This window comes from Rattus norvegicus, chromosome X (genome assembly GCF_036323735.1).
Source record: "Rattus norvegicus strain BN/NHsdMcwi chromosome X, GRCr8, whole genome shotgun sequence".
NCBI lineage: Eukaryota > Metazoa > Chordata > Mammalia > Rodentia > Muridae > Rattus > Rattus norvegicus.
This window is the reverse complement of record NC_086039.1, coordinates 6,294,442-6,366,530: the sequence shown is the minus strand read 5'-3', so window position 1 is coordinate 6,366,530 and position 72,089 is coordinate 6,294,442. Positions and strand designations below refer to the sequence as shown.

At 38.1% G+C, this 72,089-nt stretch overlaps 1 pseudogene; it reads right to left on the bottom strand.

Moving 5' to 3' along the window:
- Positions 1–17,419: 17,419 nt before the first annotated feature.
- On the bottom strand, positions 17,420–41,121 carry Nsa2-ps19 (NSA2 ribosome biogenesis factor, pseudogene 19; annotated as a pseudogene).
- Positions 41,122–72,089: the final 30,968 nt, after the last annotated feature.

Here is a 72,089-nt window from a genome sequence, read left to right as displayed (position 1 = left end):
ATGAGTTTAATTTACCGTGCCTTGGGGAAATTGGGAGGGGTTAAGACCATTACCTGGGAAAAGTAATGGCTGAAAATCTTACTCAGACTCTACTTGGGAAGTTAATGTATGAGTAATATTTGAGTGGACTAACCAGAATCTGGATCTCACTTGAGAATTATGATTTTAATTTAACATATCCTGCCACACAGTGTGTGAAATATGCAGCTAGCAGTGATCACTGTGAGATGAAAGCCCAGTTGTGTTTATTTTAAGAGACTCACAGTTCTTTGCCAAAGCCAACATTCCTGGAGTGTGAATAGACCAAGTGAATCATTCAAAGTAGGTGAGAGGTCACAAGCCTGAAAAAAAAAATCTGAAAATGTTTCCTGTCAAAGGGCAGCATTTGGAAGGGAATTTATAAAGTAGAAATTATTAGAGATTTTTTTTAATTTAAGAGGAATCTTCTGCATGTGCCACACATAGACTTCTTTCTTAGCTCCAGCTAATTAGTCCTGGCATTGTTCACCTTTCCTGGAAATCAGAGCAAAGAAGTACTCTGGTTCCTATCTCTGGCTCTGGACAATGGTATTATTGGGCCACAAAACAGTAGCCGAGTTCTTAAGGGCAATGTAGACACTCTTTGTAAAAAATCACCTGGCACACAGCCCATGTGGCATGAATTTGGTGGGAACAAGAGAGAACTTTTTGCCAACACTGACTTGTTTATGTGTCCAACATTATAGACTATCAACAAAGGTCATATATGCCATTGAAAACTAAGGTCTTGACAATTATTTATCGAGAACCTATTGTGTAACAGGCATCTAACTTTAATTCCTATTGACCCAATATGATAAGTGTGTGTGTGTGCGTGTGTGTGTGTGTGTGTGTGTGTGTGTGTGTGTGGTCATTTGTTTGTTTGTTTGTTGGCTCTTGGGCATTTGTTATTATGTAAGAATATAAAGTTCCTTTTAAAGTAAATATAAGTTAAAAAAGTGAAGTTTTAGAACTGCAGTCAAGTAAGTAGATATTGGTCAGTCAGGACAAGATCCAAAGGAATGTGACTAGAAAAGAACCCCTTCTGTTACCACCAACTAAAATCATCTGAATAATGAGTAATACACAGTCCATTCCCTGACTCTGTGGTAGGCAACTTCTACCTCTATATAAAAGACAAGCAACAAATTAACCAACTTCTGTTATTCACTATATCCTACAGGATTGGGAAGCAAGATACTCTTAGTGAACCTAGTCTTAAGAGTAGCAAAATGGGAAAAAATATTACAAGATTCCAAAGCTAGACCCAACTCCCGTCCTTAAAGAACAACCACAATCTATGAAGTCCAGTGACATTCAACACAGAAAAAAAGTTCATACCAATTATTCATGTAGAGTTTCCTTAAGATTAATCAATAGGGCCTAAGAGACCTTTCCTGAAAATACAGGGCCCCTGGAATAAGAGAGTAATAGTCCCTACTAGATTTTCCAGAAGTTGTTTCATTTCATAATTAGCTATCATCTTATAGAGCAGGAAGAAGCTGAAGACCCCAGAAGACTGGAGCTTAGTGGGAGAGATCAGAGTATCTTGCTGAGACAGGGCATGGTAGAAAGTTCTGGCAGGAAGAATTCAAAGAAAGAAATTCTAACTGGAGGGCAGTTCTGTGGGAGTAGGAGGGCTCCATCTAAGAGCTTGGGTCCTAAGTAGAGAAGTAGAAGCCAAAATAGACAGAATTCATGGGCATGTTCATTCTCAGTTGGAGTGGGAAGGAGTCCTAATGAGTCATTGCTTTGATTTGTACCAAAGTTTAACTTTGGTAGTTACATTAATTGGTATGTGTAGTTGGGGCTTGAGTACCATCTTTTAAAAAAAATCTGTTCTCTTTCCTTTCCTTTCAAATACCACTATCATAGATGTGTTGGAGAACTTGGACTGAAGAGGTCTCAGGAGATGTGCTTTGTGGGAACATTCTTGGCAATACTCTGATATAGATATTGCCGCAAAGATTCTCCTGTATATGTGGGTGTTTCCTCTGCTTCAGGGCATTTGATGACAGCATAGGTCTGCATATGAAAGACTGAGGTACATGTAGGCACAAGAGAAAATTAGGAAAACTGGATGTAGTTTTCTTTTGTCTTTTACCAGGTTGGTTGTAGCTCTTTTCTTCCTTGGTTTCTGCCCATCTCCATGACAGCATGTGGTCTGGTAGTGGTATCTTTTGTGTTTTTTTTTTCTTTCTGATATTTCTGAAATCATTGGTAGTTAAAGACATTGCCACAGTAATTTGCCACACATCCACTCTGATGGCTTTTTCAGCCTGCTACAGGCTTTTTGATTTGGAACACCGATAGGTTAAGCTAATAGTGGTTTTGTATGGTGGAGAGAACATGAGAGAAAAGAGGGCAGCTGTCTCTATAACTGCTACAGGAGGAGTACTGGATCACTGCTGGATTTCTGGTAAGGGAAACAAGGGAGGAGACCAAGAAGCTGAGGGTATAGCTTCCAAACAACCCATGAACTGCAGAGCACCTCCATGCAGAATTTAGACAAAAATGCCTGGGTATATGCTGATTCAGTAGTTATTTTTTAATGAGCATACATAACACACTCTAGAAGATACCCAAAAGAATTTACAAATATTAGCTTGTTCAAATCATCGCAATCATGTGAAGTAGACACTGATATTGATATTGTACTTCCAAGGTCCTAAGTAATAGCACTTATATACATCACCTTCCCCAAGTTGTATACTATACTATGCTATATATTTTGCCAGTGTTCTAATAAAAATGCAAACAGAAGCACTTAGCACTATAGAATCTTGTGTAAGAGAAAGAACTGTTTTTTGTTAGGATGATTATAGTTGCTACTTGCCAGTGTTTGTCTCTTGTAGTACTTGCTAGTGGCTTAACCATCTGTGAAGAAATATCAGCAGTTTCAACTCTGGAAGTCTCAGTTCAAATCCTGATTCTGTTACTTAGTAGTTATGAGACAGCAAGATATGTTATATAATGTCTCTAAATCTCAATTTCTTTTCACTTTTGTGACAGAGTCTCATTATTTAACCCAGGCTAGCTTGGAAATCATGATCTTTTTGCCTTAACCCAAGCTGAGATTATTGTCATGTTTCACTGTGTCTGCTCTTAGTTTTTAAATATGTACCATCAGGATAATAATTATCTACATTACTGGTTGTTATTTATATCAAATAAGAATACCTTATAGGACTAAACAAAACACGTGGAAGATAGTAATTGGTTAGTAAATATTTATTGCTCATTTTACTATCTGCTTCAATTAAACTAAATTTTTATTCTTTAAATTTTTCATTTAGTGCTTTAATCACTTATATACAAGAATTTCCCAATGATATTGATTTGCATTTATTTATTGAAGAGTTAGTATGTTTCAATCTATAGGTAAGATTACTATGTAATTCTGAGCTTGGCACAATTTGTTTTTCTTTTTGTCAGTGATGGGGATGGGATCTAGAACCTTGAGTACATCAGAGAAGTACTTTCTCACTGAATTTTATCCCAAAACTGATGATGTAGATATTATCCCATTGTTAATGATATAGGAACTAAGGCTAGAAAGATTCAATGACTGTTAGGTCTCCATGGCTATTCACAGGAGATTTTTCTGACTAATATAACATTGTTCTTTCCAGTATTTTTTTCACTGTCTCCTCATACACACATGGCTTAGGCTCTCTATAATTGAGCAATGCCAATCTACACTTTTAAATCATTTGTTGTGCATGTGAACAGACTCATGTTTCCATGCTTTTTCAGGAAGTGATGAGGAATTCAGCTGGTGCCTTTGCTTCCCATCCATTTTCCTCTTTACTTTACATCCTATGCTTTGGGGACTCAGCAAAGCTTCCTTCCTAGGGTTGAAAGCCATATCATTTCCTACTTGAAATTTTCAGAGAATAATAGAGGTAACAAAACCACACAGTTTCTTAGCCTTATGGTTTCTTCCATCACCATCAAGTATAAATCATGGATCTCACCCAAAGGTGAATTTGGTTTAAAGACAGAGCATGGCCTTCTACCTTAGAAGTAAATAGAAGAGCCGTAGTGGGCTTTTGGGTTTGAAGTTGGCTACTTGGAGTGGACTGTACATTATGCTGTACAGAGAGCTCTGCCTGCAAGTAAAGCCTGACTCTCCACCTAAGGACTTCTTGGGCACAGGGATGCTTCTATTGCTCCTGGAAGAGCAACTATGGTCCTCTAGTATATGATTCCAGATTGTTTTATCTTTGTAGGTATTAGACACTTTCTTCAACAGTTGCTGTCTAGAACTTAAGTGAAAGTCTTGTATTGGTATTATTGGTGTTCTCTTTGCCCTCCAGGTATGCTCTCCCCATTTTTTTTTTGGTGTGATCTTCTACCAAATACTAACTCCTTTTGTCTCCCAGACTACATCAAATATTGTAGGGACAGTGGTTTTTGTTTGTTTCTTTGTTTCACACCAAGCTTTTTGTTTGCTGCTTGATAAATGAAATTTCCTGGAACTCTGAGGTATCAATGAGTGTAGATTCTTTTGTGGCTTTTCTTATGCTAATGGGGGTGCTTTAAAAGTAAATCCTCCATTTGATAGATGGAGAATAAAAACCCTGGGCACTGGTAAAGATCCTGATACCTGCCAAAGTAGACTATCTTTAATTATTAGACTTTTGGATTTTTGTATGAACTTTTGAAGAAAATCCTGGAAAGGTGGTAGAGTGTGGTAATTATGATTAAAGTTTGGGGAAGTAAAGTGTATCAATTCTAATTTGCAGTTTTTTGTCTGTTCTGTCCTAGTAGCATGTCTGTATACTGTACTTTCTTTCTTTCTGATTCCCCAGACTAGACTCCTTTATCAGAAACGGAAACTTGGATCAGAGAACTTGGAACAGGAAACAGACAATTGAAGAGATGCTCCACTGTCAGTGAAGTTATTTGGTCACAGCCCATATAGCAACCTATATTCATTCTTGAGCAGTTGCCTACATCTGCACAAATGTAGGTCTTAGCTGTCGTTAAGGTTACTTCTGATCCTTAGATATATACCATGCTTGCCTTCCACTCCTCATTCTGTCCCAATAATTGGCTGTCCTAAGTGATTGTGGCAGTGGAATGTGAGAAGCAGATGCTATAGACCTTTCCTCCTTCCCATGAGAGAGAATTGACTCTGATAGGTAAAAGTCTCTCAACATCAACGAACTCAATTCCCCAATAAAAAGACATAGACTAACATACTGGATATGTAAAGAAGACCCAGCATTTTGCTGCATGCAGAAAACATACCTCAGAGACAAAGACAGACACTACCTCAGTGTAAATGAATGGTAAAAGTTAATTCTGACCTTAGTAGTAGCAGTTTTATAGTAGTATGCAGTAGTGCTTCTTCAAGTAAATTCTGGTTTTAAAAGAGATCTTCATAATGAAACTGTGTACAATGTATACCCAGGGGTGATCCAACTTTGCTATTGTGACATGTAGAAAGGTCCACCTAGGAGCTCAACAGTGATTATTCTATGTGATGAGACAGACAGAATTCATGCATTCTCAGGGGCCCCAATTTTGATGTTGCCTTATGAATGAACTATGGAAAGGTGCTGGTCTGGGTGCAGGATGAGGAAGATGATATATCACAAACAGCAGAGTTGATCTGTCCTGAAATCAAGGAGGAAGAGTTGGCAATGAATCCTGGTGTGTTGTGGAGAGGAAATATGTGACTTAGTCCCAGTTTAGACCATCAATTATCTACTAGGTGCTTGGCACATGATATCTGGGCTTTTACTTCTTACCATATGCAGCAGAAGATTGTGATTGTGTATTCAAGAAGGAAGATAAGGCCAGACATAAAGCCCTGAGAGAGAGTATTGAGGCATAGTACAAAGAAAGGTTGAAAGAAGACTTCAGGTTCATCCAGGTCTACCTGACTGTACACCAACTACCAGACCATAGGCCAAACTTATAACCTCTGAACATTGCTTTGCCTGAACAATAAGGATGTGGTTTCCCATTTGTAGGTTAAGGAAAGAACTCGATGTGAGTTGTAGGCTGAATTCTTCAAAGGAAGAGGCTGTCAAGAGGATTCTGCATGTGCTCTCATAAGTGCTCACATAAGAGATGATGATGGAAACTGCAGAAACAAGGTAGGAACTGGAAAGGCTATAAAGAGGAAAAGGTCTCAGCCTGACTGACCCTGCATGCAGATTGCCATGAGGAAGGGTGTGGTGGCCAGTATTAACTCCAGACATTCTTAGGGTATCTGTGTTTGAGAAATGGCTACAGGTTTGTCATAGGCTGCTAGGAAATAAAGGGACACTGATGCTCACAAAGGTTCCTAGAAAAATTAAAAAGAATAATACAGTTATAAGGTCAATCATGATATCTACTGTGTTAGAAAAGAGTATTATTGCTGATCAAGGAATCTCCAAGGGACATAGAACTGCACTTAGTCAGGGACAAAATACTTGGAGACTTCCCTAAGAGAGTATAATCCTCAACAAACTACAAGTGAGTTTGTATTGAAAGCCTGAGTAACAGAAGAATAGAAAGGTATGATGATCTGAGGGAAGCATAGGTGTTACTGTGGACAAAGCACACTGCTCTACACAAGATAGGGAACAGAAGTACTGCCTTGTTCATAGTCACAGAAGGCTCTTTAGAATCACCTTTGCTGGGTTGCATTTCTTTTTAAGAAGGCTTACCTACCACCAACATAGAAATTTTAGAAGTTAAATTTGCAAGCTAGTTCCGTCAAAAAGAGAGCATACACAAGAGATTCTGAGACCCTTAGAAAGAGCTAGCAAGTATTTTTCAAGGGACTGGCTTTGCTACAAGTGATCCCCACAAGGTATTGGGGAAAAGAGATAACTCTAGATTTCATACTCATAAACATCAGAGGGAATTGATGTTGGGCAGCAGTTCTTGACTTGTGGGTTACAATCTCCTGGGGATTGTTGACTGATCCTTTCACCCAAGTCTCCTGATACCATCAGAAAACACAGATATTGTGTTATGATTCATTACAGTGGCAAAATTATAGCTAAGAAATAGCAATAAATTAATGGTTAGGGACAATAAAACATGTGGACCTGTACTAAAGGGTTGCAGCATTAAGAACATTGAGAACCTCTGATGGGTAACACCACAGTCTTCATGGGTAAAGAGGTTGTTATGGTCATGGGTAAAGAAACAATGATCACTCAATGTTTGTCAGAGAAGGAAGACATCTAGTTACTTTTGTTTTGTTCAGTGGCTTTATTTTACTTTATTTTTCCCTTTTCCACTGTTTTTGTGAGCTGAGAACATCATGGCCTGTCTGCCAGCAGGTCCATTTCTTACTTTCTCTGCTTGTCAGTAGGAATGTATTTCATTTTCTCAGTGACACCCCTCCTCACTTTCACTCATCAAAGTTAAATAAAACAGCCTTATTTAGTGGCTGTGCAAATCCTAGGGATATGCCAGTCCTTGTACCACCTGGGATATGCCACCAAAACCCTGTAAGAAGTTTGTTCAAATTTTATGCCACCAAAACTCTGTAAGAAGTTTGTTCAAATTTTAATAGTAAGACATTCTCTGACTTAAAAATCTGTAGTCTTTCTTTTGCCATAGATTCTTCACTTCTTTTGTATTTTAGGAGGTACATGCCAAAAGCAGCTTCAGGCCCCAGTGTTTCAGTCCACACCTTTATACTCTTTATACTTGCTTTTCTTTTTTGGAAACTTTTTTTTTTGATGGGAGGTAATATTTGGGGATTTTGCAGGCATACAGCAGGGGTCACCGTGGAGCTGTGTATGTTGGAGAGGCCTCTCACCATAGTTGTTCTGAAATAGCATAGGGCTTAATTGTGCGTTTCAGATGTGTATTCTTTTTGTTCTGACTGTTCAATAAGACAGCACTTGGCAATGGTTGCCAACAGCACCGTTTTAATAACAAATACAGTTGTTTGAAGGAAAAGAGAAAAGGTACCTTCATACACAGTGTTTACCAAAAAAAAAAAAAAAAAAAAAAAAATCCATGTCAAACACTAAGAGACTCTGAAAAAAGTGGTTACAAAATGTGTTTACTTAAATATTGTGAAATGAGGATGGAAATTCGCAGGGCAGGGTATTTGTCATCTACTCATGACTAGCAGATGGCGGCCTCCTCCTCCTCCTCCTCTGCAAGCTGAGTGACTCACATTGTACAGGGTGTGCAAAGTGAAATTTCGAAACTCTACCGAGTAGAGGTGGCAGTGCCATAACTTGATGCTGGAGGAGTGTGCCAGCCAGATGACTTTGCCAGCCAATATGCTGCCAAAGACTTCACAAAATGTCTCTTACTGGAAAGAGTTTGGATGTACGTTCAGTCCATCATCTCTGAAAGGATCAAGGAAATGCTTCAGGTTGTGGATAAGCCTGGGTGTGTATGTGAAGGGGAGGATGGTCTGCCTTGCCAGACCAGAACTGGGTGGTAATCACTGCTACCAAGGTGAGTCATGCCAGATGCACTCACCTGTTTTGGCTTGTCAGCCCTAGAATGGTGGCAGGTCTGCCTCTAGCCAACAACAGAACAAAGTCTAGGTTGTTATCACAATCCTCCAATAAATGGAAGATTAAGTCAAGTTTAGAAATGATCATTAACGTTCAAAGACATATTTTTTTTCTCTTTTGTTTAATCAAAAGGAACTCTGGATCTGCTATGTTTAACCAAAACACTAGGGTTGTATTTTAGGTAATTATATTTGTTTAAAAATAAAGAATTTTAGCTAGATTCTAATATTCCTTCATGTGATAGGCACCAATGATGCTCCTAACCTCCCATGTTCTGAATCCCCTCGTGTTTCCTCTTTGGTGAAGTCCCTTGCTCTGATGGTGAAGAAAAACCTTGCAGTTTCTACCTGGCTCTCCTTGAATACTTGCTCTAAAAGAAGCCAGTTGTCCTGTAAAAAAATCTGGCTACCCCTATACTACTGTCCTTTGAGGAAGCCACATGAAGTATCTAGATGAAGAGAGAAATGCCTGCAAAGCCTTTAGCTGTTTCTCAGATCTTAGCAGTTGAGACCGATGTGGCTAAAGAAGCCATTTCTGATGTCTTGCTCAGTTGAGTCTCCTAATGACTCCAGCTGCCATCTGGGTCTAACCACCTGGGAGAACCCAAGGACCACCTGGCTGAGCCCATTCAACTTATAGAATAATTGGTCCTAATAATATATTGTTTTAAGTCACTAGGCTTTGGGAACTTTTGTTGTACAGTAGCAGATAATCTAAATATGAGAGGAAGGCAGGAAATAACTGACTAAACAGAAGCTCTCCCTCTCTCTCTCTCTCTCTCTCTCTCTCTCTCTTCCTCTCTCTCTTTCTCTCTCTTTCTCTCTCTATCACACACACACACACACACACACACACACACACACACACACACATACACACACACTTGCAGTTGTTAATGTTGAATGAGACAATTCACAATTGAGTGTTTTCATCTTGGGTGTTGTTATCAATTCCCGGCAGCCATTTCACTACAGCACTAGTGCGGCAAATTTCCCAGTCATTTGGTTGAATCCCATTTTCTGTCTGAATTTTATTGCAGACATTGAGTACTTCCATAGGTCTCTCTGTGTCTTTGTATCTTATAAGCAAAATAATACTGTTGTCTGTTACATTTTCAAAGATAGCTGGTTAGTGAACAGTGAGCAAAGGCTAGAAATGCTTGTTTTTCACTTTAAAAATCTATATTTTTCTAAATGCACAGATGCTACCTGGCCCTTTCCCCAGCATCTTATGAGAGCTCCTGCTCAGGAAAGTTTCACTGATATGCTTGCAGCCTACTTACTGCTCATTCCTGAAATTAATTACCCATCTCTGACACAGGAGTCTTCTCCTACCACACATTCAACCATATTTTGTTCAATTACAAGTAGACTAAAATCACATATCTCCAGTTCTTAGCACAGGAAGCATTCGCTGTACCAAGTCAGCTTTTAAAAGTCTAGGAATTGAAATAATTACAAAATACTAAGAACTATATTTAAAATGATGAGTAAAATCCCCTCTGCCTTGGTCTGAAATCCTTGATATTTGAAATGTTCTCATTATTTATAAGTTGAAATACATATTTCCTGACTTAAAAGGTCATATATTTGCAGTATTGAAAAATGTAGAATACATTGAACTTTAGTTATTTGTGATGAAAGGCAAAACCATTGAGGGAAAAACTAAACTAGATTCCATGGAATTTTTTGTGCCAGTAATCACAACTATATACAACTTCCAAAAGATATTGAAGCCACTCCAGCCATGTTGAATTTCTGTAAACTGTATATGATTCAAGAAAACAATATCTTAAATAATTTGATAAGCTCATTTATTGACTTGAGTTAGACAATGGAAGGCAGTGAGTGACAGAAGGTTCGGGAAATTAAGAATGGAGGTGGGAAGAGAACCCATATTCCCAAGCCCATGGTTTTCCGACAGATGAGAATAGGGCTGTTTTCAGTGGACCTTCTGCATTAATCCTGGCACAAGAGTTTATTATCAAATGTAAGTATCACTTTTTGGTAGTAGAGGTTCTAGTGATTGAGAACATGGTCAATGCCTAGGTTTTTTTTTTTTTTTTTTTATAATTGTCCCTACTTTCCACAGATCCAAATTTCCTAATTTTAAAGACACAGGTATTCATAGCACATTTCCAAAGGCTGTTAGGAATCATTGAGCCAGGTATTTAAATTTCTTACTTTCTATATAGAAAGTGACTAATAATCGTTTTAGCAATAGACATTATTAAGAAATTTCTAGAATTAGGGTTTCAGGCACTTAGTCAAATATACTTATTTTCTTCCATTTTGTTTTGGTAACTTCTTTACACATTTGAAGGAGATAGAACAGGGAGTATAGCCTGTTCTGAAGGACTGAGTTAATACTGAGCAGGATTGATGTGTTAGAGAATCCTGTTACTATAAAGCACTTTGTAAATATTTAGGTTTGGCAGGAGAACTGAGATTTTGCAAAAACTCTGTCCTTTCATTACCAAACCCCTGTGTATTAAAAGGAAATTAACCTTGTAGAAATTTAAATCAATTCACACTTAATTAGTAAACACCTGGTGCTTTAGGCAAGTACTTGATGTTCAAGCAGTTATTACCTCCCACATGCTTCCTAAGTTACTCTTTTCTAAATTCTTTTTGAAATTTTAGCTATGTGATAGTTCATTTTTACATAAAAGAAGACTGCTTTCCATTAAAGAGTAAATGCTGGAAGCCAGGGAAATGGTGCCTCAGTTTCCCTGGAGGTAGTTATATCTTCACCATCATCAATTGCCTCCTGATGGATTCTGCTACTTTTTCCTAGCCAGGACCTGGTGGAAACTAGGGCAAGCCCTGTTACTATTATTATTTGGGGCGATAGGGCCAGAGTCTCACTCTCTAGTCCTACAATTTACTATATATCTCAGGATGTCCTTAAGCTCATGTAACTCTTATTTTCTTATTCACATAATTCTTACTTTTCAGCAATATTAACAATTTATGCAGCATTTAATATGTGTTAGTTACCTTTAACCTCCATTGAATTCTGGCAACAATTCTGTGATATAAGCATTATTACTCCCTTTTCTTGATGAGGAAATAAGCCTATAGTGTTTAATGCTTGTATATGATAGAGCTAGATTTGGAACAGAGCACCTGGAGTTCATCTCTTTGTGCTTTTCTGGGCCTGAAATAACTGTAGTACCAGAGATTACCAGCACTCCTGATACAACCCTAAGTTAAACCAGGATCTAACCATAAAAGCAAGAAGCCAGGGGTTAAACTAGGCAGAGCGTGGCAAGGTGGCCTAGCATCAAGGATATTCTTCCAGACAAAGAATTGCTTCATAATCTTGACTAAAACAGTCGATGCTGGTAAGAAACCTGTATATAGTATGTGGGAAGGATAAGGGTGGTTCTTATGTGCCGACACTTGGCATGGACTATAAATACTTTAAAAAGAGCTTCCTATACCTCTTCTCTAAAATTAGCTATTTTTAGAAGGAAGTTACAGATATTCAAGGAGATAAGCAAGTTAGCATGCATTCTACACATTAGTATTTACTCTAACTCCTACAGTCAAAAAAACTAATGATTAGTTGCCTGACCACACAAGATTTATGCCCCTCCCCAAAATATATGACATGTATCACAATAAAATATTATAGTCCAAAATAGATATATTAAAATAATTATGCAATATGATCAAAGAAAATTTATTTTAGGAATGTGGAGTAACTTCCCATCCTAAAGTCCAGTTTTAAAAAATGAACCATATCAATGGAATAAAAGACAAAGCACAAAAATATCTCAATAGACTCCAAATAGCAGCCATTAATATTCAGTACCACTATGTGATAAAAATCATTGAATTATCTGGGAATAAAAGAGCACTTCAAAACAAATAAATATTAAAAGACAAAAAAATGCCACCTAATGTTATACTACATGGTGAAATTGTTTGTAGCAATGCCAAAATTACTATGCTAAATCTCATGTAAATGGTGAAATGCTGAAATTTCAACCTAATATAAGAAACAAGAAGATGTTTTCCATTACCATCACAGCTATCTTCTTTTCTAAAGGCTAGTCAAAATATTTAGGTAACAGAAAAAAAGGAAAAGGTATCAAATTGAGAAGGAACAATCAAGCTATCTCTGGGTGACATGATCTTCTTTATACAAAATTCTAAGAAATATACTAGAAAATCTATTAAAGATAACAAACGCAGCATGTCACAGCATACGAGATCATTATATGTTGTATAATGTATGTAGTTAATTGTATTCCTACACATTTGGAAAATGTAAAGTTACAGAAAAGAAATTATGAATATAATTATATGTATAATATCAACAAACTAATGAAAGCTTTAGCAATAAATTTAACATAAGAAACACAAAACTTGTAATAATATTATTGAAAGAAAAATTTTAAATACTAATTAAACTGAACATGATGGTACATACCTATATCCTAATACTCAGGGAACTAAAACAGGAGAATCATATGTTAAAAAATAGTCTGAGCTAACCCTAACCCTAAACTTAACCCTAACCCTAACCCTAACCCTAACCCTAACCCTAACCCTAACCCTAACCCTAACCCTAACCCTAACCCTAACCCTAACTGTTCAAGGACAGCTGGAACTACTCAGTGAAATTATATCTTAAAAACACAAGGCCTACGATGTAGTTCAATGGTACAGCATTTCCTTAGCATGTTTAAATGTCTTGGATTCTATCCCCATTGGGATTTACATAAAATTTCTAAATTATAGAAGTGGGCTTGTAGGAAGCCTTAATGTTGTGAAGACAGTGTTACCTCCCCAGTTGACCTGCAGATTGCATGCAACACCTTCTGAAGCATAACAAACTGATCAGAGAGTCATATGGAAATTCAAGGTACCAAAAAGGCCAAAACAGTCATTTAAGAGTGTGGCAGAACTATTTATTTAAGTGAAAGAAAGACATCTATGAAACAAATAGTGATGGGGCAACTGAAGAGCAACATGCACAACAATGAATTGGAACCTCTTTTATTCAAATGGATCATGGTGTGAATTTTTTAAGAGTTAGAACTATAATACGATATTGGACTTAACAAACACTACTTAGTATACTATTAGATGCACAAAAGGAGGAAACTAAAAACTACTTTTATTGCAAAAGATGCTATTACGAAACTTAAAAATGATTTCCTCAAAATGATATATTTGTAAGTAACATTTCACTAGGAATTTGATGCAAGGATAAAAAGAATTCATATAGTTCAACAATAAAAATAAAAATAATCAAATTTTAAATTGGACAAAGTGTCTAAATAGACATTTTTTCCAAAAAAGACCCACATATCATCAACAACCACATGTTCCTCCTTAGCATTCATCAGAGAAATACAAATGAAAACCACTGTGAGATACGTATGCATACTCAGTATGAACTCAGATACATATTATTTGAAAATGGAAACTAGCAAACAGTAAGAATGCAGAGAAATTCTACCCTTAATACTGTGTCGGTAACTACTGTACAATGAATTTTGGTAGTTTTTTCAAAAATTAAACATAGTTATAATTTTAATTAATAATTCTTCTCCAAAGTATTTTCCTAAGAGAAATGAAAAATATATTTTTCTACAAGCCCTTTCACAAAAAGTGTCCAGTAATGTTTGCATGGAGTCAACAGTATAATAGATACAAAGCAAGTTTTCATCAAGTTATGAATGTATAAAAAAGTGAACATTATTGAGCCATAGAAAGTAACTAAATATGACCACCCGGATCTGAAGAGACCCAGTCAACAGCTCCCTGCACCCAAATCCCTTGGGAGGGAGAGCTAAACCTTCCGAGGAGCAGACATGCCTGGAAAGCCAGAAGAGATTACACTCTGCCCACATTTCTGACTCCAGAGGAAAACACCTAATGCCATCTGGTACCCCTGTGCACAGGGACCGACAAAAGGCGGAGCAGTTCCTTCTGTTTGCCACCCTCAAAGAGAGATGAAAAATAGACACCAGGAGCGACTTTAGTTCCGGGACCAGAGGTAAGATGAACTTTACTGTTCCAAGTGACCTGCCTGGTAGACTCAGGACACAGGCCCACAGGAATGGCTGAAGACCAGTAGACAGGAAAGATGACACACATGAAAGCAGAACACTCTGTTCCCTGAAAGAGAACAGGAAAACAGGTCTACAGCACTCCTGACACACTGGCCTATAGGACAGTCTAGCTACTGTGAGAAACAGCAGAACAAGATAACACCAGAGACAACTTGATGGCGAGAGGAAAGCACAGGAAGCCAAGCAGCAGAAACCAAGAATACATGGCATCATCGAAGCCCAATTCTCCCACCAAAGCAAACACTGAATACCCAAACACACCAGAAAAGCAAGATCTTGATTTTAAATCACATTTGATCATGATAATGGAGGACTTAAAGAAAAACATAAAGAACTCCCTTAGAGAAACACAGGAAAACATAAATAAACAGGTAGAAACCTATAGAGAGGAATTACAAAAATCCCTGAAAGAAATAGAGGAAAACACAATCAAACGGGTGAAGGAATTAAAAATGGAAATAGAAGCAATAAAGAAAGCACAAAGGGAGATAACCCTGGATATAGAAAACCAAAGGAAGAGACAAGGAGCCGCAGATACAAGCATCACCAACAGAATACAAGAGATAGAAGAGAGAATCTCAGGAGCAGAAGATTCCATTGAAATCATCGACAAAACTGTCAAAGATAATGTAAAACAGAAAAAGCTGCTGGCCGAAAACATACAAGAAATCCAGGACTCAATGAGAAGATCAAACCTAAGGATAATAGGTATAGAAGAGAGTAAAGACTCCCAGCTCAAAGGACCAGTAAATATCTTCAACAGGATACATAGAAGAAAATTTCCCTAACCTAAAGAAAGAGATGCCTATATACATACAAGAAGCCTACAGAACTCCAAATAGATTGGACCAGAAAAGAAACTCCTCCTGTCACATAATAGTCAAAACACCAAATGCACAAACCAAAGAAAGAATATTAAAAGCAGTAAGGGAAAAAGGTCAAGTAACATATAAAGGCGACATATCAGAATTACACCAGATTCTCTCCAAAGATTATGAAAGCCAGAAGATCCTGGACAGATGTCATACAGACCCTAAGAGAGGGCAAATGCCAGAAAAGTTTACTGTATCCAGCAAAACTCTTAATTAACATAGATGGAGAAACCAAGATATTCCATAACAAAAACAAATTTACATAATATCTTTCTAGAAATCCAGCCCTACAAAGGATAATAAATGGTAAAGCCCATCATAAGGAGCCAAGCTACACCCTAGAAAAAGTAAGAAACTAATCGTCTTGGCTACAAAACAAAGAGAAGAAAAGCACACGAACATAATCTCACATCCAAATACGAATATAACAGGAAGCAACAATCAATATTCCTTAATATCTCTCAACATCAGTGGTCTCAACACTCCAATAAAAGACATAGATTAACAAAGGGGATGTGCAATGAGGACCCAGCATTCTGCTGCGTATACCTCAGAGACAAAGACAGACACTACGTCAGAGTAAAAGGCTGGAAAACAACTTTCCAAGCAAATGGTCTGAAGAAGCAAGCTGGAGTAGCATTCTAATGTCGAATAAAATTGATTTTCAACCAAAAGTGATCAAAAAAGATAAGGAAGGACACTTCATATTCATCAAAGGAAAAATTAACCAATATGAACTCTCAATCCTAAATATTCATTCTCCAAATACAAGAGCACCTACATACATAAAAGAAGCCTTACAAAAGATCAAAGCACACATTGCACCTCATACAATACAAGTAGGAGATTTATAACATCCCATTCTCATCAATGGACAGACCATGGAAACAGAGACATAGACAGACTGAGAGAAGTCATAAACCAAAAGGACTTAACAGATATTTATAGAACATTCTATACTAAAGCTAAAGGATATACATTCTTCTCACCACCTCATGATACTTTCTCCAAAATTGACCATATAATTGGTCATAAAACAAGCCTCAACAGATACAGAAGTATAGTAATAATCCCATGCGTCCTATCAGACCACCACTGGCTAAAGCTGGTCTTCAACAACAATAAGGGAAGAACTCCAAGATATACATGGAAGGTGAACAATGCTCTACTCTATGATAACCTGGTCAAGGAAGAAATAAAGAAAGAAGAGAGGGAAGGAGAGGAATGCATTTGTCTGTCAGAAAGAAAACTCTAATGACGATGAAGAAGATGGATCAGATGAGTATGGCCCCAGATTAACCAAGAGAAAACAAGTGATGGAGACTAAAGTACAAGAAGAGGTCTTAGGGAATAGAACTAAGTTAGTGGAAGGTGGGCTGATCTGTGGAGACTTCTTACATATAAATGTGGGAATGTAATGGTGGAAGTGACTATAACACTCATTACAGAGGTCTTGTATTTTATAGATACAATGCCATTAATTAGGAATATTTACTAGTACAAGAGAAAGTTTTGCACATAATTAAAACATTGTCATTGAAAAACTAAGTTGAGGTTGTGGTAATTATTGGTCCATGGGCAAAGAATAAGGAAAACTAGAACTATGAGCAGCACCCATGTCAGTGAGTAATAAAATAAAATAAATAAGGAGAACATGAAGTTGGGAGAATGATGCCATGTGAAAGGGTTCTGGGGGAGAATTTGTAGTGGGGATTGTGGCAGATACCACCAAGAAACATTGCGTATGTGAATGAAACTTTTTATGCATAAATATTTTTTCAAGATACATAAAAAGGTTTTATTTTTGAGAAGCAGGAACTTAATCAAACAAGCCAGATCCCATGTCATCAGCTGACTACACAGACTCCATGTCTTGTATTCCTTCTTCTTGTTGTATCATGGGGAGAAACAGCTGTGAGACTGCAGAGCTAGGGGCAGCAGAATCAGTCACAGCTGCACCAGCAGCCACACTGGGGAGCTTGCCAAACCTTGTTGAGCTGGTCACCATCCGCCTCCACATCCACACCACGTAGAGTCTTCTTGATCTCTTTGATGTTAGAGGAATTGCACCCAAGGATAGTCAGCAGGCAAGAAGCTATGTACTTTGCACAAGAACCTAGGAGAAGTAGGGGCAGAACCCTTCCAGTTGCTGCCTTCACAGAGAGCTGAAAACCAGCCATCAGGAGTGACTACATACCTGAGAGTAGAGGTAAGACCAACTTTTCTGCTCCAAGTGACCTACCTGGTGGACTCAGGACACACAAAGGCAGAAGTCCTCTGGGACTGGGCACTTCTGGTTTCTGGCTGTGGCCGGAACCTCTCTGATCCCAGCCCACAGCTCCTTGCTCCCAAATCCCGTGGGAGAGAGTGCTGAACACCCAGCAGTGGAGGCAATCCTGAGACTGGAGGCAGGACTGACCACTATTTTGGCCCACCTTTGCCCACATCCCTGGTCTGAGATGAAACTGCATAGTGCCTCTGGACACAGGAATATAGGAACAATCAGCTGCAGGAGACCTGGGGTGCAGATATGTGGCCAGATCTGAACAGAACCAGTCTAACAGCTACCTGCACACAAATCCCGTGGCAGCGGGGGAGAGCTAGACCATCAGAGGTGCAGTACTCCTGTGAAACCAGAGGAGACTATTCTCTGCCCACATTACTGACTCAAGAGGAAAATGCCTTGTGCAATCTGCACCCACTGCGCACAGGGACCTAGGAGATGTAGGGGCAGGACCCTTCTAGTTCCTGCCCTCATGAAGAGTTGAAAGCCAGCTTCCAGGAGCGACTACACACCTGAGAGCAGAACACTCGGTTACCAAAACTGGCTGAAAGAAAACAGGAAAACAAGTCTACAGCACTCCTGACACAAAGGCTTCGAAGAGAATGGTTACAAAAGTCTGCTTTGTTGGTGATGGTTTTGCAAGAAAACCACCTAAATATGAAAGGTTCATTAGGCCAATGGGTCTACATTTCAAAAAAGCCCATGTCACACACCCTGAGCTGAAAGCTACCTTTTGCCTGCATATACTCAGTGTGAAAAAGAATCCCTCATCCCCGATATATACAACCCTGGGTGTGATCACCAAAGGTACAGTCATTGAAGCAAGTGTGAGTGAGCTGGGCCTTGTGACACAAGGAGGCAAAGTGATTTGGGGAAAGTATGCTCATGTTACCAACAATCCTGAAAATGATGGTTGCATAAATGCAGTCTTGCTGGTTTGACAGTGATGTCATACAAGTTTTCCACACACTATGGAAGACTGCACAGTGTCAGGAAAACACCATCGCTGTGATCTTTCTGAACTACCAATGTGCCTTACCCAATGTGCAGTCATCAAGAACTATTTATTAAAGTTTAAAGGAAAATAAAACACTGCTCAATTTTACAATTGGAAAAAAAAGATTGAAGGGGAAACCAAGATATTCCATGACAAAACCAAAGTTAAACATTATCTTATTATCTAGGATAATAAATGACAAAGCCTAACACAAGGAGGTAAGCTACACCCTAGAAAAAGCAAGAAAGTGATCTTCTTACAAAAAAAAAAGAAGAAGAAAAGCACACAAACATAATCCCAACCCCAAATACAAAAATAACAGGAAGGAACAATCACTATTCCTTAATATCTCTCAACATCAATGGTATCAGTTCCAAAATAAAAAGACACAGATTAACAGACTGGATATGTAAAGAGGACCCAGCATTTTTTTGCCTACAGGAAACATAACTCAGAGACAAAGACAGACACTACCTCAGAGTAAACGGCTGGAAAATTAATTTCCAATCAAGTGGTCTGAAGAAGCAAGCTGGAGTAGCCATTCTAATATCGAATAAAATCGACTTTCAACCAAAAGTGATCAAAAAAGATAAGGAAGGACACTTCATATTCACCAAAGGAAAAATCCACCAAGATGAACTCTCAATCCTAAATATATATGCTACAAATACAAGGGCACCTACATACATAAAAGAAACCTTACTAAAACTCAAAGAACATATTGCACCTCACACAATAATAGTAGGAGATTTCAATAGCCCACTCTCATCAAGGGACAGATCATGAAAACAGAAATTAAACAGAGACATAGGGAGATTAATAGAAGTTATGGACTGAATGGACTTAACAGATACTTATAGAATATTCCATCCTAAAACAAAACAATAAACTTTCTTGTCACCACCTCGTGGTACCTTCTCCAAAATTGACCATATAATCAGTTCACAGGCCTCAACAGATACAGAAAGATAGAAATAGTCCCATGCATCCTATAAGATCACCAGGGACTAAGGCTTGTCTTCCATAAAAACAATAAGGAAAGAATGCCAACATATACATGGGAATTGAATAATGGTCTACTCAATGATAACTTGGTCAAGGAAAAAAAATAAAGGAAGAAATTAAAGACTTCTTCGAATTTAATGATAATGAAGATACAATATACCCAAACTTATGGCAAAAATGTAAGCTTTGCCAAGAGGAAAACTCGTAGCTCTGAGTGCCTGCAGAAAGAAACAGGAGAGAGCATACATCAGCAGCTTGACAGCACACCTAAAAGCTCTACAATAAAAAGAAGAAAATAAACACAAGAAGATTAGAAGGCAGGAAATAATCAAACTCAGGGCTGAAATCAACCAAATTGAAACAAAAAGGACTATACAAAGAATCTACAGAACCAAATGCTGATCCTTTGAGAAAATAAACATGTTAGATAAAGCCTAAGCCAGACTAACCAGAGGGCACAGAGAAAGTGTCCAAATTAGCAAAATTAGAAATGAAAAGGGAGACATAACAACAGAAAGAGAGGAAATTCAAAAAATTATAGATCCTACTACAAAGGCATATATTCAACAAAACTTGAAAATCTGGAGGAAATGGACAATTTCCTAGACTGATACCAGGAACCAAACTAAAAGTAGGAACAGATAAACCATTTAATCAACTCCATACTTCCTAAGAAATAGAAGCAGTCATTAAAAGTCTCCCAACCCAGAAGGGCCCAGTCCCAGATGAGTTCAGTGCAGAATTCTATCAGACCTTCATAGAAGACCTCATATCAATACTACCCAAACTATTGCACAAAATTGAAATGGATAGAGTGCTATGGAATTCCTACTATAAAGCCACAATTACTCTTATACCTAAACCACACAAAAACCCAATGAAGAAAGAGAACTTAAGTCCAATTTTCCTTATGAATATCGGTACAAAGATACTCAATAAAATTCTTGCAAACCAAATCCAAGAGCACATCAAAACAATCATTCATGATGATCAAGTAGACTTCATTCCAGGGATGCAGGGATGGTTTAATATGTGGAAAACCATCAATATAATACACTATATGAACAAGCTGAAAGATAAGGACCACATGATCATTTCATTAGATGCTGAGAAAGCATTTGACAAAATTCAAAACCCCTTCATGATTAAAAGTCCTGGAAAGAACAGGAATTCACGGCCCATACCTAAACATAGTAAAAGCCATATACAGCAAACCAGTAGCTAATATTGAACTAAATGGAAAGAAACTTGAAGCAATCCCACTAAAATCAGGGACTAGACAAGGCTACCTACTCTCTCCCTACGTGTTCAATATAGTTCTTGAAGTTGTAGTGAGAGCAATCAGAAAACAAAAGGAGACCAAAGGGATACACATTGGAAAGGAAGAAGTCAAAATATCACTATTTGCACACGATATGATTGTATACTTAAGCGATCGCAAAAGTTCCACCAGAGAACTACTAAACCTGATAAACAGCTACAAGAAAGTGGCTAGGTATAAAATTAAGTCAAATAAATCAGTAGCCTTCCTCTATATAAAAGAGAAAAGAGTAGGGAAAGAAATTAAGGGAATGACAACTTTCATAATGGTTCCAAATAATATAAAATAACTCGATGTGATTTTAACCAAGCAAGTGAAAGAACTGTATGATAAGAACTTCAAGCCTCTGAAGAAAGAATTTGAAGAAGACCTTAGAGAGCTAGACAAAACAATTTGCAAATTCATCTGGAATAACAAAAAAACCAGGATAGCTAAAACTATCCTCAACAATAAAAGGACTTCCAGGGGAATCAATATCCCTATATTCAAGCAGTATTACAGAGCAATAGTGATAAAAACTGCATGGTATTGGTACAGAGACAGGCAGATAGACCAGTGCAATAGAATTGAAGACCCAGAAATGAACCCACACATCTATGGTCACTTGATTTTTGACAAAGGTGCCAAAACCATCCAATGGGAAAAAGATAGCATCTTCAGCAAATGGTGCTGGTTCAACTGGAGGTCAGCATGTAGAAGATTTCAGATCGATCCATTCTTAGCACACTGTACAAAGCTTAAGTCCACGTGGATCAAGGACTTCCACATCAAAGCAGATACACTCAAGCTAATAGAAGAAAAAGTGGGGAAGAATCTCGAACACATGGGCACTGGAGAAAATTTCCTGAAGAAAACACTAATGGCTTATGCTCTAAGATCAAGAATCGACAAATTGGGTCTCATGAAACTACAAAGCTTCTGTAAGGCAAAGGACACTGTTGTTAGGACAAAATGGCAAACAACAGATTGGGAAAAGATCTTTCACAATCCTACAATTGATAGAGGCCTTATATCCAAAATATACAAAGAACTCAAAAAGTTAGACTGCAGGGAGACAAATAACCATATTAAAAATGGGATTCAGAGCTAAACAAAGATTCACAGCTGAGGAATGCCAAATAGCTGAGAAGCACTTAAGAAATGTTCAACATCTTTAGTCATAAGGGAAATGCAAATCAAAATAGCCCTAAATTCTACCTCACACCAGTGAGAATGGCTAAGATCAAAAACTCTGGTGACAGCAGATGCTGACAAGGATTTGGAGAAAGAAGCACACTCCTCCAATGTTGTTGGGATTGCAGACTGGTACAACCATTCTGGAAATCAGTCTGGAGTTTCCTCAGAAAATTGGACATTGAACTACCTGAGGACCCAGCTATACCTCTCTTGGGCATATACCCAAAATATGCCCCAACATATAATAAAGACACATGTTCCACTATGTTCATAGCAGCCTTATTTATAATAGCCAGAAGCTGGAAACAACCCAGATGCCCTTCAACTGAATAATGGATACAGAAAATGTGGTACATCTACACAATGGAATATTACTCAGCTATCAAAAACAATGACTTCATGAAATTCATAGACAAATGAATGGAACTGGAAAACCTCATCCTGAGTGAGGTAACCCAATCACAGAAAATCACACTTGGTATGCACTCATTGCTAAGTGGATATTAACCCAAATGCTCAAATTACCCCAGATGCACAGAACATATGAAACTCAAAAAGGATGACCAAAATGCAGATGCTTCATTCCTTCTTTAAAAGGGAAAGAAAAATACCCTTAGGAGGGGATAGGGAGGCAAAGTTTAGAACAGAGGCAGAAGGAACACTCATTCAGAGCCTGCTCCACATGTGGCCCATACATATACAGCTACCAAATTAGATAAGATGGATGAAGCAAAGAAGTGCAGGTTGACAGGAACTGGATGTAGATCTCTCCTGAGAGACACAGCCAGAAGACAGCAAATACATAGGCGAATGCCATCATTAAACCACTGAACTGAGAATGGGACCCCCATTGAAGGAATCTTAGAAAGGACTGAAAAATCTTGAAGGGGCTTAGACCCCATATGAACAACAATGCCAAGCAACCAGAGCTTCCAGGGACTAAGCCACTACCCAAAGACTATACTTGGACTGACCCTGGGCTCCAACCTCATAGGTAGCAAAGAAGAGCCTAGTCAGAGCAACAGTGGAAGGGGAAGCCCTTGGCCTGCCAAGACTGAACCCCCAGTAAATGTGATTGTTGGGGGGAGGTCGGTAATGGGTGGAGGATGGAGAGGGAAACACCATGTAGAAGGGGAGGGGGAATGGTTAGGGGGATGTTGGCCTGGAATCAGGGAAAGGGAATAACAATCCAAATGTAAATAACAAAAACCCAATTTAATAAAGATGGATAAAAATATAAAGAAAGTAATGAATCAGAGAATAAATAGAGAACAAAACAAACCCGAATATGCCTTTTTGAAAAGAAATAAAATTTAGGGACTTCTAAAGAAACAGTAATGAATGAAAAAAGAAACCTGGGAATAAGCACGAGATATTTATCACAGTGAATGTATTAAAAACTACTCTAAAAGATGAACAAATTTTGCCTAGGAAGCGCAAGGCCTTGGGTTCGGTCCCCAGCTCTGAAAAAAAAAAAAAAAAAAGAACCAAAAAAAAAAAAGATGAACAAATTGATAAAAAAAACTGCTGACTTTTATTTAGACACTTTAAAAGCCCACTTTCAACAATGTCAATTAAGAAAAAGTTAGTGTGAATCATGAACTCAATAATAGCCTCAGCCAACATGATTTTATAGAGCATTCCATCAAACAATAGTGGAACACAGATTATTTTCAAATGTTTCCAAATACTCCTAAATTAACTGTATGTGGCCCAAACAAACCTTATCAAATATTTAAAGCTGAATAAAGTTCATGGCATTTTAACCTGACAAAAGTAATGCAGGTAAAAAAGTGTTTGAGTTCATGATTTCATAATATAATCCATCATAACAGGGGAGCCAAGGTAGTAGGAACTTAAAAGTCCTCATCACAGAAGAAGGAAAACTAAATAAAATGTAAATATAAAACAAATAAACAGAGGATGGGAAAATGGCTCAGTGGGTAAGAGTGCTTGCTGTGTAGGCATGAGAACCTGAATTCAAATTTCCATTTAAACAATCAAGCAAAAGGGTTCCAGCCTGAAATACCAAAGCTGTAGGGAACAGAAAAAAGAGGATTATGGGGGTCACCCTCACTCCAGATTCAATAAAAAACCTTGTCTTAAGGGAGTGCGATGATACATGGTAGGCAAGACACAATACAACACATAAACACAAAAACAAATCATAGAGAATCTATAAAATAAAAGCTTTCGTTGAAAGATGGTTTGAATTGACAAAGTTCTAGCATAATTAACAGATATAAAAAAGAGAAGATACAATCACCAGTCATGGGAGCAAAATTGGGCATTCCATACTATCTCAGTTTGGGTTTTATTCCTGTGAAAAGATACCATGGCTGTGGCAACTCTTATTTAAAACAAAAACAAAAAAAAAGCAAAAATAAAAACAAAACAAAACAAAACAAAAAACCAACCCTCCCCCAACATAAACTCTGAAACTGGCTTATAGTTTCAGATGTTTAGTTCACGATCGTCATGGCAGAAGAAAGCATGGCATTGTGCATGTTAGACTTGGTGCTGGTGTAGGAGCCAAGAGTTCTATATTTAGAACAGCAGGCAGCAGGAAGAGAGACTTGAGCATCTGAGACCTCAGAGCCCACCACCACCCTCTAGTGTCACACCTCCTCCAACAAGGTCACACATCTCAATAGTGCCCCCTTCTCTGGGCCTATGGGGGCATTTTATTCAAACCTCCACACATACTATTGGTAAAAGTAACAAGGAAGTATTACAACTATTCTCTGTACATAAAATTAACAATGAGGACTAAAATCTGCAATTAACCAAACCCAAATAATATTAAATAGATTATATGAGTGATCTCATGCCAATTAGGAAAAATAGATTTGACAACTTAAAAGCTTTCCTAGAAAAATATATCTTCACTGAAGAATCAACTTAAGCTTCAAAGAAGAGTTCATAACAGATTCTCTCCCAGAAAATTGAAGACTCATTAACATTTATCCTAGTTTGCTTTTCTGTTGCCATAATAAAACACTGATCAAAGCCAACTGTGGAGGAAAGGGTTTATTTCATCTTGCTAATACCAGGTCATACTCCATCACTGAAAGAATTCAGAGCAGGAACTCAAGGAAGGAACCTGGAATCAGGAACTAAGTAAAGACCATGGAAGAGTACTGCTTATGAGATCATTATACATAGCTCAGTCTGCTTTTTATATCATTTAGGACCATGAACCCAGAGATGAAAGCACTAACATTTGGCTGAACCCTACCACATCAATCATTAGTCAAGAAAAATTTTCCCTTTTCCCAGATGATACTATCTTATGTTAAGGTGATGGGAAAAAACTCAACTGGCACAGGTGCAATAGTGGCACTTATATCTTGAGAGAAGCCAACTGAATGTAATTGGATATATGGATTACTCTATAGGAGAAAATTAATGCATGATAATGTAAATCTAGCCAACAATTCATGGCTGATGAAGTCATGGACCTTATAGAACTTACTACTGTTATTTCCTAAACAAGAAAAGTGCATTCTTAAAACTTATAGTGATAAGTTTATAGTGATGCATACAGGTAGGTGTGACTCAAAAATTCTTATCAAAGAAACTTCTTTTTAAATGAAGCAGGGGCCATTACAGAATACCACAAATCATTGGAATGCAGAGAACAACTGTCTGTGAGGTGCCCAATTTCAGTCAAAGCATCTACAACCCCTAAACCCTGTTCAGAAAACAGTGTAAAAGCCCTAAGACTGGGGCATATCTTGGAAATAGTGTCTTCTATAAACAACAGGGAAGTTATACCTGTGAAACCTCAACAAAATGACTGATTAACAAGAACTATTCAATGGCAATACCAACTACCATTCTAAGGGGAATGTGAGAAATCACTTAGGATCCTACAGCTAGAAGTGCTACAAGCAATTCATGGTTGCTAAGAGAGGAAGAATCAGTTTTCTATTAGTGACAAAGTCCCTGATAGAGATTGGTCCCTTTAGAATCTTTTGTCTGGGGTTCCTCTGTGGTAGTGGATTTCTTGCTGTCAGAGGAAACTATTAGCCCTCAGAGAAGGCTTGTTCTCACATCTGTCATCATTTCGCTTGCCCCCCACCTCTTTTAACTGCATCTATTTTACTAGTATTGTTGAAAATCCCAAAGCAAAACTTCAAAAGTGATTTAGTGCTGGGGTCCCACTGTCTACTTTTGTAGCTCCCTTCTAATGACTAACAGATTGACTGATGAAGTAATCACCCAGCACAATTTGACTCTTTGAAATGTACAAATTGCCCACTTAATCTCACACATACATTTTTAGTGTTTCATCTTTCACAACCCCCTATCGTGACCTGCTTTAACCTCCTGATTTTAGTTTTCTTTTTCCATTTTGGAATAATTCTATACTTTTAGTGCAAAACTATTTTAACATACAAATCCTCTTCATCTTAAAGGACTTTTTTCTCTATATTCTTTCCTCCACAATAATTCAAGTATACTTTCATATCTACATATTATATTTTTTTTCTACTTGCTTTCTGTCTGCCTTATTTTTTTCATTATAAATCTCTGAGTATAGAAGGCAATTCGCTTTCCTTAAAAAATGAAGTGACTTTGAATTTAATGAAAATGAGAGGAAGTATATTTGAAGAACAGAAAACATAGACTTTGTATTTTAAGTATTAGCTGTAAATACAAACATAGGCAAAGCATGTTTCAAGTTCTGGAGATATTTTTATTTGCTCTTATCGATAAATAGAAATTGACTTATTTGTTAAGGATTTATTCAAGTCCTACAAGAGAAACGAATTTTGGCTATTTCTAGGAGAACAGATAAGATAATTTTATATTGTCTGAACAGTATATGAATATAAGGAAGCACACATGTAGACAAAAAGTACATACACATACACAACTATGCATAGCATAGATAAAAACACAGATTCTTTAGCTTTCATTTAGATAGATCATTTATTAGTGTCAGATATACTAATGATCTGATGACTTCTTCCATAGTCCTAATCAGACTTTAATCTTTTATTTTCACTTCCAGTGATATGATTTATAATAGAAACAAGGAAATTTTACACCTCAAATGCATAGATATCTCAGTTAGTAAATTGCTTGCCATGCAAACATGAGGATATGAGTTCAGTTCCCAGACCCCACATAAAAAGTTGGAGTATATGTGTTTGTATCTGTGTACAATGTTCTTATGTGTTCATGTATGTGTAGGTGCATATGTACAAGTATACACATACTTGTGAAGTATCTACTCCTCTGATATTTTGGTTCTGGTATGCAGATCACAACAAAGTGCTTAGTGTCTCTAATCTGCCATCTCTTATTCCTCAAATATCAATTCTGGTATTTCTATGAAAGTGGTTTTTAGATTTGGGGTAAAGCTTCCATTTTCCATGTATGAGTGTGTATAATCCTTTTTTAAAAAAAAAATCAAACACAGCTTCACTTGAGCATAGAGAATTCTCCTAGCAAAGCCCCTTCGGACTCAAAAACGGCAAAACTTTTGTGGATATAACTTGCCACAAAAACTTACTTTTCAAATTTTGCAGTTGTATGAACCAGTTCCTTAACAGCTTTCTTCAGTCTAGCTCATAGAAAAAGGTATAGTTCTAGTTATAATCAGTTATAGTCAGTTCTGTTAGTTTTCAACTATACATCTAATTGGAGATGTCTGTATAAAGAAGTCATTAACCTGCACACTTTGGAAATAAGTTCTAGTGCTTTGATAACGTATTTTCTGTAAATACCATATAAACTGTCCAACTAATTTGTATTGTATCAAACAACCATATGGGTTGTGGAAACATAATATTTGAGAAACAACATAGTTTTACACAAAACGGGAAGATTTTCCAGACAATGTGGAATTTGTGCAAAGGCTGAGAGAAATGCAAAAAGCAACTGACTGACTGAAGGAATGGTAAGGACATCCATTCTGAGGAATTGCAACCTCTATGGCCACCTGATGCAATGTGAATTTATTGGTTTATTGTATCTTCCAATTGGAATGTAGATCTTTGAAGACAGACTGTTTTTCTCTGCTGGTTCCACGGCATTTAAAACGGTACTCAGTGCCTGATTGATATTTCTTCATCCTTGTTGAGAGCTAGATGAATGAATTGTTCCTTTTGCTACAATATGTGATGAAGTGGAAGTGTTTGGTTATGTCATGTGATGCAGACTAACATGTTGTTTTGCTGAGGCAAGACCTGTGGGAGGACACTCAATGTTTGGAGAGAGTGTAAATAGGACTCAATGGACAACAATGCCGCATTTATAGAGCTAGCTTTGCAGCACTTCGTTGGTCTCATAGCTGATTTTTGTTTCACTGAGAGAGGCGCAGCAGAAAACTTCTGGCATCTGGGCTGGTTCTCATCACTCCCACCGACTCTTGCCGATTTGATGGAGGTCTGGCTGTTTTTTCTGGATTGTGCCAACCCTGTTGATTCATGTTTGGTAGTCTGACACTACTGAATTGGACTCCTGGTATTCTGACAAAAGGAGATTGGAATTGGCCCAAGGAACTTCTTCTAAACAGGTCCACACCTCCCTGTCCTATTTACTATTTTTCCACCCCTCTATCTTTAGGTGGTGGGTCGAAGCCTTGGTGAACCTTTAGTAAAAGTAGGTTTAGAAAAATGTAAGCTTACAATGTGACAAATAAATTGTCATTTATATGTACAACTGAAACACTATATATCTTATAATGGCAAAAGAACTGCACTTATAATGTGAAATAAATATTAAAAATGATGTATACTTAATGGTGACATACATATTTAAAATAGTAAAATATACTTACATATATTCATTACAGTTAAATATGTATTTAGTATCATACTGTGCATCAGAATTTTGTATAGCAACCCTTGAGGAATATAAGATACATAATAGGGATTTTATGTTCTAAAAGCATTGAAAATAAATTCATTTTTCATTAATAAAATGATATAAAACCATGTTTATAATTTGCTTTCTATAATAAAGCAGCCATTGAGAATCTAAACTACCGTGAAAAAAATCAGAAACATAGCATCTATAAAACAAAACAAAACAACAAAAAACCAAAAATCCAGAGTGCAAACATATATGCTCGGGGCTATACAGTCTTGGACCAAATCTGTTTCATTTGTTTTTGTATGATTTTAGAAGCCAACCTCTGTGTGTGTGTGTGTGTGTGTGTGTGTGTGTGTGTGTGTGTGTGTGTTCCATGACAAGGAGTGGAAGCAGAGGGAGGAGGAGAAGCTAAAGTGAAGGTTCTCAACCCTTTCACTGGGGTCACCTAAGACCACCAGAAAACACAGATATTTACATTACAATTCATTATTAGTAAAATTCAGTTAAGAAATAGCAACAAAAACAGTCATATGTTTGGGTGTCAACACAGCATGAGAACTGTACTAAAGGGTAACAGCATTAGGAAGTTTGTAAACCATTGTGCTAGAGAACATAGAGGAGGTGCAGCATGGAGGCTGTATGTGACACAACATTTCAAATGCTTACTATGTAACTACAAAAAGATTTAGCTTATCAGTACTATATATCCATAAGTGTTCATTTGCTAGCACTGGTGTAATAAAGTATCATAAACTAGCTGTGTAAACACTGATACTTATCTTACAACTTGAGAAACTGAAGACCTGAGTTAAGGATATGACATTTGGTGGGAAGGGAGGTAGAGACGACCTGGATAAAGGGAAATGTGATTAAATATATTCTATGGGGAAAAATTAAAAAGAATGTCATGAGTATTGGGACTCGCTGAGAGCTATCACAGAAAATTCACCTAGTGACTTTCCCTTACACTATGATGGCATTACTTGGTTTGTGCATCTTGGTACTCATTTTGTACATGGCATTCCTTCTTTGTGTGTGTTTTTTCTAAATTTTCTTTTTATAATCATTCCAGTCATAATGGCTTTGAGACCCACCTTTCTTCACTATGCTCTTCATATTAACTCATTACATCTGTAGCAATCATATTTTCAAATAAATTCATATTCTCAGCTACTGAAAGTTATGACATCAATGTATTAATTGAAGAATGGAACAGAATTCTATTCATAACAATATGTTTCAAATACAAAAATACACACAAAAAAGCATAGCTTATACATATGTGAGTAGTTGATGAGAGTCTGAAATATCATGGAAACATTATAATGTGAATTAGAGATAGAAATAATCCCCAAAGAATAAAGGAGATATAAGAAAATGTAAACTAATTGGACTCCAACAGTCCTTAGCTTTATTTTTATGTAAATGGGTGTATTGTGTAATGTATGTCTGTGCACCACTTTTATGCCCGATGCCTGTGCAAGCCAGAACCTGGTATCAGATTCTCTAGAATTAGAGTTACAGATGATTATAAGCCACCAGGGTGCTAGGAATCATATCTGTATCCACTTGAAGAGCATCCAGTGCTCCTTAACACTGAATCATTTCTCCAGGTCTTTTAACTCTTTTTTAATGAGCTACTAATATAGCAAATCCAATTTTAACTCTTAGTGTCATGGTTACAGAAGTATATTCTCTTTTGTTCTGAACCCTTTCAAATATTTTATATGTCATACCTATGAGTTATCCATTTCTTCTCTAGGGAGAAGCTGTAGTGGGGCTGATACACTATGTCCAACGTTATAAGGAATGTGCCAACCATTAGAATAGATCATTATATTTTATGTTAAAATAAAGAAAAAGAGTTCATTTGTTTTCATTAGACTTGTTATTTCTCTCTCTTACACTGTGTGTTTGTGTGTGGCATGGTGCTCATTAGAGATACAACTAATAGAAGTCAGTTGTCTCTTTCCATTCTGTGGGTTCCAGAGAATGAACTCAGATGGACAGAGATGGTCATGTCTTTGTCCACTGAGGCCTTAGTTCTGCTATATATAAAGCATCTTGCCTACTGTATGATTATACTTGGTAGATTGTGTTGTGTCTGTGATACAATGTGAGGTCTGGGATATTGTAGAAATTATTTAATCTCAATCCAGGGTTTTTACCCTGCCTTTGACACTTTAGTTCCCAGAGAGAAGACACACACATCCTTTGTATTTAGAAGAAACCTTAACACAAGACCTGGGCAGATGCCTACTCTCTGTTATTAGAATCTGTTTTCATTTCAATAACCATGACTTATTACTTACTATGTTTCATTTGGGCTGCTTTTAACTCCAACCAGACAGCCCCCAGGGCCATGTTTTTAGATGCTTGCCTAACCTATGGTGGCTTATTTTTCTTCCTTCTGCATCCTCTTCTCCTCTTGTGGTTCTCCCAAAACCCAAGCTTGGGAAACATAAACCTTACTTATCTCTCTTTTGCTCCACAATGGATACAAAGATTAGAACTATTCCAGTGTGCATTTTCATGCTCACCCCATGGTTTACTTTTTCTTTTTTCTTTTTTTGTCTTTATTAACTTGAGTATTTCTTATTTACATTTCGATTGTTATTCCCTTTCCCTGTTTCCGGGCCAACATCCCCCTGACCCCTTCTCCTCCCCTTCTCTTATGTTTGTTCCCCTCCCCATCCTCACCCCATTACCGCCCTCCCCTCAACAATCATGTTCACTGGGGGTTCAGTCTTGGCAGGACCAAGGGTGTCCCCTTCTACTGGTGCTCTTACTAGGCTATTCATGTTTCCTCCTCCCTTCTGCCCCTCTTTTCTCCATCTTTAAACATTCTTCTGTCTTAAAAGGTTCAGTTCATTAAATCCAGACTTTGTATTTTATTTCTACCCAATACTAACTGTAAAGACTTATACAAATAGAAAACCTGTATATATGTGTAGAAGGTGCAGTGGGAAGCACTCAAAGTCCAGCCAGCTTCATCAGTAGCTAATTACTTGCTCTTATGTAAATTCTTCAACCTTTATCTTCTAAGAAATGAAAAGTCTCTCATCTCTAAATGTCTAGAAAAGTAAAGGTGATGGGTTGAATAGAAGGAGAAACATTACACAATAAATGAACATGGAAAGTTGTCAATTAGACATGTTTTCAATTCTGGGATATATTCAGTAGTTGATGTGACTGCCCTTTTCTCAGATAGGACTCTGCAATTGGTCTGTCCTGGCATTATGTAGATACTTTATACATTAACTTGATTTATCTTTGCATCCGAAATATAACATTCTCCACTTAGCAAAACATTTAAATACCACTTGACTTCTAGGAAATGAAAACAAAGCAACAACAACAAAAACCAATATGGGTGCCAATTATAGTGCTCATCCTTGAGCCTTGAATGTGCTTCTAGCCTGAACTTCACTTGGGAAATGATTGTTCCCTTAACATATATCTACAAGAAACAGTCACACCAAATATTACAAGTTTTTTGGAGAATTTTGTGGAACCACAGGGAAGAATAGGTTGGACAACAAAGGGCATTTGGTGTCAGTGTTCCCAATTGCAACCATGCCTTTTCTGAGTCTGATCTTTAAGTTTCTATCACCTCATTTTATCTTCCTTTCAAGCCTTTTTTCAAATGGGCTTGTCACTTGTTTTTGTATGGAGTAGATTCCTCCTTTAGTGAGAGCTATAGGTCTTGAACATTAAATCTTCCATGTCTGTATCCTTACCCAAGTAATTCCTCAACAAAACTGGATTCTGTCTTTTCTAAAAATCTGTCTTCTAGACACTGAGACTCAACTATATATAGGGATCTCCAGCCCATCAAAGGCTCCACTTGATGTGCTTCTGTTTTGGCTCAAAGATCTTGCTTATATACTAAGCACCAAAGCATTGTCTCCAAAAACTGTGATCCTTCTTGGGCACCAAGATCATGAGCCGATGACAGAATTTTCCTGGACCCAGGCCTCTAATTCCATAAAAAGTCTAATCTCAGAAGGCTGGCTTTTTACTCTTATCTAAACTTGATTGGGAAAATCTACTTATTTTCAAGGAAAAATAGGAAAGTGGGTAAGATTGTACAAGTGTAATTTTCTGAGATGATTAGACACCTCTCCTTTTGAAATGAATAACTAAAAGGAGAGAGGGGCAGAATAATACCAGTACAGGTTTTACTTTCAAAAGTTTGAATAAAATTAGCATAATTTCCCTTTTATTAAGCTACAGCACATAGAAAGCACATTATAGACACTGTAGGTGGAGATGTGGGAGGACACATAGGAGGAGAAATGAGAGAACACCAAGAATACAGCTTAAATAACGAGCAAGTAAGATGAGGCATTGCAGCAAGGATAAGGATGGAAAAGGGAAGTACCCAACTTTGTTCACAGAGAAAGGCACGGAATAAAGAAACTGGAGGAAAACATTTGGCTAAGCTAAGAGATTGGAGTAGCTTGGACTAAGGAAGTTGGTCACAGGTGGAAAAAAAGATAAAGAACACTTTATTTGCCTGGAATTTTTAAAATTATGCTTGGGTTTAAAGGGAGAAAAATGCAATAACATTCCTTATAAAATCTAACTCTGATGACATTAGAAGCTTCATGACTCAAGTGACTTTACCTGCTGAGCCATCCAACAAGCTGAAACAAAGTGATTAAAATTATATTGTAGAACCTTGGAAGGTAGACAAAAAAATCTCCATGTATGACCTCTGTGGAAAGTACTCTGCCCCATGTCACAAAATCCAACTCACTTCACCTTTGCCCCTTTTCACAAGCTTTGCTGTCTTATTTTTCTCATCCACATCCTTGGTGGCTATTAGAGGAGCTTTGATTTCTCAGGGTGTATGGCATTCGATTTTTATCATTGGAAATTTTATCACTCTTGTGTAGACAAGACACAGTGTTCATTATAAAAATAATTAATTTGGTCTCCTTTGGGGCTTGGCTATTGCAGAAGTAGGGCCTTCTGTTAATATATGACCAATGTCTATTTCTAAGCCAGCCAAGTGAGATTTGAGAGGCAATGAAAGTAACACTTGCTCTTAAAGTGAAATCAGACATCCTGCTCAAATATCCTATGTTCCATGCTGGATGTGGTATACATCTTAAGCCACTCAGGACATTATAACATTATATTTTAAACTAGATAGTTTATGAATAACAGAATTGTGTTGCTTACAAATTTGGGGGATGGGAAACACTAAATCAAGACAATAGGAGTTTTGGGGTCTAGTAGGGGTCTGATTGTCAGACTGTGCCTTCTTCATGTTCTCATTTGGCATACAGTGCAATTAAGTTCCCTCTGACCTCTTTTGTAACGACACCAATTCCATTCCTGAGAATTCTGCCCTCATAAAGGAATCCCCTAAGCATCCTACCTCTTAATAATATTTCACAGGGGAATAAAACACCATCATACGAATGGTGGGAGAACAAATATTCAGACCAAAACAATAGCTTAGAAGTTGTAGAGAGCAACTTGCTATATGCAGCAAGTTATACCCTAATTTAGCCTCTCTGGAGGAGATCTGGTTGTGCTTAAAATATCTCGAATGAAATTGTGCTTCTATCAGCCACTTCATCCTTTGAAGCTCTTTTATTCTTCTTATCAGCATACCATTTTCTTCACAGCATTTACTACAGATTAAATCATTGGGTTTGTTTTTGCCAAATTGTATCCAAATTTGACATGCTATCAGGGAAGTCACTATGTTTCATGTGGTTTTTGAAGCCTAATAACTATTTTTTCCATCTTTATTAACTTGGGTATTTCTTATCAACATTTCGATTGTCATTCCCTTTCCTGGTTTCCAGGACAACATCCCCCTAACCCCTGCACCTCCCCTTCCATATAGGTGTTCCCTTCCCCATCCTCCCCCCATTACTGCCCTCCTCCCAACAAGCATATTCACTGGGGGTTCAGTCTTAGCAGGACCAAGAGCATCCCCTTCCACTGGTGCTCTTACTAGACAATTCCTTGCTACCCTATGTGGTTGGAGCCCAGGATCAGTCCATGTCTGGGTAGTGGCTTAGTTCCTGGAAGCTCTGGTAGGTTGGCATTGTTGTTCTCTGATTCCTTCAACAGGATTCCCGTTCTCAATTCAGTGGTTTGCTGCTGGCATTCACCTAAGTATTTGCTGTATTCTGGCTGTGTCTCTCAGGAGACATCCACATCCAGTTCCTGTCAGGCTGCACTTTTTTGCTTCATCCATTTTATCTAGTTTGATGGCTGTATATGTATGGGCCACATGCGGCACAGGCTCAGAATGGGTGTTGCTTCTGCCTCTGTTCTAAACTTTGGCTTCCTGTTCCCTCCCAAGGGTATTCTTGTTCCCATTTTAAAGAAGGAATGAAGCATTCGCATTTTGGTCATCCTTCTTGAGTTTCATGAGATCTATGCATCTGGGGTAATTCAAGCATTTGGGCTAATAGCCACTTATCAATGAGTTCATACCATGTGTGTTTTCCTGTGATTGGGTTACCTCACTCAGGATGATATTTTCCAGTTCCAACCATTTGTCTATGAATTTCATAAAGTCATTGTTTTTGATAGCTGAGTAGTAGTTCATTGTGTAGATGTATCACATTTTCTGCATCCATTTCTCTGTTGAAGGACATCTGGGTTCTTTCCAGCTTCTGGCTATTATAAATAAGGCTGCTATAAACATGGCAGAGAATGTGTCTTTGTTATATGTTGGGGCATCTTTTCGGTATATGCCCAAGAGAGGTATATCTGGGTGCTCAGGTAGTTCAATGTCCAATTTTCTGAGGAACCTCCAGACTGATTTCCAGAATGGTTGTACAAGTCTGCAAACTCATCAACAATCGAGGAGTATTCATCTTTCTCCAAATCCTCATCAGCATCTGCTGTCTCCTGAGTTTTGTTTGTGTGTGTGTGTTTGTGTTTTATTTTAATTTATTTTTTATTAACTTGAATATTTCTAATTTACATTTTGAAAGTTATTCCCTTTCCCGGTTTCTGGGCCAACATCCCCCTAACCCTCCCCCTCCCCTTCTATATGGTTGGTCCCCTCCCCATCCTCCCTTTTTGATCTTAGCCATTCTCACTGGTGTGAGGTGGATGTTTTGATTTCCATTAACCTTATGACTAAAGATGTTGAACATTTCTTTAGGTGTTTCTCAGCCATTCGGTATACCTCAGCTGTGAATTCTTTGTTTAGCTCTGAACCCCACTTTTAATAGGTTTATTTGTCTCCATGCAGTCTACTTTCTTGGGTTCTTTATATTTTGGATATAAGCCCTCTGTCAGTTGGAGGATTGGTAAAGATCTTTTCCCAATCTGTTGGTTGCCGTTTTGTCCTAACAAAAGTGTCCTTTGCCTTACAGAAGCTTTGCAGTTTTATGAGATCCCATTTGTCCATTCTTGATCTTAGAATATAAGCCATTGGTGTTTTGTTCAGAAAATTTTCTCCAGTGCCCATGTGTTTGAAATTCTTCCCCACTTTCTCTTCTATTAGTTTGAGTGTATCTGGTTTGAAATGTAAGTCCTTGATCTACTTGGACTTAAGCATCATACAGGGTAATAAGAATGGATCAATCTGCATTCTTCTACATGTTGAACTCCAGTTGAACCAGCACCATTTGCTGAAAATGCTATCTTTTTTTCCGTTGGATGGTTTTGGCTCCTTTGTCAAAAATCAAGTGACCCATAGGTGTGTGGGTTCATTTCTGGGTCTTCAATTCTATTGCACTGGTCTATCTGTCTGTCTCTGTACCAATAATATGCAGTTTTTTTTTATCACTAATGCTCTGTAATACTGCTTGAGTTCAGGTATAGTGATTCCCCCGGAAGTCCTTTTATTGTTGAGGATAGTCTTAGGTATGCTGGATTTTTTGTTATTCCAGATGAACTTGCAAATTGTTCGGTCTAAATCTTTAAAGAACTGGATTGGAATTTTGATGGGGATTGGATTGAATGAGTAGATCGCTTTTGGTAAAATGGTCATTTTTACTATATTAATCTTGCCAATGCATGAGCATGGGAGATCTTTCCATCTTCTGAGGTCTTCTTCAATTTCTTTCTTCAGAGGCTTGAAATTCTTATCATACAATTCTTTCACTTGCTTGATTAAAGTCACACAAAGGTATTTTATGTTATTTTGTATTATTATGAAGGGTGTCGTTTCCCTAATTTCTTTCTCGGCATGTTTTTCTTTTGTGTAGAGGAAGGCTACTGATTTATTTGAGTTAATTTTATACCCAGGAATTTTGCTGAAGGTTTTTATCAGGTTTAGTAGTTCTCTGGTGGAACTTTTGGGATCACTCAAATATACTATCATATCATCTGCAAAAAATGATATTTTGACTTCTTCCATTCCAATCTGTATTCCCTTGATCTCCTTTTGTTGTCTGATTGCTTTTTCTAGGCTTTCAAGAACTATACTGAATAAGTAGGGAGAGAGTGGGCAGCCTTGTCTAGTCCCTAATTTTAGTGGGATTGCTTCAAGTTTCTCTCCATTTAGTTTAATATTAGCTACTGCTTTGCTTTTTGTGGGTTTTACTATGTTAGGTATGGGCCTTGAAATCCTATTCGTTCCAGGACTTTTATCATGAAAGGGTGTTGAATTTTGTCAAATGCTTTCTCAACATCTAATAAAATGATTGTGTGGTTTTTAATCTTTACTTTTCTTTATATAGTGTATTACGTTGATGGTTTTCCATATATTAAACCATGCGTGTGTGCCTGGGATGAAGCCTACTTGATCATGATGGATGATTGTTTTGTTGTGCTCTTGGATTCGGTTTGCATCAATTTTATTGAGTATTTTTATGTCGATATTCATAAGGGAAATTGGTCTGAAGGTCTCTTTGTTGGGTCTTTGTGTGGTCTAGGTATAAGAGTAATTGTGGCTTCATAGAAGGAATTCGGTAGTGCTCCATCTGTTTCAATTTTGTGGTATAGTTTGCATAGTAGTAGTATGAGGTCTTTTATGAAGGTCTGATAGAATTCTGCACTGAACCTGTCTGGACCTGGGCTCTTTTTGGTTGGGAGACCTTTAAAGACTGCTTCTATTTCTTTAGGAGTTATGGGGTTGTTTATATGGTTTCTCTGTTCCTGATTTAACTTTGGTACCTGGTATCTGTCTAGGAAATTGTCCATTTCCAACAAATTTTCAAGTTTTCTTGAATATAGGCTTTTGTAGTAGGATCAAATGATTTTTGGAATTTCCTCTGATTCTGAATTTATGCCTCCCTTTTCATTTCTGATTTTGTTAATTTGGACACACTCTCTGTGTCCTCTCATTAGTCTGGATAAGGGTTTATTTATCTTGTTGATTTTCTCAAAGAACCAACTTTTGTTTCTGTTGATTCTTTGTATAGTCCTCTTTGTTTCTACTTGGTTGATTTCAGCTCTGAGTTTGATTATTTACTGCCTTCTAGTTCTCCTCTTGGGTGTATTTGCTTCTTTTTGTTCTAGAGCTTTTAGGTGTGCTGTCAAGTTGCTGACATATGCTCTCTCTTGTTTCTTTCTGCAGGCACTCAGAGCTATGAGTTTTCCTCTTAGCACAGCTTTCATTGTGTCCCATAAGTTTGGGTATGTTGTACCTTCATTTTCATTAAATTCTAAGAAGTCTTTAATTTCTTTCTTTATTTCTTCTTTGACCAGGTTATCATTGAGTATAGCATTGTTCAACTTCCATGTATATGTGGGCGTTCTTCCCTTATTGTTATTGAAGACCAGCTTTAGTCTGATAGGACACATGGGATTATTAGTATATTTCTGTATCTGTTGAGGCCTGTTTTATGACTGATTATATGGTCAATTTTGGAGAAAATTCCATGACATGGTGAGAAGAATGTATATCCTTTTGCTTTAGGGTAGAATGTTCTATTAATATGTATTAAGTCCATTTGGTTCATGACTTCTCTCAGTCTGTCTATGTCTCTGTTTAATTTCTGTTTCCATGATCTGTCCATTGATGAGATTGGGGTGTTGAAATCTACTATTATTTTGTTAGGTACAATGTGGGCTTTGAGCTTTTGTATTTTTTCTTTCATGTATGTAGGTTCCCTTGTATTTGGAGCATAGATATTTAAAATTGAGTGTTCATCTTGGTGGATTGTTCCTTTGATGAATATGAAGTGTCCTTCCTTATCTTTTTGATGACTTTGGCTGAAAATCAATTTTATTCGATATTAGAATGGCTATTCCAGCTTGCTTCTTCAGACCATTTGCTTGAAAAGTTGTTTTCCAGCCTTTCACTATGAGGTAGTGTGTGTCTTTTTCTCTGAGGTGTGTTTCATGTAGGCAGCAGAACGCAGGGTCCTCATTGCATAGCCAGTTTGCTAATCTGTGGGGTTTTTTTTTTTTGATCTTCATTTACTTGGGTATTTCTTATTTACATTGGGATTGTTATTGCCTTTCCCTGTTTCAGGGCCAACATCCCCTAACCGCTTCCCCTCCCCTTCTCTGTCTGTGTTCACCTCCCCATTCTCACCCCATTACCACCCTCCCCTCAACAATCATGTTCACTGGGGGTTCAATCTTGGCAGGACCAAGGGTGTCCCATTCTACTTGTGCTCTTACTAGGTTATTCATTGCTACCTTTGAAGTTGGAGCCCAGGGTGAGTCCATGTATAGTGTTTGGGTAGTGGCTTAGTCCCTGGAATCTCAGGTTGGTTGGCATTGTTTTTCATATGGTGTCTCAAGCCCCTTCAAACTCTTTCAGTCCTTTCTAAGATTCGTTATAAGTCTGTCCCATTATCATTTCAGTGGTTTAATGATGGCATTCCCCTGTGTATTTGCTGTATTCTGGCTGTGTCTCCCAGGAGAGATCTACATCAGATACCTGTTGGCCTGCACTTCTTTGCTTCATCCATCTTATCTAGTTTGGTGGTTGTATTTGTATTCCCCACATGTGGGGCAGGCCTTGAATGGGTGTTCCTTCTACCTCTGTTCTAAACTTTATCTCCCTATACCCTCCCAAGGCTATTCTTGTTCCCCTTTTAAAAAAGGAGTGAAGCATTCACATTTTGGTCATCCTTCTTGAGTTTCATGTTTTCTGTGCATCTAGGGTAATTCAAGCCTTTGGGCTAATACCCAATTATCAATGAGTCCGTACCATGTGTGTTTTTCTGTGATTGGGTTCCCTCACTCAGGATGATATTTTCCAATTCCATCCATTTTCCTGTGAAATTCATAAAGTCATTGTTTTTGATAGCTGGGTACTATTCCATTGTGTAGATGTACCACATTTTCTGTATCCATTCCTCTGTTGAAGGGCATCTGGGTTCTTTACAGCTGCTGGCTATTATAAATAAGGCTGCTATGAACATAGTGGACCATGCATCTTTGTTATATGTTGGTGCATCTTTTGGGTATATGCCCAAGAGAGGTATAGTTGGGCACTCAGGTAGTTCAATGTCCAATTTTCTGAGGAACCTCCAGACTGATTTCCAGAATGCTTGTACCAGTCTGCAATCCCACCAACAATGGAGGAGTGTTCCTTTTTCCACATCGTCGCCAGCATTTGCTGTCACCTGAGTTTTTGATCTTAGCCATTCTCACTGGTGTGAGGTAAACGTAGACCCATTGACCTAATGAACCTTTCATATTTAGGTGGTTTTCTTGCAAAACCATCACCAACAAAGCAGACTTTTGTAACCATTCTCTTCAATGCCTTTTTTTTCTTTTTCCTGTTTAGAAACTTTTGATCCTTCTGTTTCTCCTTGGGCACAAACTGTGGGTAGAGGGACCTCCCATTTTTCCTGCCTTTTCTTTCCATTTCTGCTTAATCATGTTGGAAAGTACTTTTGCTCTTGACTGCCCCTCTCTGTCCAGCAGGTAGGCAGGGACTGCTCACTGTGGAGTCTTTTCTTCATCCTTCTGCTGGGTGTTTCCCTTTTCATGCATCTTAATGGTCTTTTTCTTTTGTATTTTCCCTGGCATGGCGCTGTTTATGGTAGAGCTTAGCCTTCAGGCCCGTCCTTGTTTTTGCTTTCTTTCAACGTTTATGGGCCTCCTGACCTTCTTTCTTTCTCTTTTTCTCATGGTAGTCCATGATAGTTTTGCTGGATATAGTAGCCTGGGCTGGCATTTGTCTTTTTATAGGATCTGTATGACATCTGTCCAGGATATTCTTGCTTTCATAGTCTCTGATGAGAAGTCTGGTGTAATTCTGATGGGTCTGCCTTCATATGTTCCTTTAGTTTTTTCCCTTACTGCTTTTAATATTCTTTCTTTGTTTTGTGCATCCAGTGTTTTGACTATTATGTGAAGGGGGAGTTTCTTTTATGGTCCAATCTATTTGGAGTTCTGTAGACTTCTTGTATGTTTATGGTTCTTTAGATTTAGGGAAGTTTTCTTCTATGATCTTGTTGATATTCACTCGTCCTTTGAGCTGGTAGTCTTCACTCTCTTCTATACCTATTATCCTTAGGTTTGATATTCTCACCGTGTCCTAGATTTCCTATGTTTTGGACCAGTAGCTTTTTCCGTTTTGCATTATCTTCAACTGTTCTGTCGATAATTTCTATGGAGTCTTCTTCTCCTGAGAGTCTCTCTTCTATCTCTTTTATTCAGTTGGTGATGCTTGTATCTACGACTCCTTGTCCCTTCCTTTGGTTTTCTGTATCAAAGGTTGTCTCCCTTTGTCCTTTCTTTATTGCTTCTATTTCCATTTTAAGTCCTTCACCTGTTTGATTGTGTTTTCCTGGAATTCTTGCAGGGATTTTTGTGATTCCTCTCTATAGGCTTCTACTTGTTTATTTATGTTTTCCTGCGTTTCTCTAAGGGAGTTCTTTATGTCTTTCTTGAAGTCCTCCATCATCATGATCAAATGTGATTTAAAATCAAGATCTTGCTTTTCTGGTGTGTTTGGGTATTCAGTGTTTGCTTTGGTGGGAGAATTGGGCTTCGATGATGCCATGTAGTCTTGGTTTCTGTTGCTTGGGTTCCTGTGCTTGCCTCTCACCATCCGGTTGTCTCTGGTTTTATCTTGTTCTGCTATTTCTGACAGTGGCTAGACCGTCCTATAGGCCTGTGTGTCAGGAGTGATGTAGACCTGTTTTCCTATTTTCTTTTAGCCAGTTGTGGGAACAGAGTGTTCTGCTTTCAGTCTTTCCTGTCTACTGGTCTTCAGTTGTTTCTGTGGTCATGTGTCCTGAATCCACCAGGCAGGTCACTTGGAGCAGAAAAGTTGGTCTTACCTCTGGTCTCAGGCCTGAAGTCACTCTTTGGGGGCTGCATTTGAGCTCTCTGTGAGGACAGCAATCAGAAGGGTCTGCCCTGTCTTTTCTCAGGTCTCTGTGCACAGGGGGTCCAGATGGTGCTAGGTGTTTTCCTCTAGAGTCATTAATGTGTGCAGAGTGTAGTTTCTTCTAGCTTCCCAGGCGTGTCTGCCCCTCTGAAGGTTTAGGTCTCCCTCACATGGGATTTGGGTTCAGGGAGCTGTTGACCGGGTCCCTTCACATCAGGGCAGTGTCTGAACTGCAGGGGACCTGCTGCTTGAGAGCCTCTATCTTCCTCTTCCCTGAGGCCCTATACAGTTTCCTCATGGGCCAGGGATGTGGGCAAGGGTGGGAGTATTGGCAGTCTCTCCTGCCCTGCACTCGCAGGAGTGCCCACCTGTCTGGGCAGTGAGCTCTCTCTCCCAACAGGTTTGGGCACTATGTTTAATACACAGTCAGCACTCAGATGAATTCTTGAGGAATGGCTGTGAATCTAGGGCTAGGCCACTAATAGCAGCCATACATAATTACAAATTATCAATATACATAGCCCAGAACGTGGCAATTCTTCATCTTTCCTATCCTATAGTTTTTGTAACCCTCAATTTTGTACTCAGTCATGTCTCTTTTTTTAGTGTATGTAAAAGTAACACAAAGACTATTCTCAATCTTTGTCTTAAGAAGCATTATGTGATTCCACGTAAAAATAGGATGTTTCAGTTAGTTCAAAATATGAATTTGGACCCAGAAAAGATGTCACAATCACCAGCAGTTTTTATACCTTCTTAAAAAGTGTAAATATTCCTCTAAGAAGGAGGAAAATGATACTACTGAACATAATGAAAAACACCTGGACTGATAACTATATGAATGACTATTAAAATGATTAAATATTATTTAAATGCTATTAATAGATAGTTGGCTGTCCCAAATAGGAGACAGTGAACTTTCTGTATAGGGCAAAATCAAGCACAACTTGAGGGCCTGGCATTGCAGCCCTCATCTTTAATTCTAGCACTGTGAAATGGATGACAGGTTCTAGGCTACCCTGAGTTACACTTAAACCCTTAATTATTTTCATACTTTCTGGGTCATATGAGCTTTGGCCTGTGACTCAATGTACATAAAAAGCAACAAGAAAAAAACCACATACATTCTTTTCTAATAATTTTTATTTACCAAAACAATGATATGTATTTGACTCATAAACTGTAGCTTGCCAACTTGGTATGAAGGAAAATTAATGAGAATGCATTATAGGGTTCATAATTTTATAAATGATGCACCAGATACCAAGAAGAGCATAAGCTCCCTTCCATGATAACAATAGCCTAAACCTCTGAAACTTTAAGCCAGCACCAATGACATACTTTCTTTTATAAGAGTTTCTGTGGCTTAGTGTTTCTTCACAGCAATAGAACATTGACTAAAATCCCATCTCTTCACATCCTTACCAATCAGTTTGCTTTTAGTTTTTAAATTTTTCATTTTGGTTTTACAAGACAGGGACCCTTCTCACTCAGTTTCTTATGCTGAAATTACAGATGCTGTCTTCTGACTTTTTAATTATTGCTATCTTGGAGGTTGCAAAATTGTATCTCATTTAGTTCTTCATAGATCACTTTTATAAACAAAGTACTCTTCTGTTCCTGAATTGCGTAAGGTTTTTACCTTGGATAGATGTTGAAGGTTATCAAATACCTTTTCTAATGTTATGGTTTTGATTTCCTTAATTTTCCTTTATTTTGCTTATAAAATAATGAGTATCATTAGGATTTGTCCACCCATGTATACCATTAAAACCCATTCACATTTGTCCTCCAATGAGTCTACTTCACCCATACTGTTCTTTCCTCTCTCAGAAGTCCTTCTTCTGCATAGATTCAAGTAAAACACACACACACACACACACACACACACACACACACACATGCGCACATGCACTTGCACACACATGCACACACGCACACACATACCGAGTTAAATTTATGTTCTGAATATGAGAGAATGTGATATTTTGTCATTTTTACCATTACTTCCCCCCCGTGTGTGTGTGTGTGTGGGTGTGTGTGTGTGTGTGTGTGTGTGCGTGTGTGCATGCATGTCTGTCTGTCTGTCTGTCTCTCCTCTTTTTCTACCTTCCTTTTAGGCCTCTTCCTCCATGACAACATAGTCTACCTTTTTTTTTTTAATCATTAACTTGAGTATTTCTTATATACATTTCGAGAGTTATTCCCTTTCCCGGTTTCCGGGCAAACATCCCCCTCCCCCTCCCCTTCTTTATGGGTGTTCCCCTCCCCATCCTCCCCCCCTTGCCGCCCTCCCACCAACAATCTAGTTCACTGGGGGTTCAGTCTTAGCAGGACCCAGGACTTCCCCTTCCACTGGTGCTCTTACTAGGATATTCATTGCTACCTATGAGGTCAGAGTCCAGGGTCAGTCCATGTATAGTCTTTAGGTAGTGGCTTGGTCCCTGGAAGCTCTGGTTGCTTGGCATTGTTTTACATATGGGGTCTCGAGCCCCTTCAAGCTCTTTCAGTTCTTTCTCTGATTCCTTCAACAGGGGTCCTATTCTCAGTTCAGTGGTTTGCTGCTGGCATTCGCCTCTGTATTTGCTGTATTCTGGCTGTGTCTCTCAGGAGCGATCTACATCCGGCTCCTGTCGGCCTGCACTTCTTTGCTTCATCCATCTTGTCTAATTGGATGACTGTATATGCATGGGCCACATGTGAGGCAGACTCTGAATGGGTGTTCCTTCAGTCTCTGTTTTAATCTTTGCCTCTCTCTTCCCTGCCAAGGGTATTCTTGTTCCCCTTTTAAAGAAGGAGTGAAGCATTCACATTTTGATCATCCGTCTTGAGTTTCATTTGTTCTAGGCATCTAGGGTAATTCAAGCATTTGGGCTAATAGCCACTTATCAATGAGTGCATACCATGTGTGTTTTTCTGTGATTGGGATACCTCACTCAAGATGATATTTTCCAGTTCCAACCATTTGCCTATGAATTTCATAAAGGCATTGTTTTTGATAGCTGAGTAATATTGCATTGTGTAGATGTACCACATTTTCTGTATCCATTCCTCTATGGAAGGGCATCTGGATTCTTTCCAGCTTCTGGCTATTAAAAATAGGGCTGCTATGGACATAGTGGAGCATGTGTCTTTGTTATATGTTGGGGTATCTTTTCAGTATATGCCCAAGAGAGGTATAGCTGGGTCCTCAGGTAGTTCAATGTCCAATATTCTGAGGAACCTCCAGACTGAATTCCAGAATGGTTGTACCAGTACGCAGTCCCACCAGCAATGGAGGAGTATTCATCTTTCTCCACATCATTGCCAGCATTGGCTGTCACCTGAGTTTTTGATCTTAGCCATACTCACTGGAGTGAGGTGAGATCTCAGGTTTGTTTAGATTTGCAATTCCTTTATGACTAAGATGTTGAACATTTCTTTAGGTGTTTCTCAGCCATACGGCATTCCTCAGCTGTGAATTTTTATTTAGCTCTGAACACCATTTGTTAATAGGTTTATTTGTGTCCCTGCAGTCTAACTTTTTGAGTTCTTTGTATATTTTGGATATAAGCCCTCTATCTGTTATAAGATTGGTAAAGATCCTTTCCCAATCTGTTGGTTGCAGTTTTGTCCTAACAACAGTGTCCTTTGCCTTAGAGAAGCTTTGCAGGTTTATGAGATCCCATTTGTTGATTCTTGATCTTAGAGCATAAGCCATTGGTCTGTTGTTCAGGAAATTTTTTCCAGTGCCCATGTGTTCGAGATGCTTCCCCACTTTTTCTTCTATTAGTTTGAGTGTATCTGGTTTCATGTGGAGGTCCTTGATCCACTTGGACTTAAGTTTTGTACATGGTGATAAGCATGGATTGATCTGCATTCTTCTACATGCTGACCTCCAATTGAACCAGCACCATTTGCTGAAAATGCTATCTTTTTTCCATTGGATGGTTTTGGCTCCTTTGTCAAAAATCAAGTGACCATAGGTGTGTGGGTTCATTTCTGGGTCTTCAATTCTATTCCATTGGTCTATCTGTCTGTCTCTGTACCAATACCATGCAGTTTTTATCACTATTGCTCTGTAATACTGCTTGAGTTCAGGGATAGTGATTCCCCCAGAAGTCCTTTTATTATTGAGGATACTTTTAGATATCCTGGGTTTTTTGTTATTCCAGATGAATTTGCAAATTGTTCTGTCTAACTCTTTGAAGAATTGGATGGTTATATGATGGGGATTGCATTGAATCTGTAGATCACTTTTGGTAAAATGGCCATTTTTACTATGTTAGTCCTACCAATCCATGAGCATGGGAGATCTTTCTGTCTTCTGAGGTCTTCTTCAATTTTATTTTTTCAGGGGCTTAAAGTTCTTATCATACAGATCTTTTACTTGCTTTCTTAAAGTCACACCGAGGTATTTCATATTATTTGGAACTCTTATGAAGGGTGTTGTTTCCCTAATTTCTTTCTCGGCTTGATTCTCATTTGTGTAGAGGAAGGCTACTGATTTATTTGAGTTAATTTTATACCCAGCCACTTTGCTGAAGGTGTTTATCAGGTTTAGTATTTCTCTGGTGGAATTTTGGGATCTCTTAAATATACTATCATATCATCTGCAAATAGTGATATTTTGACTTCTTCTTTTCCAATCTGTATCCTCTTGATCTCCTTTTGTTGTCTGACTGCTCTGGCTAGAACTTCAAGAACTATATTGAATAAGTAGGGAGAGAGTGGGCAGCCTTGTCTAGTCCCTGATTTTAGTGGGATTGCTTCAAGTTTCTCTCCATTTCATTTAATGTTAGCTACTGTTTTTCTGTATATGGATTTTATTATGATTAGGTATGGGCCTTGAATTCTTGTTCTTTCCAGGACTTTTATCGTGAAGGGGTCTTGAATTTTGTCAAATGTTTTCTCAGCATCTAATGAAATGATCATGTGGATTTGTTCTTTCAGTTTGTTTATATAATGGATCACGTTGATGGTTTTCCGTATATTAAACCATCCCTGCATGCCTGGGATGAAGCCAACTTGATCATGGAGAATGATTGTTTTGATGTGCTCTTGGATTCGGTTGGCCAGAATTTTATTGAGTATTTTTGCATTGATATTCATAAGGGAAATTGGTCTGAAGTTCTCTTTCTTTGTTGGGTCTTTGTGTTGTTTAGGTATAAGAGTAATTGTGACTTCATAGAAGGAATTCGGTAGCGCTCCATCTGTTTCAATTTTGTGGTATAGTTTGCATAGTATTAGTATGAGGTCTGATAGAATTCTGCAGTGAACCCATCAAGACCTGGGCTCTTTTCAGTTGGGAGAACTTTAATGACTGCTTCTATTTCTTTAGGAGTTATGGGATTTTTAAAAAATGTTTTGTCTGTTCCTGATTTAACTTCAGTTCCTGGTATCTGTCTAGGAAATTGTCCATTTCCTGCAGATTTTCATGTTTTCTTGAATATAGGTTTTTGTAGTAGGATCAGGTGATTTTTTTGAATTTCCTCTGATTCTGTAGTTATGTCTTCCTTTTCAGTTCTAATTTTCTTAATTTAGACACACTCTCTGTGTCCTCTCATTAATCTGGATAAGGGTTTATCTATCTTGTTGACTTTCTCAAAGAACCAACTGATTCTTTCTATGGACCTTTCTGTTTCTACTTGGTTGATTTCAGCTTTGAGTTTGATTATTTCCTGCCTTCTTCTTCTCCTAGGTGTATTTGCTTCTTTTTGTTCTTGAGCTTTTAGGTGTGTTGTCAAGCTGCTGACATATGGTCTCTCCTGTTTCTTTCTGCAGGCCCTCAGAGCTATGAGTTTTCCTCTTAGCACAGCTTTCATTGTGTCCCATAAGTTTGGGTTTGTTGTACCTTCATTTTCATTAAATTCTAAGAAGTCTTTAATTTCTTTCTTTATCTCTTCCTTGACCAGGTTATCATTGAGTATAGCATTGTTCAACTTCCATGTATATGTGGGCGTTCTTTCCTTATTGTTATTGAAGACCAGTTTTAGCCTGTGGTGGTCTGACAGGATGCATGGGATTATTTCTATCTTTCTGTATCTATTGAGTCTTGTTTTGTGACCAATTATATGGTCAGTTTTGGAGTAAGTAACATGACATGGTGAGAAGAAGGTATATCCTTTTCTTTTAGGATAGAATGTTCTATAAATTTCTGTTATGTCCATTTGGTTCATGATTTCTCTTAGTCTGTCTATGTCTCTGTTTAATTTCTGTTTCCATGATCTGTCCATTGATGAGAGTGGGGTGTTGAAATCTCCTACTATTATTGTGTGAGGTGCAATTTGTTCTTTGAGCTTTAGTAAGGTTTCTTTTAAGTTTGTAGGTGCCTTTGTATTTGTAGCATAGATATTTAAAATTGAGTGTTCATCTTGGTGGATTTTTCCTTTGATGAATATGAAGTGACCTTCCTTATCCTTTTTGATAACTTTTAGTTGAAAATCGATTTTATTCGATATTAGAATGGCTACTCCAACTTGCTTCTTCAGCCCATTTTCTTGGAAAGTTGTTTTCCAGCCTTTCACTCTGAGGTAGTGGCTGTCTTTGTCTCGAGGTGTATTTCCTGTAGGCAGCAGAATGCAGGGTCCTCATTGCATATCCACTTTGTTAATCTATTTATTTTTACTGGAGAGTTGAGGCCACTGATGTTGGGAAATATTAAAAAATAGTGATTATTGCTCTCTGGTATATTCATATTTGGATGTGAGACTATGTTTTGTGTGCTTTTCTTCTTTTTGTTTTGTTGCTAAGACTATTAGTTTCTTGCTTTTTCTAGGGAGTAGCTTGCCTCCTTATGTTGGGGTTTACCGTTTATTATCCTTTGTAGCGCTGGATTTGTAGAAATATACTGTGTAATTTGGTTTGTTACAGAATATCTTGGTTTCTCCATCTATGTTAATTGAGAGTTTTGCAGGATACAGTAACCTGGGCTGGCATTTGTGTTGTCTTAGGGTCAGTATGACATCATGACATCTGTCCAGGATCTTCTGGCTTTCATAGTCTCTGGCGAGAAGTCTTGTGTGATTCTGATAGGTCTGCCTTTATATGTTACTTGACCTTTTTCCCTTACTGTTTTTAATATTCTTTCTTTATTTTGTGCATTTGGTGTTTTGACTATTATGTGACAGGAGGAGTTTCTTTTTTGGATGAATCTATTTGGGTTTCTGTAGACTTCTTGTATGTTTATGGGCATCTCTTTCTTTAGGTTAGGGATGTCTTCTTCTAGGATTTTGTTGAAGGTATTTACTGGTTCTTTGACCTGGGAGTCTTTACTCTCTTCTATACCTATTATCCTTAGGTTTGATCTTCTCATTGAGTACTGTATTTCCTGTATGTTTTGGGCTAGTAGCTTTTTCTGCTTTACATTATCTTTGACAATTTTGTCGATGATTTCTATGGAATCATCTGCTCCTGAGATCCTCTCTTCTATCTCTTGTATTCTGTTGGTGATGCTTGTATCTACGGCTCCTTGTCTCTTCCTCTGGTTTTCTATATCCAGGGTTGTTTCTCTGTGTCCTTCCTTTATTGCTTCTATTTCCATTTTTAATTCCTTCACCTGTGTGATTGTGTTTTCCTGGAATTCTTGCAGGGATTTTTGTGATTCCTCTCTATAGGCTTCTACTTGTTTATTTATATTTTCCTGAGTTTCTCTAAGGGAGTTCTTCATATCTTTCTTGAAGTCCTCCAGCATCATGATGAAACGTGATTTTAAATCTAGATCATGCTTTTCTGGTGTGTTTGGGTATTCGGTGTATGCTTTGGTGGGAGAATTGGGCTTCGATGATGCCATGTAGTCTTGATTTCTGTTGCTTGGGTTCCTGTGCTTGCCTCTCACCATCAGGTTTTCTCTGGTGTTACCTTGTTCTGCTATTTCTGACAGTGGCTAGACCATCCTATAGGCCTGTGTGTCAGGAGTGATGTAGACCTGTTTTCCTATTTTCTTTTAGCCAGTTATGGGAACAGAGTATCTACTTTCAGGAGTGTATTCTTTCCTGTCTACTGGTCTTCAGCAGTTTCTGTGGGCCTGTGTCCTGAGTCCACCAGGCAGATTGCTTGGAGCAGAAAAGTTAGTCTTACCTGTGGTCCCACAGCTCAAGTTGCTCTTGGGGGTTACTTTTGAGCTCTCTGTGAGGACAGCACCCAGGAGGGTTTGCACCGCCTTTTGCTGGAGCCCCCGTGCACTGTGGTCCCACATGGCATTAGTTGTTTTCCTCTGGACTCAGAAATGTGGGCTGAGTGTAGTCTCTTCTGGCTTCCCAAGTGTGTTTGCCCTTATGAAGGTTTAGGTCTCCCTCCCATGGGATTTGAGTGCAGAGAACTGTTGACCGATTCCCTTCAGGTCCGGGCGGTGTCTGGACTGCAGGGGTCTGCTATAAGAGTGCCCCTATCTTCTGGTTCCCAAAGGCCCTATACAGTTTCCTTTTTGGCCAGGGATGTGGGCAGGGGTGGGCAGTATTGGTGGTCTCTCCCACTTGGCAGTCTCAGGAGTCCCCACCTGTCCCAGAGGCCCACGGGGTTTGGGAGCAGTGAGCTGTGGGCCGGGATCAGCGAGGCTGGGGCTCCAGCTCTAGTATATCATTTTTGTATGGTGTTAGAATTATTTAATATTTAAAATGGCTATTTGAGTTGCTGAAAGTACTTTCATAAAGAAAATCATTAAATAAATTTAAGCTTGAAATTAGAACAAAATTTTCTACAATTCACGATACGACTCTGAAAAATGTTTCTGAGATTCTATGGAGTGTGTGTGTGTGTGTGTTTAATTTTAAAGATGGTTACTCTTTTACTGTATGTGTTGGTGTGTTTTGTCTGCATTAATGTTTGTGTCTATTGGTGTCTATTGTGCACCTAGACCTCACAGAGGTCAGAAGATCACCCTGGGACTGAAGTTACAGAGAGTTGTAAGCCACAACAGGAGAACATGGAACCAAAGCCATGTTGCCGACAAGAGCAGCAAGTACTCTTATCTAGTAACACATCTCTACTGGCTTTCTATGCTTTTAAACATCATTCTTAGCATTGGAAGTTGTAAACTCAAGGCATCAGTCAGCTCTAGAAAGTGCCGAAGAAGTTCTATCTCCTGCCACATCAAATATTCAACCTAAAACTTAATTCTACATGTAAAAACAAAGAATATTGTAATAGCATGTAAACTTGCTTTCTTCTTCAGTAAGTGGAATATATATATATATATATATATATATATATATATATATATATATATATGAATATTTTAAAACACACTTGTGATTTACTATTATTTAGTAAATGTTGGATTTGTGTATATATTTCATATATTCATATACTTAGGTCACAAAACTGTATAAAGTGAAAATGGCTCATAAGAGGAAATGTGGGAGTCTTAATTTAGCTCATGTTTCTGGAGGTTCAAGACATTCAAGAACAGGTGTCCCCATTGCTTTGGGCTTCTATTGTGTGACACAAGATGGCAATGACATGGTGCTAAACATTTGCATCATGAGCCAAAAAAACCAAAAAAGACAGAGTTGACCATGTCCTTTAATGCATTGCAATACTCTAACTCCTAAAGGTTTCATAATTTCCAAAGGTAGCACCCTGGGAACAAAGCCTTGGAACAGATAATTTATGAGATAGTCATCCAAGTCACTTCAAAGGGGACATTAAAATAATATAAGGGTGGGGCAGATAATGAAGAAAGCAGGTGAACATAAGTGGTACAGTAGAGACAAAGAGAAGAGAAAGATTTAATACAACATTTTCTGTGCAAACTATTCATGAGTAAGTATGAAAAAAATCAATAGATTTGGCAATCAATAAAGCCACTGGCAAATTTGGAAAAGACAGCCTTATGAAATCTGGCCAGAGGGACTTGAAGTATGGACATAAAACCATAGGCAGGAAATCAGAAGCTTGTGTCATGGATGTGAAAAGACAAGGCAAGATATGGCTAAAAGAAGAGTAGAATATAATGTGCTGTTAGAAGATTTAAAGAAAAGAACCTAAAAGGAGAAAAGTTGGGTGTATGGGAGAAAGACTAAGTAATAAGACAGCCAAAGCACTGAACCTACAGAATATAAGACAAGTCATAGGGTCACCTTAAACAGGGAACAGGATATGGCCTCCACAGACTATTAGTGTTTCCTTTAGTGTAAAGAGCCCATCTTAAAAACAGGTACAGACAAAAATAATTCCCAGGGAGGGCCTCTGGGAACAGGAAGATAGGAGCACTCAAGCGGCAGGTCCCATGCGATCCAGACAACCCCCGGATCTGAAGGGACCTGGTCAACAGCTCCCTGCACGCAAATCCCATGGGAGAGAGACCTAAAATTTCATAGGGGCAGACATGCCTGGGAAGCCAGAAGAAACTACACTCTGCCCACATTTCTGAATCTAGAGGAAAACAGCTAACGCCATCTAGACCCGCTCTGCACAGAGACCCGAGAAAAGACAGGGCAGGCCCTTCTGTTTGATGCCCTCACAGAGAGCTGAAATGCAGCCCCCAAGGAGCGACTTCAGGCCTGGGACCAGAGGTAAGACCAACTTTTCTGCTCCAAGTGACCTGCCTGGCAGACTCAGGACACATGCCCACAGGAACAATTGAGGACCATTAGACAGGAAAGACTACACGCCTGAAAGCAGAACACTATGTTCCCATAAATGGCTGAAAAAAAAACAGGAAATCTAAAGCACTCCTGACACAAAGGCCTATTGGACAGTCTAGCCACTGTCAGAAATAGCAGAACAAGATAACAAAAGAAACAACCTTATGGCAAGAGGCAAGCACAGCAACCCAAACAAGAGAAATCAAGACTACATGGCATCATCAGAGCCCAATACTCCCACCAAAGCAAACACTGAATATCCAAACACACCAGAAAAGCAAGATCTTGATTTTAAATCACATTTGATCATGATGATGGAGGACTTCAAGAAAGACATAAAGAACTCTTTTAGAGAAAAGCAGGAAAATATAAATAAACAAGTAGAAGCCTATTAAGAGGCATCACAAAAATCCCTGCAAGAATTACAGGAAAACACAATAAAACAGGTGAAGGAATTAAAAATGGAAATAGAAGCAATAAAGAAAGCACAAAGGCAGCAACACTTGATATAGAAAACCAAAGGAAAAGACAAGGAGACGTAGATAAAAGAATCACCAACATAATACAAGAGATAGAAGAGAGAGTCTTAGGAGAAGAAGACTCCATAGAAACTGTCGACACAACTGTTAAAGTTAATGTAAAACGGAAAGAGCTACTGGTCCAAAATATACAGGAAATTGAGGACTCAATGAGAAGATCAAACCTAAGGATAATAGGTATAGAAGAGATTGAAGACTCCCAGCTCAAAGGACCAGTAATATCTTCAACAAGATCATAGAAGAAAAGTTACCTAACCTAAAGAAAGAGATGCCTATAAACATACAAGAAGACTACAGAAGTCCAAATAGATTGGACCAGAAAAGAAACTCCTCCTGTTACATAATAGGCAAAACACTAAATGCACAAAAAAAAGAAAGATTATTAAAAGCAGTAAGGGAAAAATGTCAAGTAACTTATAAAGGCAGACCTTTCAGAATTACACTAAACTTTTCTCCAGAGACTATGAAAGTCACAAGGTCCTGGACAGATGTCATACAGACACTAAGAGAATACAAATGCCAGCCCAGGTTACTGTACCCTGCAAAACTCTCAATTAACATAGATGGAGAAACCAAGATATTCCATAACAAAACCAAATTTACACAATATCTTTCTACAAATCAAGCCCTATGAAGGGTAAGAAATGGTAAAGCCGAACATAAGGAGGCAAGCTACACCATAGAAAAAGAAAGAGACTAATCGTCTTGAAACCAAACAAAGAGAACACAAGCACACAAACATAATGTCCCATCCAAATACGAATATAACAGGAAGCAACAATCACTATTCCTTAATATCTCTCAACATCAATTAACTCAATTCCCCCCCAAAATATACAGATTAACAATGAGGGCCCTGCATTCTGCTGCCTACAGGAAACACACCTCAGAGACAAAGACAGACACTACCTTACAGTGAAAGGCTGGAAAACAACTTTCCAAGCGAATGGTCTGGCGAAGCAAGCTGCAGTAGCCATTCTAATATCGAATAAAATCGATTTTCAACTAAAAGTCATCAAAAATGATACGTAAGGACACTTCATACTCATCACAGGAAAAATCCACCAAGATGAACTCTGAATCATAAATATCTATGCTCTAAATACAAGGGCACCTAACTACATGAAAGAAACATTACTAAAGCACAAAGCACACATTATACTTCAAACGATAATAGTAGATTTCAACACCCCACTCTCATCAATGGACAGATCATGAAAAGAGAAATTAAACCAAGACATAGACAGACTAAGAGAATTCATGAACCAAATGGACTTAACAGATATTTATAGAACATTCTATCCTAAAACAAAAGGATACACCTTCTTCTCACAATGTCATGTTACTTACTCCAAAACTGACCATATAATCAGTCATAAACCAGGCCTCAACAGATACAGAAAGGTAGAAATAATCCCATGCATCCTATCAGACCACCATGGGCTAAAGCTGGTCTTCAATAACAAAAAGGGAATAACGCCCACATAGACATGGAAGTTGAACAACACTCTATTCAATGATTACCTGGTCAAGGAAGAAATAAAGAAAGAAATTGAAGACTTGTTAGAATTTAATGAAAATGAAGGTACAACATACCAGAATATATGGGAAACAAGGAAAACTGTGCTACAAGGAACACTCATAGCTCTGAGTGCCTGTAGAAAGAAACAGGAGAGAACATATATCAAGAGCTTTACAGCACAACTAAAAGCTGTAGAACAAAAAGAAGCAAATACATCAGGGGTAGTAGAAGGCAGGAAATAATCGAACTCAGAGCTGAAATCAACCAAGTAGAAAAAAAAGGATGATACAAAAAATAAAAAGATTAAAAGTTGGTTCTTTGAGAAAGTCAAAAAGATAGATAAACACTTAGCCAGACTAGCGAGAGGACACAGAGTGTGTGTCCAAATTAACAAAATCAGAAACAAAAAGGGAGACATAACTACAGAATCAGAGGAAATTCAAAAAATCATCTGATCCTACTACAAAAGCCTATACTCAACAAAAACTTACAAATCTGGAGGAAATGGACATATTCCTAGACATATACGAGGAAAGAAAGTTAAATGAGAAACAGATAAACCATTTAAACAACCCCATAACTCCTAAGAAATAGAAGCAGACATTAACGGTCTCCAAACCTAAAAGAGCAAAGGTCCAGATGGGTTCAGTACAAAATTCTATCATACATTCATAGAAGACCTCATAACAATACTATCCAAACTTACTACTCAATACTCTCCATACTATCCAATTTTGTATTCCACAAAATTGAAACAGATGGAGCACTACAGAATTCTTTCTATGAAGCCACAAAAACTCTTATACACAAACGACACAAAGACCCAACAAAGAAAGAGAACTTCAGATCAATTTTCCTTATGAATATAGATGCAAAAATACTCAATAAAATTATGGCAAACTGAATGCAAGAGAACATCAAAACAATCATTCACCATGATCAAGTAGGCTTCATCCCAGGCAAGGTTCAATATATGGAAAACATCAACATAATCCACTATATAAACAAACTTAAAGATAAAAAACACATGATCATTTCATTAGATATTGAGAAAGCATTTGACAAAATTCAACAACCCTTCAGGATAAAAGTCCTGGAAAGAACAAGAATTCAAGGCCCATACCTAAACATAGTAAAACCCTTATACAGAAAACCAGTAGCTAACATTAAACGAAATGGAGAGAAACTTGAAGCAATCCCACTAAAATCAGGGACTAGACAAGGCTGCCCACTCTCTCCCTACTTATTCAATATAGTTCTTGAAGTTCTAGCCAGAGCAGTCAGACAACAAAAGGAGATCAAGAGGATACAGATTGGAAAATAAGAAGTCAAAATATCACTATTTGCAGATGATATGATAGTATATTTAAGTGATCCCAAAAGTTCCACCAGAGAACTACAAAACCTGATAAGCACCTTCAGCAAAGTGGCTGGGTATAAAATCAATCAAATAAATCAGTAACCCTCCTCTACACAAAAGAGAAACTAGCTGAAAAAGAAATTATGGAAACGACACCCTTCATAGTAGTCCCAAATAAGAAAAATACCTCGGTGTGACTTTAACCAAGTAAGTCAAAGATCTGTAAAATAAGAACTTCAAGCCTTTGAAGAAAGAAATTGAAGAAGATCTCAGAAGATGGAAAGATCTCCAAAGCTCATGGAGTGACAGGATTAATATAGGAAAAATGACCATTTTAACAAAAGCGATCTACAGATTCAATGTAATCTCCATCAAACTACCAATCCAATTCCTCAAAGAGTTAGACAGAGCAATTTGCAAATTCATGTGCAATAACAAAAAACCCAGAATAGCTATTCTTGAGGAATATAAGGGCTTCTGGGGGAATCACTATCCCGGAACACAAACAGTATTACAGAGCAGTAGTGATTAAAAACTGCATGCATGGTATTGGTACAGAGACAGACAAATAGACGAATGGAATAGAATTGAAGACCCAGAAATGAACCCACACACCTATGGTCACTTGATTTTTTGACAAAGGAGCCAAAATCTTCCAATGGAAAAAAGATAACATTTTCAGCAAATGGTGCTGGTTCAACTGGAGGTCAACATGTAGAAAAATACAGATCTATCCATGTTTTTCACACTGTACAAAGCTTAAGTCCAAGTGGATCAAGGACCTCCACGTCAAACCAGATTCACTCAAACTAATAGAAGAAATGCTGGGGAAGCATCTCGAACACATGGCCACTGAAGAAAATTTCCTGAACAAAACACCAATGGCTTATGCTCTAAGATCAAGAATCAACAAATGGGATCTCATAAAACTGCAAAGCTTCTCTGTAAGGCAAAGGACACTGTGGTTAGGACAAAATGGAAACCAACAGATTGGGAAAAGATGTTTTCCAATCCTACAACTGATAGAGGGCTTATATCCAAAATATACAAAGAACTCAAAAAGTTAGACTGCAGGGAGACAAATAACCCTATTAAAAATGGGGTTCAGAGCCAAACAAAAATTCACAGCTGAGGAATGCCGTATGGCTGAAAAACACCTAAAGAAATGTTCAACATCTTTAGTCATAAGGGAAATGCAAATCTAAACAACCCTGAAATTTCACCTCACAGCAGTGAGTATGGCTAAGATAAAAAACTCAGGTGACAGCAAATGCTGGCGAGGATGTGGAGAAAGAGGAACACTCCTCCATTGCTGGAGCGACTGCACACAGGTACAACCATTCTGGAAATCAGTCTGGAGATTCCTCAGAAAATTGGACATTGAACTACCTGAGGACCCAGCTATACCTCTCTTGGGCATATACCCAAAATATGTCCCAACATATAACAAAGACACGTGCTCCACTATGTTCATAGCAGCCCTATTTTTAATAGCCAGAAGCTGGAAAGAACCCAGATGCCCTTCAAGAGAGGAATGGATATAGAAAATATGGTATATCTACACAATGGTATATTACTCAGCTATCAAAAACAATGACTTTATGAAACTCATATGTAAATGGATGGAACTGGAAAATATCATCTTGAGTGAGGTAACTCAATCACAGAAATACACACATGGTAAGCACTCATTGATTAGTGGCTATTAGCCCAAATGCTTGAATTACCCTAGATGCACAGAACATGTGAAACTCAAGAAGGATGACCAAAATGTGAATGGTTCACTCCTTCTTTAAAAGTGGAACAAGAAACACCTTGGCAGGGAATAGGGAGGCAAAGTTTAGAACAGAGGCTGAAGGAACACCCATTCAGAGCCTGCCCCACATGTGGCCCATACATATTAGATAAGATGGAAGACGCAAAGAAGTGCAGGTAGACAGGAACTGGATGTAGATCTCTCCTGAGAAACGAAGCCAGAATACAGCAAATACAGAGGCGAATGCCAGCAGCAAACCACTGAACTGAGAATAGGACCCCCGTTGAAGGAATCAGAGAAAGAACTGGAAGAGCTTGAAGGGACTCAAGACCCGATATGAACAACAATGCCAACCATCCAGATCTTCCAGGTACTAAGCCACCACCCACAGACTATACATGAACTGACCCTGGGCTCCAACCTCATAGATAGGAATGAATAGCCTAGTAAGAGCACCAGTGAAAGGGGAAGCCCTTAGTCATGCCAAACTGACCCCCCCCAGTGAGCGTGACTGTTGGGGAGACACAGTAATGGGGAGATGATGGGGAGGGGAACACCCATATAGAAGAGGAGGGGGAGGGGTTAGGCATATGTTGGCCCGGAAACCTGGAAAGGTTATAACAATCTACATGTATATAAGAAATACTCATGTCAATAAAGATTAGAAAAAAAAAAACTACACGATCATTTCATTAGATGCTGAGAAAGCATTTGACAAAATTCAGCACCCCTTCATGACAAAAGTTCTGGAAAAAACAGCAACTCAAGGCCCATACCTAAACATAGTAAAACCCTTATACAGAAAACCAGTAGCTAACATTAAACTCAATGGAAAGTAACTTGTAGCAATCCCACTAAAATCTGGAACTAGACAAGCCTGTCCACTCTCTCCCTACTTATTCAATATAGTTCTTGAAGTTCTAACCATAGCAAACAGACAACAAAAGGAGATCAAAGGGATAAAGATTGGAAAATAAGAAGTCAAAATATCACTATTTGCAGATGATATGATAGTATATTTAAGTGATCCCAAAAGTTCCACCAGAGAACTACAAAACCTGATAAGCACTTCAGCAAAGTGGCTGGGTATAAAATCAATCAAATAAATCAGTAACCCTCCTCTACACAAAAGAGAAACTAGCTGAAAAAGAAATTATGGAAACGACACCCTTCATAATAGTCCCAAATAATAAAAATACCTCGGTGTGACTTTAACCAAGCAAGTAAAAGATCTGTATGATAAGAACTTCAAGCCTCTGAAGAAAGAAATTGAAGAAGATCTCAGAAGATGGAAAGATCTCCCATGCTCATGGATTGGCAGGATTAATATAGTGAAAATGGCCATTTTACCAAAAGCGATCTACAGATTCAATGCAATCCCCATCAAAATACCTATCCAATTCATCAGAGAGTTAGACAGAACAATTTGCAAATTCATCTGGAATAACAAAACCCCAGGATGTCTAAAACTATCCTCAAAAATAAAAGGACTTCCAGGGGAATCTCTATCCCTGAACTCAAGCAGTATTACAGAGCAATAATGATAAAAACTGCATGGTATTGGTACGGAAAACACAGATAGATGAGTGGAATAGAATTGAAGACCCAGAAATGAACCCATCCTCCTATGGTCACTTGATTTTTGACAAAGGAGCCAAAAGCATCCAATGGAAAAAAGATAGCATTTTCTGAAAATGGTGCTGTTTCAACTGGAATTCAGCATGTAGAAAAATGCAGATCGATCCATGCTTATCACTCTGTTCAAAGCTTAAATCCAAGTGGATCAATGACCTCCACATCAAACCATATACTCTCAAACTAATAGAAGAAAAAGTGGGGAAGCATCTAGAACACATGGGCACTGGAGAAAACAAAACACCAATGTCTTATTCTCTAATATCAAGAATCGACAAATGGGATCTCATAAAACTACAAAACTTCTGTAAGGCAAAGGACACTGTTGTTAGGACCAAATGGCAACCAACAGATTGGGAAAAGATCTTTACCAATCCTACAACTGATAGAGGGCTTATATCCAAAATATACAAAGACCTCAAGAAGTTAGACTGCAGGGGAAAAATAACCATATTAAAAATGGGGTTCAGAGATAAACAAAGAATTCACAGCTGAGGAATGCTGAATGGTTGAGAAATACCTCAACAAATGTTCAACATCTTTAGTCATAAGGGAAATGCAAATCTAAACAACCCTGAGATTTCACCTCACACCATTGAGAATGGTTAAGATCAAAAACTCAGGAGACAGCAGATCCTGGCGAAGATTTAGAGAAATAGGAACACTCCTTCATTGTTGGTGTGATTGCAGACTTTTACAACCATTCTGGCAATCAGTCCAGAGGTTCCTCAGAAAATTGAACATTGAACTGCCTGAGGACCCAGCTATACCTCTCTGCGGCATATACCCAAAAGATGCTCCAACATATAACAAAGACACATGCTCCACTATGTTTATAGCAGCTTTATTTATAATAGCCATGAGCTGGAAGGAATACAGATGCCCTTCAAATAGGAATGGATATAGAAAATATGGTACATCTACACATTGGAATATTACTCAGCTATCAAAAACAATGACTTTATGAAATTCATAGGCAAATGGTTGGAACTGGAAAATATCATCCTGAGTGAGGTAACCCAGTCACAGAAAAACACACATGGTATGCACTCACTGATAAGTGGCTATTAGCCCAAATGCTCAAATTACCCTATATGCACAGAACACTGGAAATTCAAGAAGGATGACCAAAATGCGAATGTTTCACTCCTTCTTTAAAAGGGGAACAAGAATATACCCTTGGGAGGGTATAGGGTGGCAAAGTTTAGAACAGAGGCAGAACGAACACCCATTCACAGGCTGCCCCTCATGTGGCCCATACATATATATCCCCCAAACTAGATAAGATGGATGAATCAAAGAAGTGCAGAGTAACAGGAACCACATATTGATCTCTCCTGAGAGACACAGCCACAATACCTCAAATATATAGGTGAATGCCATCAGCTAACCACTGAACTCAGAACAGGACCCACATTGAAGGAATCAGAGAAAGGACTGAAATAACTTGAAGGGGCTTGAGAACCCATATGAACAACAATGCCAACCAACCAGATCTTCAAGCGACTAAGCCACTACCCAAAGACTATACATGGACTGACTCTAGGCTCCAACCTCATAAGTAGCAACGAATAGCCTGGTAAGAGCACCAGTGAAAGGGTAATCCCTTGGTCCTGCCAAGACTGAACCGCCAGTGAATGTGATTGTTGTGGGGAGGGCGGTAATGTGGGGAGGATGGGGAGGGAAAAACCCATAGATGATGGGAGGGGCAGGGGTTAGAGGGATGTTGCTCCAGAAACCGGAAAGGGAATAACAATTCAAATGTAAATAAGAAATACCCAAGTTAATAAGGATGAAAAAATAATAATTCACAGGTATGTTTTAGTACACACTGAAGTTAAATAGAGAAGTACTTTCATGGTATGTGTGAAATAAGAAGGAAGGTTACTTACACTAATGGGATAGCATAACTAGGATGCATACAGAATTGATGGTTATTGGATAACACTGAGTATTCAGAGGACTGGAATTGCAAAGTGATGAGGCAAATTACCAAATTAATAAAGGACGTGCAAGGTTAAGAAAAGTCCAGTAACTGGACAGAGTGCTGAATGTGGAAGATTTTGGAGCACTCAGTCCTAAATGGGCTGTCTCTACTAACACCTGTCCCATAGCCACCTGAGTCAGGGTGCTCTGGAGAAGAAGAGGGGAAAGAATGTATGAGAAAGAGGAGATGAACGACTCCACGGAAAAATATCTTATGGACACAATAGGTCTGAGGTGCATATGTACCTACAGAGACTGTGGCACAAACAGGGCATGCACAGGTTAAAGCCAGACAGGGTCCCAGTGCTAAGAGGGGAAAGCAGACTCAGGTCCCCATCCCTAACCAGGAAAATATCTCCAATTGACAAGGATTTACAAAGGAAAATTTTCTTCCCTCTTGTGGAGTTGCACTGGGTATATTAACTACACTTAGGAGTAGGCCTTAAGTTACCTAAGTTGAGAATTTAAGTTCAGTAGTAGAAATCTAACACAAAATGAACTCTATGGTATTTTTGTGGATTTTTGTCTCTATTATTTTGTTTGGGCATTGTATGCCTTAATGGCTTTCTACTTGTATATATCATGGTTTCCAATTTTGTGGTCTTATGCAGTGTGTTTTCTTTGTTTTTTAAACATGTTTTGCTTGTTTGCCTGTTTGTTTTCTAAAGAGAGTGAGAGAAATAGTGAGTGGTAAGGTGGGGAGGCTCTGGAAGTAGATGGAGATGAGAAATATGATTAGAATGTAATGTATAAAAAAGTGAATATTTTTTCATAAAAAGAAGATTCAAACGAGCACAGACACAGAGGGAGAGAGAGAGAGACAGACAAAAAAGACAAAAACAGAGATGGAGGCAGAACAGAGACAGGGAGAGACAAAGACAAACGAGAGAGAGAGAGAGAGAGAGAGAGAGAGAGAGAGAGAGATCATAAGTATGTGATGACATTAATCCCTAATTCAGTTAAGAATGTGTTTGTCTTCAGCAGCAGCCAGTAGCCAAGGGAGAAGGAACAAAGGGAGCAGATGGCATTTATGGAAGATTGGACACTATAGAAAAGATGAAGCAGAAGGACAACAGACTCAGTTTTGGCATTTAAGTGCAGTAATATCATGGCTTGGTGGTGGAAGTGGGGCATAGCAAGTTTGCATGGAGAGGAATAAAATCCAAACCAGTCTGATGGAAAGAATATAAAATGGCTTTAAGTTATTTCTGCATGAGAATTAATAGAAAGAAAATGCTGGAAAGAAAGGATTACACTTGGAAAGATGTATTCAAATATTTGTTTAGGTGCCAGTAAGATAGCCTAGTGAGTGCCATTTCTTTTTTATATATGAATAAGTTGGACCTGAGGACATTTTGAAACTCCATTTAAGTCACATATCTAGGAAAAAAGGACCAAGTTATTAAAAGGAATTGGACTGACTGAACATAGGAAGAGGTAAATTAATTGAGAAAAGCACTTGTAAGAGTGTGAGACCTTCCAGATTGAGCCAAGTCTAAGATTTAGCCACACTCTTAAAGAGTTCTCTTAGTATCAGAAGCCCTAACCAGAGTTAGCTCCTTATTTTCAGAGTTCCAGAAGAAAGTGGGCAGGAGATATTTCTGTCCATTCAGAGAAGGGACAAGAGAATTACGAGGTCAAGAGCAATTGAGTCTAAGCAAACATTTGCCCCTAGAACTTTACTGTGAAGTAAGCAGAAATACTTTAGCAACGGTTTGCTCTATGTGGTCTGGAAACAAGAAGATTGAAGACACAAAGTGATTTTGTCTCTGGGTACTTTTTCTCTCCTTCCTACCCACCAACAGTCATGCCCCTCCCACTGCCTTCTGCTTTCCCTGTTGTTTGCCAGCTCCAATGAAAGTGTTACTGGTATTCTGCCTCCTTCAGCTCTTTTCTGGTTTTGCATATCACTCCCCTGGTTTCAGTATGAATTTACCTCCAAAGACCACATGCCAAAGTCGTTCTTGTGATGACTTTCTCTTTGCCCTGAGACCACATTTCTCCAGAAACTGATGGATATGGCAGTGTGAGAGCTCAGAATCTTGGCCTGAAGTCCAACCCATGAGAAGCATGACTTACATGCCAGCATTGACATAACTCAGGTTATGTCCTCCCTTTAATATATCTTACTTGGAATTGCACTCCAGTTTGACCCTTTCTCCCTCTCCATTGTGGTTTCCTATTCATTAGTTTCTCTTTAGACATTTTAAATTAATTTTTAAATATTTTATTGTCTGAGAATTTCATATATGCACATAATGTGCTGTCCTCAAATTTATACCACATTGCCTCACCTCTAATGCCTCTCTTATTCTTCTTACCACTTTTCACACTTAAGTCATCTGTTCTCTTCTGAAACCCATTTACTCTACTATGTGCATGGTATAAGATTATCTCCTGGAGCACAGGTAACTTCTTAGGGAACACATCCTCAAAGAAAATTGATTATTCTTCCTCCAGCAGTCACCAACTGCCAGTAACTCTTCAGCTGGAGGTTGGACTTCTGGAGTCCCTCACCATCCATGTTGGATTTTGGTTGGTTCATGTCTTTTGCATGCAGTCGCAGCCACTGTAAGTTCATTGTGCATTGATTGTGACATGTGTAATTGTAGATGTCAACTACCTCTTGCTCTTGGAATGTATCTACCCCCCCCCCACATTTGCAATATCCCTGAGGCAGGGAAGGGAAGATACATAATATAAATGTACCATTTAGAGCTGAGTATTGTACAGGTTCTTATTTTCTGCATGTTGACCAGTCATGGGTATCTGTGTTTAATAGGCATTAACTGGGGGGAAAAAGAAGCTGATTTGCTTTTTAAATGAGCCACATTTTTATCAAGCCTTAGGTAAAGTCTATTTCTGGGAAACTCAGCTTAAGACAGGGAAGATTGATTAGACATTTTAAGAAGAAAAATTTAAAAATAATTTAAAAAGAAAATATATGAGATATGTGTGCAATCATTTAAGAACTAAACAAATGCATGAACAAAGAACAGTAACCTTTAATCCCAACACTCAGGAAGCAGAGGCAGGCTAGTGTCTATGAGTTTGCAACCACCTTGGTTTACATGGTAACTTCCTGTCTGGCCAGAACTACATAGTGAGACCTTGTCTTTAAGCACACACACACACACACACACACACAAACACACACACACACAGCCAAAACAAAATAAAACAAAAACAATAGCTACTATTAGAAAAATGAAATGCTTCATATTATGAGAATATAAAAAATATTTTTAACTGTGGCTTAAAATCAAGAAGCAATGAAAAGAGAAATGGTCAATACATTTAAATAAAAACAAAAACATGTTCCTGAAATAACGAGGGGCTGGATGTCAGGAGGGTGGAAAAAATGGTGGTCAAAGTAGAAAGCTTTAGTTATGAAGGCAAATAAGGTTTGGATGGTTAGCAAATAAGGTCTGGTTGGTTAGTTAATAACAACATGATAATTATCAGTCCTGAACCAATTTGTTAAAATTTACTGAGAAGGTAGATATGTTCTCCACTAAAAGGAAAAATAAGGTAACAATGTGAAATGATGGATGAGCTGATTATCTTGTTGTGTCAATCATTTCACAATATATATAGAAATTAAAACTTCCCATTATACACCTTAAATATATACAATTTGTATTTGACATTTAACAATTATTTCCCTTTTCAAGTTGAAATTTTTTTGCCTAAAAATATAAGGTTGTAAAAACTGATAATGTAAAACAAAAAATTCTTTTCAATCACATACAGATATATATATATCTGTATATATATATTTGATGGGTATATATATATACCCATCAAAACTTGAGAGGAAAAAATACCAAAGCCCACTAGGAAAATGTGAAAAAAAGATTTAAGAAATTGAAATAGCCCTTAAACATATGGGGATCTGTCTAAAATCACTCATAATAGAAATGCAGGCTACTGTCACTCAGATGTATTTTATACTTATCAAACTGACAAAAATGAAATGTTCCACTAAACACCCCATGGGCAAGGCTGGGAAGAAACATATGCTCTCATCTACTGCTGGTGGGCAGTGTAAATGGCAGAATCCTTTTGGAACCAAATTTGGCAATACTGAACAGAACTTAAAATGTATTTATTCCTTTGCTAAGCAATACCAAACACACAACTCCATAAAATTATTTATGTATAGAACTATTACTCATGTGTTGTTTATAATAATGAAATGTTTAGAATGATGCCATGTGTGTTAATATGGAAATGTGCACAGTTGAGTACCACTCAATCATAAAGATTGAGAGCAATTGGATGAATAAATATGTAGTGATTTTTTTGTAAGTCAGAGATTAAGACACAGAATAATTTAGATGGTTTTCAATGTATTGCTTATGGAAATTTTGGGAAATGATCTATACACATGCATATGAAGATGTTCCTTTAATTGCAATAAGACCACATCTCATAATTATACTGTAGTTTAAAAATGTATTTAATACGCTTAGAATACTGACCATCTTAGCTTAGCCTACCCTCTGTCTCCTTAAGTCATGGGAAACAACCCCATTGTGGCTGGGGTGAAAGAATGTGGGAACTATAAAGATCTGGCAAAATACAAAAGGTTTCTGAACACACAATAACGAAATTTTTGAAAACCAAATTAAATCTGTAATTAACCTGAGGTATTTCTGGCTATACTACTCATGTTGCATTGTGAGACTTCATTGCTGTCTTGGTACTGACAACATAGCATACATACCTATTCAATGTTCGTACTGTCACTTCATGCAATGCCAGTGAACACTGCATGAAACACCTCAAGTCATATTTAATACTATTTTATCTATGAATTGCCATGCTTTCCCTATACATATAAAGCTTTTTGCTCTTATAAGAGCATGATTGTTTAACACTTTAGAGAAAAGACATCATATTCTACCACCATCTTTCTTTAGAAAATAGGGATCAAATTAGTATATCTTTGGATTATAATATGTTAATATGTTTGATTTTTGAAATCGAGGTTATGACTCGAGTTTTATAAGAATATTTTAATTAAATTTGGCTTGGTATTAGGACAGAATTTCCAACAATTTCTAAAATAGCTTCTGCCACTTTGTACTATGAACTTATGCAAAGCATCATCTTCTTCAGCATTGACCATCATACAAAGTGCCAATCAACTATGAAAAACATTAAAGATGTCCTACTTCTGCAGCATTAAGCAGTCAATCAAAAATCAGTTCTTGCCAAGTAAATAAGCACTCCCTACATGTTATTATGAAAATTAACTTTTCTCTTTAGTAATTGATAAAACATTGTATATACCCAAGATTTATTTTAATATAAATATCTGATTTATTGACAATACATTATTGAATAATCTGTCTTGTCTTCTTATTGTGAAAGACCACATAGATTAGCCATTCTAGCATTGCAATGAGCCTTAAAATCCTTTCATCATCACTAAGGGATGTCAGGCATCTCTAACTTCTTTTCAGTAGACCATCTTCTGACAAATTCTTCATCCAAACAGTCAAATAAACATTAGACAGTCTTTTAAAGCTGTACATGCTTCTATTCTGAACCAAGAATCTCTACTCAGCGGGCTAAGATCAATAAACTCAGCCTACTTAATCCAGTTTTATGTTATTTCTACCATTTTATGTTCCTATCCCACACCCTTAAAATCCATTGCCCCATTTATTCCCCAGATGTCTACTTTAATGAATTAGCAAGTTCATCAATGTCTTTAGTGGAGTAGCATACCTCCTTATGGAATACACTGTCCATCTCCCATCCATACATATCCTACATATCCAGAAGTCAGGTATTTATCACTACCTTCCTCTACTGTCAACCATTCTGTATTTCCTCCACTATCAACAAGCTTCTCATTTGGTCTTGGTTTTTTTCCTTGAGGAGTGACCCATACCTTCCTTCCTGAAGAGACTATGTTCATTGTCATCCTGCCTGGATTAGGTTGCTGTAATTTACCATCAACCTTAATCAGAGGACATGGTAGCAGCAAGAGATTCCCTAAAGAATCTCTTGCACTCCAGACATTAACTTTCTTACCACCATCATGAAGAAGCTATCCACTTTCCTCTGGTAGTCCAGATCAATCACCTCTCCAACACTGTTACTCTTTTCATAGGTTTAACAGCATCAGAAGTCCAAAGTGTCCAGGGAGGAGATTTGAGCTTCCAATTTAATGGAGTGTTCATCGTATCTCCTGAAGAATACTCCTTTTGTCTGGAACTAAAACTTTTATGCCTGCAGAACTTAAAGTTCCAGGACCAGGAAGCAAAAATTTCCCTAGTGAGCCACTAGGGATAATAATGAGTGAACCCATTTACTTTTCTATCCCTTGATTCCTGGACTTAGGAATCCTGGTTATGGGAGAAATTATACCATGTATTGTATGGTAATTCAAAGAATACATTGCTTTCTGAAGAGTCCTTCCCTGGCACTAATTGGCACCACAACTGTGTCTTCAAAAGGCTATTCCACCATCCTATCCAGGCAGCTGTTTCAGGATATTGGGGAACTTTTAAAGTGCTTGAATTTTTAAAGACTGAATTAAGTTTTACTTTTAATATTAATTTGAGATCTAGGGAATAATAAGAAAGAAAAATATTCCTTAATAAGTGATGTGTTTTGTGTCAAGCTAACAAAGGGTCAATCGTGCTAGCTAGTTTTAATGTCAACTTGACACAAGCTATAGTCATTTGAAAGGAGGAAACCTCAATTGAGAAAATGCCTCCATAAGATAGGGCTGTAGGCAAGATTAAAGGACATTTTATTAATTGATGATTGATGTGAGAGGGTGAAGCCCATTGTGGGTGGTGTCAGCCCTGAACTCGTGCACTCAAGTTTTATAAGAAAGCAGAATGTGTATGCCTTTAAGAGCAATCTACTAAGCAGTACTCCTTTATGCTCTCTGCATCAGCTCTACTTCTGGGTTCCTGCCTTGAGTTCCTCTCCTGACTTCTATCAACAATGGATTATTACTTGGAAACCAAAACCAAACAACCTCCTTTCCTCCCCAAGATACTTTTGGTCATGCTGTTCAGCACAGCAATAGTAACCCAAACTATGACATCCAATGTCATGCAAAAGGTTCTTGGGTGAAGCAATGTTACAAATGAAAAAATAAATAAAAGTCCTGTCCCAGCCCACTTATATTAGCATACAATTGAACATCACTCTAGAAAAGTTCAAGTTCAAAGCACAATTTTATTTTGCACTACTGTGAAATAAAAATCATTAAGTTGACTATCTCTCTCTATATATATAGTATACATTATATAGAGTATATATTATATATAGTATATAGTATATTATGTGGTATATATTATATACAGTATATAATATAGAGAGGATATATATGATATAAATGATTATCTCTAAAGTAAATCTGTGTGAATCTATGTAAGTATAAATTTAACATTTATTTACCAGATGTAATTGTCATCTCAGAGCCACACTGCTGAATAAACTCACCCTTTCTATCTCATTCTGAACTCTATCTGGCTGATTCAGCTGTTCTGGCCCAAATTCATCTCCAGGCTTTCTGATTCAAACTGGCATCTCTTGGCTTATCATTGAATTGGTCTGCTTGACCTCAAACTAACTCTGGCAATCTGTTCTGATCTCTTGATTCCTTCTCATACCCAGGCTCATTCTATCTTCACATGTTAACTGTCTTTGTAAAACTGTTCCAGTATACTTGGTTCCCCTCTCTGTCTGTCTGCCTGCCTGCCTGCCTGCCTGCTGGTCTGTCTGTCTCTGTCTTTCTGTGTGTGTCTCTCTCTGTGTCTCACCCCACCCTGCACTGCACTCTCCTATGCTGTCCCCTTAAGTAACCTCTCTTTCCTGTGGCATATTCTGTCTCAGAATCATTCAAATTTTTCTCTGATATTTCATTTTGTTTGCCCCTCAATTAGTCTTCATTTTCAAATATGGCTGTTTCTTTTACAAACCAAATTTGTTTGATATTAAAAGGTGTGTTCTACAAGTGTGTATTCTAGACTGAGAGATTAAAGGTGTACACTAAGGGTGTGTCTATATTACAGCCAGACAACAGACATAGAAGGTTTTCTTTAATATGATCCCTTGCCAGATCAGCCATATTGCTGGGTATATAACTATATCTTTATGAATACTTGCATATATGTGCACAGGCTTGTTTTCACAAAGGAAGGAACATTTCAAGAAACTATGGAGAAATAACTAGGAAGAAGGGTAGCAAGATGAGAGTGGTCTTTCTGTATAACTCTTACTTCAACATCTACTATTTCACTCGGTTTTCAACATGACTCTCTGACTCTTTTTGTTTGTTGCTTGGTTGTTTGGTTTGTTTTTCTCCATCTTTATTAAATTGGGTATTTTGTATTTACATTTCTTTTTTTTCATCTTTATTAACTCGGGTATTTCTTATTTACATTTCGATTGTTATTCCCTTTCCCGGTTTCCAGGCCAACATCCCCCTAACCCTTCCCCCTCCCTTTCTGTATGGGGTTCTGCTCCCCATCCTCCCCCCATTACCACCCTCTCCACAACAATCACTTTCACTGGGGGTTCAATCTTGGCAGGACCAAGGGCTTCCCCTTCAACTGGTGCTCTTACTAGACTATTCATTGCTACCTATGAGGTTGGAGCCCCAGGTCAGACCATGTATAGTCTTTGGGTAGTGGCTTAGTCCCTGGAAGCTCTGGTTGGTTGGTATTTTTGTTCATATGGTATCTTGAGCCCCTTCAAGCTCTTTCAGTCCTTTCTCTGATTCCTTTAATGGGGGTCCCATTCTCAGTTCAGTGGTTAGCTGATGGCATTCACCTATATATTTGGTATATTCTGGCTGTGTTTCTCAGAAGAGTATTACATCCAGTTTCTGTCAGCCTGCACTTCTTTGCTTCATCCATCTTATCTAGTTTGGTGGCTGTATACGTATGGGCCACATGTGGGGCAGGCTCTGAATAGGCATTCCTCCAGCCTCTGTTCTAAACTTTGCCTCCCTATCCCCTCCTAAGGGTATTGTTGTTCCCTTTTAAAGAAGGAGTGAAACATCTGCATTTTTGTCATCCTTCTTGAGTTTCATGTGGTCTGTGCATCTTGGGTAATTTGAGCGTTTGGGCTAATATCCACTTATCAATGAGTGCATACCAAGTGTGATTTTCTGTGATTGGATTACCTCACTCAGGATGAGATTTTCCAGTTCCATCCATTTGCCTATGGATCTCATAAAATCATTGTTTTTGATAGCTGTGTAGTATTACATTATGTAGATGTACCATATTTTCTATATCCATTCCTCTGTTGAAGGGCATCTGGGTTCTTTCCAGCTTCTGGCTATTATAAATAAGGCTGCTATGAACATAGTGGAGTATGTATCTTTGTTGTATGTTGGGGCATCTTTTGGGTATATGCCCAAGAGAGGTATAACTGGGTCCTCAGGTAGTGCAATGTCCAATTTTCTGAGGAACCTCCAGATTGATTTCCAGAATGGTTGTACCAGTTTGCAGTCCAACCAGCAATGGAGGAGTGTTCCTTTTTCTCCTCATCCTCGCCAGCACCTGCTGTCACCGGAATTTTTTATCTTAGCCATTCTGACTTGTGTAAGGTGGAATCTCAGGGTGGTTTTGATTTGCATTTCCTTTATGACTAAAGATGTTGGACATTTCTTTAGGTGCTTCTCAGTCACTCAGCATTCCTCAGCTGTGCATTCTTTTTTTTTTTTCTTTCTTTCGGAGCTGGGGACCGAACCCAGGGCCTTGTGCTTGCTAGGCAAGTGCTCTACCACTGAGCTAAATCCCCAACCTCAGCTGTGAATTCTTTGTTTAGCTCTGAATCCCATTTTTAATAGGGTTATTTGTCTTCCTGCAGTTTAACTTCTTGAGTACTTTGTATATTTTGGATATAAGCCCTCTCTCAGTAGGATTGGTAAAGATCTTTCCCCAATCTGTTCGTTGCCATTTTGTCCTAACCACAGTGTCCTCTCCTTTACAGAAGCTTTGCAGTTTTATGAGATCCCATTTGTCAATTCTTCATCTTAGAGCATAAGCCATTGGTGTTTTGTTCAGGAAATTTTCTCCATTGCCCATGTGTTTGAGATTCTTCCCCACATTTTCTTCTATTAGTTTGAGTGTATCTGGTTTGATGTGGAGGTCCTTGATCCACTTGGACTTAAGCTTTGCACAGGGTGATAAGCATGGATCGATCTGCAATCTTCCACATGCTGACCTCCAGTTGAACCAGCATCATTTTCTGAAAATGATATCTTTTTCATCAAGTGACCATAGGTATGTGGGTTCATTTCTGGGTCTTCAATTCTATTCCATTGGTCTATCTGTCTGTCTCTGTACCAATACCATGCAGTTTTTATCACTATTGCTCTGTAATACTGCTTGAGTTCAGGGATAGTGATTCCCCTGGAAGT